Below are 72,089 nucleotides of genomic sequence, written 5' to 3'. Positions count from 1 at the left end.
GCGTTTATCTGCATAGCTCTTCTGTCGACTTTGAGCTGCTTTCATTCTAGCCCGAATGATATCTATCTTTTCGGTGGTCTGCTGAATAATCTCTGGCCCTAGAAGTTTCCTTTCACCTACTTCATCCCAATACAATGGAGACCTACATCTCCTGCCATACAAAACCTCGTAAGGTGTCATCCCAATGCTAGCCTGGAAGCTATTATTATATGCAAACTCAACCAATGGTAAATGTTGCATCCAAGATCCCTTGAAATCCATCAAGCATGCCCTCAACATGTCTTCTAAAATCTGAATAGTTCTTTCTGACTGTCCATCTGTCTGAGGATGAAAAGCGGTACTGAAACTTAGCTGAGTACCCATTGCCTCCTGTAAGCTTTGCCAGAACTTCGAGGTAAAGCGAGGATCTCTATCCGACACAATGGATACCGGTACTCCATGCAACCTCACTATCTCCCACACATACAGTTCAGTTTATAAGAAACTTTAATGGGCACAAAACGGGCGGTCTTCGATAAGCGATCCACGATCACCCATATAGCATCTTGCCCGCTTACGGTCCTTGGTAGACCTGTCACAAAATCCATGGAGATATGTTCCCATTTCCACTCTGGAATCTGAAGTGGCTGTAATAATCCTGCAGGTCTCTGATGTTCCGCCTTCACTTGTTGGCAGGTCAGGCATTGTTCTACTAATTTAGCAATTTCTCTTTTCATGCCGTTCCACCAAAAGGACTCTCTCAAATCCCGATACATCTTGGTACTCCCTGGGTGAACAGTATACAAAGAACGGTGTGCCTCTTCAAGAATCAACCTTTTTAGTTCATCATCAGCAGGTATGCATACTCTACTCCTAAACCTCAAAACTCCATCCTTGGAAATACAAAAATTAGGTTTGTCCCCGTTTCCGATCTCTTCCCTTAGCTTCACCAACTCTGAGTCCACTTTCTGAGCATCTTTGATTCTATCTATCAAAGCAGGTTGAACCAGTAAACTGGCCATGACAGCACTTGTATCACTAGAAAAGACTTCAATACCGGCTCTTTCTAAATCCATCAACAACCTATGCTGAGTGGTAATAGCTGCAATTGTCGGTCCCACTGACTTCCTACTTAGAGCGTCGGCTACAACATTAGCTTTGCCTGGGTGATAATTAATGGTGCAATCATAATCCTTGATCAACTCAAGCCACCTCCTTTGTCTCATGTTTAATTCTTTTTGGGTAAAGAAATACTTCAAACTCTTGTGATCCGTATAAATTTCGCACTTTTCTCCATACAAGTAATGTCTCCAAAGCTTAAGTGCAAAAATGACTGCCGCGAGTTCCAGATCATGAGTGGGATAATTCTGCTCATACACTTTCAGTTGGCGTGAGGCATAAGCTATAACCTTCCCATGTTGCATCAATACACACCCCAAACCAAGCCTAGAAGCATCGCTATAGACAACAAATCCGCCTCTAGCTGTGGGAACTGTTAACACTGGGGCTGACACTAATCTCTGCTTCAACTCTTGGAAGCTTTCTTCACACTTTGCTGTCCATTCAAACCTATTATTTTTCCTGGTGAGTGCAGTGAGAGGGACTGCTATCTTGGAAAACCCATCAATGAATCGACGGTAATACCCCGCCAATCCCAAAAAGCTTCTAACCTCATGAACATTCCTCGGTGCCGACCAATTAACCACGGCTTCCACTTTTCCTGGGTCCACTGAAATACCATCCTTCGAAACTACATGCCCCAGGAACGTGATTGAATCAAGCCAAAATTCACACTTCTTCAACTTAGCAAACAACTGCTTGTCTCTGAGTGTCCCAAGTACCAACTTCAAATGTTCTTCATGCTCGGTCTCGCTTTTGGAGTATATCAGTATATCATCAATAAAGACAACCACAAACTTATCCAAAAACTCATGGAACACCCTGTTCATCAAGTCCATAAATACGGCTGGGGCGTTAGTCAGGCCAAAAGGCATGACCAAAAACTCATAATGGCCATAACGGGTTCTGAACGCCGTCTTAGCCACGTCTTCAGCTCTGATCTTCAACTGGTGGTAACCTGATCGAAGATCAATCTTCGAAAATACTTGAGCACCCTGAAGCTGATCAAACAAATCTTCTATACGGGGTAGCGGGTACTTATTCTTTATGGTCACCCGATTAAGTTCCCTATAATCGATACACATTCTCATCGATCCATCCTTCTTCTTCACAAAAAGAATTGGAGCTCCCCAAGGTGAGACACTGGGCCTGATGAAACCCTAATCTAACAAATCTTGCAACTGCTCTTTGAGTTCCGCTAATTCAGATGGCGCCATGCGATAAGGTGCTTTCGAAAGGGGTGCCGTGCCTGGAACTAACTCAATAGCAAACTCTACCTCCCGCTCGGGTGGAAGTCCCGATAAATCTTCAGGGAAGACCTCTGGATAATCTCTCACAACAGGTATCTGTTCCAACATCACTTCCCCCTTTGGTGCTTCTACCACACAGGCTAGGAATCCCTGACAACCATCATGCAACAGTTTTCCAACCTGAATGGCAGAAATGATGGGTGGAGTCAACCTCACTTTTGACCCTGTGAACCGAAATTCACCTTCATCAGGGGGTCTGAAAACCACTTCCTTTTTAGCACAATCAATACTGGCGTGATAGGAAGCCAGCCAATCCATACCCAAAATTACATCAAACCCAACCATGTGGAAAAACTATTAAATCTGCTGGCATCAGTCTTCCCTCTATAGAAAGAGGGCATCCAGGTAAAATCTCACTACAGACTACAGAATTTCTTGTTGGGGTCGCAACCACTAACTTGTTCCTCAACCTTTCAGTATCTAAAGTGCAAAATCTAGAGTACGCCGTGGAAACAAAAGAATGTGTCGCTCCCGAGTCAAATAACACAAAAGCATTACTAGAAAATAGAGAAAGGGTACCTGTGATTCACATTCAAACTCATCCATGAACCAAGAATATTCAAAGTCTTAACCAGAATCAATCAAAGAAAAGAAAATAATAGAAACTATAAATCCTTGAAGTAAAACCAAAGAGTCATACCAGTGATCACGTCATTCCTACCCTCAACTTCTCCAGGTGTTAGTGCAAAGACTCGAGCAGGCGCAGCAGGACGTTGATTGCTGCCCCGGGCCGATACTTCATTCCTCTGAGGTGGCGGTATGAATGTCTGGTTGTTCCTATTTTGCATTGGGCAATCCCTGATGTAGTGACCTGTTTTGCCACAACGAAAACACAATCCCGCCCCTTTTCTGCACTCTCCGGAGTGCACTTGATTGCATGTCCTACACTGGTAGGGCTGTTGATTACTCTGAACCAGCCTTTTTCCCGAACTACTACCTTCATTCCTCTTTTTCCATAGTCCCTGATCCATGCCAGACTGGTACCCAGTAGGAGTAGTCATTTTCCTCTGTTCATGCATTGCAACGCTTCTTTGAAGGGTTCTTTCAAAAACTGTTGCTTTATCCACCAATTCTGAGAAGTTCCGAATCTGGAAGCCCACCACACGCACATACAGTTTCTCATTCAGCCCTTGCTCAAATTTGCGTGCCTTCTTTTCCTCATCGGGAATCAAATAAGTAGCAAAACGGGATAACTCAGTAAACTTAGCAGCATACTGATGTACCGTCATTGTCCCCTGAACCAAGGTGGCAAATTCCATAGCCTTGTCCTCACGGAAAGAGCTAGGGAAGAAGCGCTCAAGAAAGATCTGCTTGAAGTGCAGCCAACTGACTATCTCTGTCCCCTCTGCTTCCCTGATAGATCTTTCAGAGATCCACCACCTCTTCGCTTCCCCAGTAAGCTTGAATGTGGCGTACGCCACTTTTTGCTCCTCAGTACAAGTTAGGACTCGCAAAATCTCCTCAATGTCCTGAATCCAATCCTCCGCCAAAGTTGGATCGCCTCTCCCATCAAATAAAGGAGGGTGCATACGATTGAATTGCTCAACAGTACAACCCCCTTCATTGAAATTACGCTGGCGACCCGTGGGATTCTGCACAAGGTCATCAATTAACTGATGTGCAGCAGCTCGTAATACGTCGGAAGCACTCGGGTTTGCTTCCCTTTCGTTCTCGGTCGCATTCAGATCTGTCATGCTTCGTTCTCTACGACGAGGTGGCATCCTGACAAAATAACTAGAATTTTTAAAAAATCGCTTCGAAAATAGACTTTATAAGAACATAGAAAATTAGTGGTATTTGTAAAAACAAAACGTATATATATATATTAGAATTCAAAAAAATAAGAATATCTATAACAGAGACAAAAGAGGAACGCACAACGGTAGTAATAGTCAATCTCTCCCAAAAATTTAACATCTTACTCCATCTGAGTATTTAAGAAGGCTCCGCCACTAAACTAAACCTTAATCAACATGAATTTAGTTCATAGACCTATGAAATACCACACTTCATAGTTATTCGCAAAGCCTGTGAATTCTAAGACTTCTCACTTCAACAATATTCAATCCTATGCACCCACAGAAATCTAAACCTCCTAGGTTTATAGTATGCAGAATTCTAACCTAGCTCTGATACCAAATGTAATGCCCCAAACCCGGGTGGCTTGGAGAATTACTACCTGTCACTCATAAACATGTCTCCCAACACATCCAAAGGATAATCTCCAACAACTTCATAAATGAAAATCAATCTCAAATCTTCTCAATAATCTCATTATAAACTCCACACAATCTTTAATGCAATAATAATAAATCAAAGGGGTCCATAACTTCCCGATAGTCATAACAAACCAACTAAATATTTCATAAATCTTACTAAACTCAAGACATAAATAAAACCCAAAGATATTAAAACTAAGAACACCAGAAGTCCTTCTTCTACCAACATCTCCTCAGCTTTAGACACAAAGAGCATTCTAATCCAGGTCCTCATTTGGACTCACCACATCATCTGAAAAATATTATAATGATAGGGGGTGAGTCATCAACAACTCAGTAAGCAGAAATCATATGCTAGCGTGCAAACATGAGCATTTATCAAGGAGAGTATGCAGAACAAAATATTTTTCCAGAGTTATCATGCAGAACAGAACATATTTTCAAAATAACAGAGCGATGGTTTTAAAACAAGTAAAACCCATGGTACTTTGGCATAACATAAACTGAGTATCATCATCAAATCAAAACAGAGCATCAAACAGAGCAGAGACCATGTTTCACCCCCGTGGTAGGGTTGTGCTAACCCCGGTGGCCAAACCAGGCAGAGACAGAGGTGAAATCTTTCCTTTATTCTTCTCGGAGCCCCGAGTGTGCACACAGGAAAGACCACAATAAAGCCACTTTGTTTCCAAAGTGGGTGCACTCAGAGACAGAGAAGTTGGTACCAACCCAAACAGAGCAGAGCATAACAGAGCAGAGCAGAGCAAAGCAGAGACAGAGTCAGATACGAAAACCAGTACACCATGCCAAAGGTTTTCAAATGTTATATCAAAATAATACAGAGTACCGAAACAGAATCAGACAGTTTACCGACACTGAACACAAAAGTCAGAACATCTTTCTAAATAAATGTACAACTTTTCATATTCTCAATATCGCTCATTTTTCAGATTTCAGAAACCACATGACAGAATTTAGCTCATGTCTACACAATGCATGCCAGAACATACTTTTCCTTTTTCGTACAGATTTCATGAGTATGCAGATGAGTGACCGAGGTTGATCTTTATTTTCACAAGTTCCCAACACAACACAAAATATGCAAAGTTTTCAGAAAATCAACCTCAGTCTTATTAACTTGTATAAAACCTAGCATAGGAACCCCGCTTACCTGACTCCTGCAGCGTATTATCTATGACTTGAATACGATCTCTATCCGTCTCGCCACCTATTCATAAGATAATATAAACTAAATATTAAAGTCCAACAATACACAATTGGTCTTAAACAACTCAAGAACTCAAACTCTAGACCATAATTCAACGAGTTTAATCAAACTTAACTAGCCAAATAACAATCCGGACAGCCCACACTTCGACCCAAAATATTCTATACTAAACTCAGTACGTTGGCTATAAGTGGAGACTGATTCGGAACTGAAAAAGTGTTTGCTGAAAGTTGGCTCGACAGTTGGCTCGAGCCAAGTTCGCTCGACAATCCGCTCGAGCGAAGGCAAGTCAGAGAGGTTCGCTCGAGTCTCGCTCGACACTCCGCTCGAGCTAAAACAAGACAGAGAGGTTCGCTCGAGTCTCGCTCGACACTCCGCTCGAGCGAATGCAAGTCAGAGAGGTTCGCTCGAGTCTCGCTCGACACTCCGCTCAAGCCAATGCTCATTTGGCTGTTCGCTCGAATCGCGCTCGACAGTCTGCTTGAGCGAAGTACGCAGATTTTGCCAACAAAACCAGTTTACACTACACAAAGCACTCTTCTTTCCATTCCCAACTCCATAACATAAAGTATGAACTAACACTTCCAAATATTTTCTCCACCACCAGTCCAACAATTCCACTACAATGAAACTTCAAATAATCCAAACCTAGGACAAACACCAACCCGAAATACTCACCACGCAACAACCAGAAAAACTCACAAAAACTACTCAAACTCACAGCCAAAACAGATATTGCATCAAAAAGAAGATAAACCAAACCCAAAACTAAGAAGCAGAAATCGCACGGATACAGAAGGAGAAACCGATACTTGGATGAGAAAGAAACCCTTACCAATCGAAAATGGAGGGGATGCGAATTGATGCCCGTGAGTTGCAGACGGAAACCAAAATGCAGAAATGGAGGAAAAACAGAGTATAGTAGACGGCAACACTCGGGAAACCAGAAGCAACGCAGCAACAGAAATCCACGTGAGGAGGTCTAGGGCATGGGATTCGGAAACTCAAACTAATGCCAGTAACCAGAAACAAAGATGAAATCAAAAAGAGAAGAGGGAGACGTGGGAGATGTGGGAGACGTGGGAGACGAGAGAGAGTTGCTGGAGAAACTTAAATAATAACTGAAAATGCGAAGAGAAAGGGAGAAAGTGACGGAGATGGAGGAAGAGAACTACTAACCTCCCTAAAACGACGCCGCTTGGTGGTCTCACTAAGCACTGAAATGGCTGGGCCATTTCCACGCACGGTTCCAAGCCACTTTGACAAAGAAACTGGGCCTTACAGGGCTGCTGTTTCCTGTGGCTGTGGCAAGCGATTCTGGTGGTTGGTCATGGCGTATGCTTACGAGGGGTGGATGAACTGGACGACAACTATGTGGAGGTGCTGGGGTGGCGCGGCAATGCACAGTGCAGCTACGTGTAAGCACGGGTTGCGTCAATCTCGTATGGGCTAGGCACGGAGGTTGCTGGTGGCAGTTCCACGGTGGTCCCGTGGTTGACAAAAAGAGATGCGGCTGCTGGGCTTCACACAACGTGCAACGCTATAGGATGAAGGGAAGGAGGGACGAGATCGAAACGGACGATGGTTTGTGGATGGTGATTCTGTGCGTGCGTGGGTGGAGAATGCCATGGGAGTTTTGCGGTAGCTAGGCTTGGTAAACCAACATGCAGGTACGTGCATATATATATATATATATATACATTGGCGGTCAAAAAATAAACCCTAGAGATAAGAGAGACGTGTGTGCGGATGAAAGCTGAGTCGTGTGTGTGCTTGCATGCCGTGGACGAAAGGAACACTTATGGGTGAAAAGGAAGTATAGACGAAAAGAAAGAAAAAAATAAACATGCAGGAAAAAAAAATTAACATGTGAAGAAAATCAAATAATATAAAATGAACTAAATAAAAAAATTGAATTTGATTGGGTCCGGGTATTACACTGTCCCTTAATTTTGCAATGCCTTTTCATCTAGCTTGTACATTCCTTTTTACTTAATAAAATGTGACTTTTCAGGACAATGCAAAACATCTACTCCATGCTTTCATATTACCAGTAAGGTGCCAACAATAAAAGCACGGCTAATGAAATCTATGGCAACATGATCATCAACAAATTACCTCCCCGCAGGGCACCATAGGGAAAGGTAGGCCTAAGGGTTGCCTTATCCCTCCCTCGGCGGAGTGCGGGTCAGCTTTTGGCAGCTCAAAGATAAAAATTTACCTTCCTTGTGGACGTCAATAGGCGGGTGGGGGTCCAGTCACAAAATGCCAGAATAAACCTCCCCGCAGAGCACTATAGGGAAAGGTCGACCCAAGGGTGGCCTTATCCCTCCCATAGAGGAGAGCGAGATCTGCCCCACGGCCCTTCTGAATAAATTACCTCAACCTCTGCTGCAACAAAGAGTGAGGTTAGCATTAGCCTGACGCAACACCTACATTTCCTATAATATCAACGAGTGGGAGCAGGCCCAATGACAGACTACTTGAACAACTTACCTCCCTGCGCAACTCAATAGGGAAAGGCCATCCTAAAGGTGACCTTATGCCTCTTGCAGAGGATAATGGGTCCTACTTTTAAGGCAGCTCGAAGAACTTACCCCTGCTCCAATCACGATAAAGAGCGGTCAGCCAAATTATTGTCCGAACTTACCTTCCCATAGGATACCACAGGGAAAGGTAGACCATAAGGTTGCCTTGCCCCTCCCGCGACTGAGTACAAGTTAGTCCTCAACTACCTGAAATCAAAAAATATACCTTCCTCGTAAGTGTCAATAGGCAAGAGTGAGTACAATGACAAACTGCCCGAATAACTTGCATTCACGTGGTATACAAGGGGAAAGGTAGGCCTAAAAGGATACTTTGTCCCCCCCCCCCCCACCCCATGAAGGAGAGCGGGTTTGCCCCTATCGGCAACTCGGAAACTTACCCCACCCTCCACATCCTTTCCCTGCGATGTCAACGAGCGGAAGAGGGTTCAGTCAATGTAAGTGAGAGCGGAACCCAATAGGGAAAGGCTGTCCTAGAGGCGGCCTTATCCCTCTCGTAGAGGAGATCGGGTCCTGCCGTTGAGGTAGCCCAAAAAATTTACCCCAACTCCTATCACAACGAAATAGCAGAATGCCCCAATGGCAGCCCAAAGAAGTTACCTCCTTGGGGAATGAAAAGGGGCTGGCTAATTTGAGGTAACTTGACCAATGGAGTGCGGGTTTTAGTTTTACGACTACCCAAAATAAGAAGAATTTATAGAAAGGAGTCAAAGTACCACAAAAAGGCCGCACAAGCATCAATAAGGAAAAGCAACAACGACACACAATAGAAGGCAGTAAGCGCGGAACAAACAAAAAGGGAATGAAAGTAAAAGAAGAAATGTAACAAGGAAAATGCAAAAGTAGTACAACTGGATACATAAAATTATTTTATTTATTATGCAGGATTACAAGGTACAAATTACATCACAAAGTCGCAAAGGTATAGGAGACAAGTTACATCATAAGACCGCATAAAATAGCAAGACTACAAGGAGAAAGAAATACCGTGAAGCTTATATATCCAACAAAACGAGTTCTAGTGCCTGACCCTAGACCATGAATTGGCCAAGGATAATCTAAAAGATCCAGAAGACCTCACTGTTCTCTAACCAAGGAAACCAAAAGGACTAAAAATCGATGTCCACGTTTCTGGGCAAAAGAAATGAGTTCGAGGTCTATAGTTGTGTGTGTTTTAGAAAGCGACGACCACCACAACACCACAACAACAGAAGCCTTTCTCCTCTGCAACCAACCAGGCAGCGAGTTGGGAGAAGAGTTTTGAAGTCGAGCCTCGTAAGCAAAAGAGCGAGAATGAGTGAGGCAAAATTGGCAAATGGGCAAGAACGAGAACAAAGGGTCCGAGACCCCAACAACAAAGGATTGTTGGTTCCACCCTCCGATGCTCAGACCGCCATAGCAACAATGGTTTGAGTGCCACTAGAGGACCTGTCACCCACTAGGGTGTAAAGGTTTCATCAGAACCATGAAAGATAGACGAAAAGCAAAGGAAAAACAAAGCAACTGGGAACTCGAGCGAGAAAGCAAGAGTCATAGAATAAAAGAGAAAGGCGGAAATGAGTATAATGGATTTTCTAATTTGGAGAAGGGTTCTTATACAGGAAGGGTTAATGCTTGGTTTGCTAAGGCATCATAACTCCGCGAATCACCATAAGTGGCCACGTGTCCCCCCCCCCCCCCCAGGAGAGCCAGAATCTCTTGATTATTGCAACTGATACAGAGCATATCTACCGATACAATGTGCAGAGTTAATGCCAGAAAGAACGGAGCAATTGGGACCAGGATGCAAAAATTGAAGGGACACCCATTTAATGCAAAAACGTAACTGCCATTATATTGCCACATATGTAAAATACAAACAGTCACTCGGCACACGACCAGGCATAAATGGAGGAGGAGATAAGAAGAATTTTGCCCGGACTCATCTAGAAAGAATTAGTGGGGTAACTATAAGAGATTCATCCCCACTACTTAAAGCCCACTGGGCCTTTAGCCAATAACCGGGCCAAAGGTCCTGAATAGTCAACAAGGCGGGTCAGTCTAACAATCCATGGCTGTTTTCAAAACCCGAAAACTTGCATAGAGCCCAAAACAAAAGAAAAAAAAAAAGAAAGAAAGGAAAGTGAAAGAAGCCAGTGGGGTCGGGAAGGTTAAAACGGACGCCAATGGGGTAGGCTAATAAAACTTCAAGGCTAAACCAGCTAGCGGGGTCAAAATAGTTAAACCGGATGCCAGTAGGATAGGTCGAGAAACTTCAAAGGTACGACTGGACACGGCCACCAAAATAATAATTAAAACGATGGCCGCACTCCAAGAACAACTATCCATAGAGGATAAGCAAGTGCATCATCACTGGCCAGTGGGGTAGGTAGGAGCTCTGCAGACCCCTTTACCACGGTCCTCCAGGCCGACCACACAAAAACAAAAGAAAAAAAAATAGGCAAAGACGAGACATGACAAACAAGATATGTGCATTAGTCAATATATATATTTACAAGCTATTGAACATCAAAATACGGATACGTGTGTAAAAAAAAAAAAAAAAGAGTATAATGAAGCAAATAAAATCTTTAAGTCTCAGTGCTAGGAGCATCAGTCTCAGCAGCAACAGAAGTAAGGTTGGCTGCTCAGCAGCAGCGGGAGCAAGATCAGCCGGCTCCACAAATGCCAGAAAGGCGTCGTGACCAGAGAAAGCATTCAGCAACCCTTTCCTTCCTGGTTCCCGGTTGGTTTCAAAGGACGCCTCATCGGTGGGAATTTTTGCAAGAGCGAGCTGTCGACGATACTTGGTGAAAGATCTCAAATGCAGCTCTTGACTCTCCATAAGGAATGCCCGCATTAATCTGCGACCTTCAACGACTCCATTCCCCATGCCTTGTAGCAAAGTGTTGGGAATCACCTCAGCTGCCCTTGTAAGGAGAGGGTGGCGTCTTGAACATTTCCATTTAGCTGCTTCAACCGATCCATCTCCTCCCATGCTTGAGATAAATCGTCCTGAAGATTTTGGTTCAGCTACCCCAACAGGTCCTTCTCCTCCCACGCTAAGGACAAGTCGCTCTGAAGACCTTGGTTAAGCCGCTCCAATCAAGTTTTCTCCTCCTCCCACTTCTGCTAGTTATTCCTCTGACAGCACTCTAGCTTCTTCACTCTCTTGCGCTCGCCCGATAGGTCGAGTCTCGTCCTCTCGAGTTCACACTTCAACTGTTCCCTCTCCTTGAAGCTTTCTTGGATGGCTGCCTCTTGACCATCCACGATAAAAGCTGCAAGCTGAGAAATACCCTGGCAACTTAAAGGAAAGACTAAGAAAAAGGTAAAAAAAAAAGAAGTAAAAGGCAGGAGGAAACGATCAAACCTCGTGGAAAAAATCCGACAAGTACTCAACAACCTGACCAATGACTTCCTCCTAACTCCCCTCCATGGCTAGCCGAGACAGAGAAGGAAGGGCCTCCGTAAGGCCTACAAACTAGGGCAATCCCCCAAAGACTTCAGCAAGAGTAGGTAGCTCTCCACTCAAACCCCCTGGATGAGGGCCGATCATAGCTAGATACTCAGCCCGAGAGAGTGGTTCATTATTCAGACCCTCATCGGCTGCATCACCAACATAGCTGCCACCTTCAGGGAATTCCACCTTCTTACTTTAGGATGTTTAGTTTTAAATGAGTTGAATTGTTTAATGTTTAAATTAGGTTTGTTGTGTTTTATACATCTTGTGTTAACAATTTAAATGGGCTTTATCTTTTTTGTATTAATAAATTAATGTATTATTTAAAGTGGGTTATGTTCGAGAGATACCAATTTTCTATATTGGGCTTCTTTTTAATGTAATTAAAATGTTATTATATTATTTAAAGTTAGGTTGTGTTTTATATTTTAAACTATCCATATTTTTACATGAGCAATTATATTAGCCCATAAGCGATGGTTTACAGAAAAGAAATTACGGTTTTAATTGTATAACTATGTGTTAAATTTTGACTAGACAATATATTATAAGTTTACAAGGATTTTTTTTAACGTGAAAGTATTATTAAGGAAATTTTATGAACTACTATTATTTAAGAAATTTACAATTTTCTAGTGCATTATATGTTAATTGTATTAAATTATGATTTCCATAATAGCTTATAGAGATGTGAGTTTTAAATATGATTAAGTTAATTTTTGAAATGAAATTAAGTTGTTTTGTCATATTTGATAAAATTATATTATAATAAGTTAAGAATATATTTGACTATAAGGATATATGTAATACCAAATTTATGGTTCCTTCAAATCGATCATGTTATCATTTATAAACGAGATCTAGAGCCAGTGCAGCTGTACAACAGTAGATTGAAATTCAGTAAACAATAGGAAATCCTGGCATTATATTCTAGATATCTCATTGCTAATATCTAGGAAAACGATTGCCATTTAACAACTAAACCATTCATTGATGCGTATATCTAATCTAACCATCTAAAAATCCCGATCCGTTGATCCCAACTGAACTAGGGGTGAAAGGTAGAACATGGAACCACTCCCCATCAAGCTGTAGAGTTCTTACTGTCTGAGTGAAAGGGTTATACAATACAAGCTCCCCCTGATCTCTGCACACAATAAACAACTCGCCCCTCTTCCAAAACCCCAACGGCCATCCAAAACCACAGATGGGTACGATCCTCACCAGCCGAATCCAAGATTCTTTAACACCAAAGTCGAGCAACAGCCATATATCGAAGAATCTGTCCTCCCCATTATTACGAGGATAAACTATCAAAGCAACCGATTCTTTTAGTACCGTGAGAGTCCTCCAAGTAATTTCACCATATACAAGACTATAATTGGGCAATGCCATCGTTCGGATCACCTCATCGCACACGTCGAACGCAACAATCTTCTCGTCCCCATAATAAGTTAGCGCCAACCAGAAACAGACACCATTCATATAAGATGAATCGAGTCCTTGAAACTTAGGCACTTCAACGTCGACGACAAGATTTCTCCAAGAACCACCGCTTAGGCTATAAACCTCCACTGCCTGGTTCAGATGGACACGACGAACCAAGTAAGGAGGGAGATACGGCTCCTCACTCTCCGGCACATAGCGAATCCTCAAAACCTTGAACTCTTCGTGTATCGGGTCGAAACCAAAACATACGGTTTCCACCTCCCAAGCGTGAGGGAGGAGCATGAACTCCACCGTGGTGGGGTTCCAGACAACGATGTTGCCGGTATCGTAGTAGTCAAAGAGACAGAGCAAGCCATTACAGGAACCCACAATCTTAATATCATACCGGCTTTGTAACGGAAGATCTTGATGAGTTTCCGAGTCAGAGGCAGAGGCGAGAGTGCTGTAGCATAGGAATGAGTAAGACAGTCTTCCGTCAGTGGATATGGGGGAGCGTTTTACGAAGAGGAGTTGATGGGTGGGGTTGGCGAGAATGCAATCGTTGATGAGACTTTTGGAGAGGTAATCGGGAGTGCCGATGAGGGTGGCCCAAGATTTGCTGACGGATCGGAATCGAATAAGACATTTTAGGTGAAGCCCGGGGAGAATTTCAAGAACCAAGTCTTCAGGGATGTAAGCGGACATGGCTGGCCCCCCTCTCTCTCTTCTGGTTTCTTGCAAATAACCGCGTAACTGCTTATTATTATGGTTTAAGGGAGGGTTAGTTGAGATAAATTTAATAATTAAGTTAAAATATTATTATTATTTTGAGATTTAAAAAAGTTTAATTATTTATTATATTTTATCTAAAAATTTAATAAAATTATAATAATAATATGAGGTAAGATAAGTTAAAAGATTTTTGCAAACTAAGATTTCTTTTAGATATTGAGCTGAGATCAGTTGAGTTGAGTTCTTTATGAGTAGTAATTTGTTGAGTAGTGGGGAAAGTTGGGGTCTATCTAAACTAAGTTTAAAGTATGTTTGAATGTTAAAATGAATTTAGTACGTTTTATGGAAAACAAAAAAATGTTGTCGGTCTCACGTATAAAGATGTTTTAAATTAAAAAAAGTTGTAAATCTCACGTGTAAGAAGGTTTCAAGCTGGGATGAATTTAGTAATTTAAGAGTTTGGTATTTGGATGTTAGACTCAGCTTAAAATTAGACTGAACTTAGCTGAACTCAAAGCTCAGCTAAGTTTGAGAATCAAACGCAACCTAAACCTTGGAGCCTGATTCAAGTACTGGTCTTCGTGTGATGGCATGTGTTCTTTTCTTGTTTGATATTTTTATTTTGGGCTATGGAAGGCAATAATTTCATTGAATCAAAGAGATTACAAATTGTAATAATAAATAATATTTCTTTTATTTTTTTTATCCTTTTTTTTATATATAGAAAAGCATAATTTCATTGAATCAAAGTGATTACAAATCATTCTTATCAAGCCAAATAACTTCGGATACAAACATTGAGACATTATCCCACCACTGTAATGCTCGTCATTGTAGTGAGACTTTTCATAAAATGTTTTAGAAAGGACGACGGGATTTACCATTCGATTTAAAACTTTTTACTTGCACACTCAGGGTACAAGACACTACGTTTATAAGATAAAATGTACTTTTAGAATAAAAGAGGTTTAGAGCGGAAAGCATTATTCTTACAATAAAATGGTCTCTCGTACGATAAAAACTCATGCCTAGACTTCCATGCTCTTCCCCATGAGTCGTGTCCGTCCTGATTATTCAGTTCCTGTGAGAGGGAGGGACATGCATAAAAACTAAAATGAGTCGACGACTCGTAAACATTACTTTATACAGTTAAAATATAACAACATAGGTTTTCATTTGTGCATTTATCATTCATACATACTATACTTATATGCGTGCGTGCATACGTGCGTTCATTTGAAAACATCACAGGACCAGGTTTTCTTTTGAAAGGGGTTTTCTTTTCGTAAAACTTGTCCCCCGTCAGTGCCTTCATTTCTTAAAAGTTCATGCGTTCATACATTCTTTCTTATCACTTTCATAAGCCAGTACACATTGTTACGCCTCGTCTGTTGGAGTTAGCAGTCTTCTTTTGGACCCAGACTCCGCCCGTGGCCACGGGTTGGGAATTCCTCTTCAGTTAGGTGGCAGAACTGGGTGCACTTTCAGTACTACTTACCCGGCATTGCAATCTGCCCATTCATTGGTACCATTTTCATTCATTCATGTGGTTGTTACGTGTCTTCATACATTAAAGTTTTCATGTCTTTCTTTACTTTTCATTCATTCATTCATGTCAGCTCTAAAGAGCTGGAGCTTTCATTCTTTTCTTTTCTTTCATTTAAGAGTCATTTCATGAGAAAACATTCATTTTCATGAGAAAACATCATTTCATGAGAAAACATCGTTTTGGGCGTAAGCCCAAAGATCGTCTTTCCTTTTTCAGTTCATTTCAGCTCTATCCTTCATTTAACAGTTCGTTCATGGAAAACATCATTTAAAAACATACATGAGCTTAAACGTTAGCTTTCATGGCATCCATAATCGTCACCTTAAACACCATCTTTCACGGCATCCATAAGCATCACCTCATGGCACGCATGAAAGCATTGGTTCATAGGATCCATAAAAGCTTCCATTTTCATGCCTTTCATGCATTTTTATCAGTTCATGGATTTTCTTAGAAAATACATACAATAGATACAGCCTATAGTCATCCATTCACATGCGTACAACTAATACTTTCGTTGCTTAAAAAGGGACTGCTAAAGAGGGCCGTACATACGTATACCTTTGAACACTTAGCACTTTTTTTCGTAAAACGTCTTTCGTGTATTTTCGTAAAGCATTGTGAGGAAAAACATTTCGTTTATATTTCTTTATATTCTAGAAGACTCTAGAAGAGTATAAACGTAATGCTTACCTGGACTCCATGCTATTTACATATCATGCAGTCCATTCATGTGCGTGTCAAATGGCAACCTACATGCATACATATAACCTTAACGCTATTCTCTATCTAATGCATAAGCAACTTAAACTACAAATAGAGCTATACATCACTTGCCTCTTACTAACCACATTCGACGCATGATTCCGACCAATGGAATCATGCATCCCAGTCCTAGATAATACACCCATCACTACCTCAATGCACCTTAACCCACACTAAATCCTCATTCCCATCCATACAAGCCACACGGCTCTAAGTCAACTCTGAGGCTTAAGCACTGTGTAACTATGTTAAGGACAGATTACCCATTACATATGATGAATCCGTTTGGCACATGTGTCTAACCAGATTACACATGTACCTTACTGTTTTATCACCCAAGACTAACATATAACATGTTGATCACCTGCTCGTAGGGACAAGGACCATACTCCGATACCAACCTTCTCTTAACCCGGCTAGCATGACTCTTCATGCCACCCGTCCATTTTGACAATTCATGCCAACACTTAACACGACGAGGCTTCATTCACAACCACGCCTTATGTCACGTCATATAGCTCGAGACTACATCCAAGCTACACCGTGACCTTGTCACGTTACCTAACATCCCACTATGCCATTTCTACACCGACTCCTAACTCATCACGAGGGCGGTTCCTCACGTATTCCTGTCAAATCGTGACATTTCGCCACGTTCCTGCTACACCATTTCTACACTAACTCCTCACCTATCATAAGCACGACTGTCAGTAACCACGTCACTTCATGACGTTTCCCAGTCATGCTTCTGCTGCGTACTCTTACACTTATTCTGCTACTTCACGCATACTCCTAACCATAAGTCCATCATGGTGACACTTGTCACCCCGGACTATAGGCTACGCCATAACTACTTCAGGACACTGTTTCACAGTTCTCGACACTACTCATCACGTTCCACGCCCATCAATCACACAATCATCCTTATCTCTACAACATGCCATACTGAGTGTCACTGTCTCATGGAGTACACTCTACGTATACTCCCACATATACTCTCTTTACACACGCTACAACCCATCACCATTACGGCATACGGGCCACATGATGCATTGCTCCACTACATGAAGTACGCTCCACGTATACTCCCTTCACACACACTACGTCACATCACCACTATGGCATACCTGCAATATGGTGCATCACTCCACCACATAGAGTACACTTTATGTCTACTCCCTTCACACACACTACGCCATATCACCAATATGGCATACCCGTCATATGGTGCATCACTCCACCACATGGAGTACACTCCATGTGTACTCTCTACTCACGCACTACGCCACATCACCAATATGACATACCTACCATATTGGTGATGTGAATTGCTTGCTGTTCAGTCATTTGTTGATGAAGATATGCGAGTAACTTCTCTGTTAGATGAGAGCAAAAGATGGTAGAATGCTCAGAGTTTAAGAGCTCTATTCAATCCAAATGAGGTGAGGGAAATTTTGAAGCTGAATGTGTATTTAGATGTGGAAGACTCTGTTTTCTAGGTATATGAGAGAAATGGAATGTACTGGGTTAAAAGTGCATATAGGATGTTTCGAAATTCTGGTTTACAGATTGTGGGTGAAAGTTCAAGACAAAAATCTGTGACAGCTTTTTGGAAATGTTTGTGACATTTGAAGTAACTTAAAAAATGGAAATATTTGCTTGGAAAGCATGTCTGGAGAAGGTGCCTACATATCATAATTTAAGGAGAAAGCATGTTATTGATGATGATGCATGTGTGTGCCATGGGAGGGAAAGAGAGGATGTTGCTCATGCTATTTTTTATTGTTATGATGTGAAACAGATGTATGTAGACCACCTCAAGCTGTATAGAAATGCTGATTCTGGTTTGAGTTTTTGGGATTTGGCTAATGTGGCTTGGGAAAGAGGGATTGAGGAAGATTTGACTACTTTTATTGCAATTGCTTGGGCTATTTGGTATGGAAGAAACAATTTTATATATGAGCAGGTCCTTCTTGGAACACAAATGGTGATTAATAATGCTCTATCTCTTAAGTTAGAGTTCAAATAACTTTAGGTTTGTTATGTTTCATAGAATCACATTAAGAAAGTTGTATCTTGGAACTCTCCCCCAATAGGCTACCTTAAGTTCAATGTTGATGGTGCAACCTTTTATGAACAACATACAGCTGGGGTAGGAGTGCTTCTTTGAGATCATAATCATGATGTTCTAGTTGCTTGCAGTAAAGTGGAAATGGACCTAGTATCATCTGAATTTATTGAGGCTATTACTATGCTTAGAGGATTGCAATTTTGTGTCCAATGGGGTGTTCCAATGTTAATGCTTGAAGCAGATTGTTTGCTTCTTGTGAATGCTTTGAATAATCTTATTGATTATATTACTGATTTTGATTTTCTACTTCAAGATATTTGAAAAATGATGACTTGCTTTCAAGAAGTTCAAGTTTTGCATGTAAACAGGCTAGGGAATACCGTCGCACATCAGTTGGCAAGGCATGCTTGGAATGTTAGTGATATTGAAATGTAGTGGAATTTTTGTCCTTTATTTGTAAGTCAAGCTGTTTGGTTTGACAAAATCAATCTGTTGTAAGGACTTATTTGATTCAATGAATGAGATGTTGGTTATCAAAAAAAAAAAAAAAAAAAGGAGTTTGCTTATGAAGTTCTATATATTGAATGGGACACAGGAAGGAATGAGAGGTTTGAGAAGAATTTTATCGTTTTGCTTGCATAAAGATAAAAGAGTACTTGTACATCCACAAAAGAATTAGATAAAAACAATTCTACAAATTGACGTAGTTTCATCTGATCCGTTAGATCTACTTTATAATAAAAGTAATTTTATAATCTGATGAATCACATCAAACCACATAAGTTTATAACATTGATTTTGTGTAATTATTTTGTGGCTAGAGTATTTCTTAAGATAAAATCATATTAAAAAAAAAAAATACCTTAGCAGTGTATCCTTATAGAAAAATTTTACTCATTATCCCTACACCACACACCCGATATGATTTTTTTATTTTTATTTTTCACTTAGCAAGTATGTGATGTAGGGATGACTAGTAGAAGAACTTAATTAATTTAACGTGAATAAAAACAAAAAATTAAAAAAAATAAGTGTAGTGTGTGGTTTGTGAGATAATAAGTAACACAATTCATCCATATATATTTGTTGAGAATTGTTTCTAAAATCCAAAAATCAAACCGTATGCATACTTCAATGTTGGCTGATTTTGATTTGTATCAGGCAATTTTTAATGAGTAATTTTATATACAATCGTGAAGTGTATAAATACTGAGTAATTATTTTGAAAAAGAGTGAGGTTCAATGTTAAAAAATTAATTTTTTTCATGTGAGTGTTATATTTTATTCATTTTTTTCAAAATAATTACATAATAATTATATAATTTACTGATATAAATATCTTTTCTCATTTTTAACTTCATAGGACTTTTGCCCATGCCACTGCGAATGCTATGGTCATATGTTTTAAATGGGTTTTGAGCTATAAAATACGTTTGGGCTCCACACGAGTTGGCCTGCCCTAAAAGCACAAGAAAGCATAATCTTTAGTTTTTAGTCAAAATGGATGGTGTCGTATAGTGCATGTGAGTTGCGAAGAAGATCAACGCTCGACCATTTGGGCTGTGGCACTCATCTGGTTAGGTGGTTGGATTTTTTTATTTAATTTATATAATGAATATTGTGCAATATGTTCTTTTTTTTTTTTTTTAATATTCATTGGCATGCAGACTATTGTTATTGAGTCATTAATATTTCATTATTTATATCAAGATGTGAATATTATTATAGTTATCACATTCATTTTTTTTGGCGTTATATTTTTATTGAGTGACCTAAATAAAGTTTTTATTGAAGAATGAAATATTTCTTGGCAGCCTATGTTTGGTCGGTTTTGTAAGGCAATATAATCTTGCAAAATAATTTTGTGTATGCATCTTGGCTGTTATTACATTAATGATAAATGATATTTGTAGTTATAGGATATGTAAGTCTTGTGTACTCCTTTTTAAAAAAAAAAGGAATAAATCTAGGCCGGTCACACATGAAAAAATTATTTTTTTAATGGTGACCTCTACTTTTTTCAAAACGTGTGTGCGAAACTTGTACACCCTAAAACTGTATGAGCATTATTCTATTTAGAGAAATTCTACTTGCAACCGTCTGGAGAACCACTGTGTAACTGGCATCCACGTGGAAAATGAAACTGTGTTTCGTATATACCAAAAGACCGCGTTCCATCATTTTTGCCCTCCCTCTTGGACAACTGTTCCCTTCGTCTTCTCACAGAAGAACACGAAGCCTTCCTCCCAAACAAATGAAGACATGGTCGCAGCTTCCTCATTTGCAAGTTCTTCTTCTCATCTTCTTCTTCTTATCTTCTTCCTCAAGCTCCTAACAAGAATTAAGTCCTCCATTAAATGGGTATATTGTTCCCTTCGCCTTCCCACAGAAGAACACGAAGCCTTCCTCCCAAATAGACGAAGACGTGCATGGTCGCAGCTTCTTCGTTTGCAAGTTCTTCTTCTCATCTTCTTCTTTAAGCTCCTAACAAGAATGAAGTCCTCCATTAAATGGGTATATGCCTAGACCCCCAAAATATACGGAAAAATAAATCAACCCACAGTGACAAACACATCGGCGACAAGCACAAATGCAACCCACGGCGACCCCCAAAATATCTGTAAGAGCACAAAATCTCAGGTGAACCAGGCTTCAACCCACGGTGACAAACACAGATGCAACCGCCTGGGAGAAACACATATGCAGATTCGGTACCCAACATGGTAGTGTGCATGATCTTGAATACCCAACACAGATTCGATACCCAACACAAATGCAACCCACCAGCTGGTTCACCAGATCACAGCTAGAGATCTGGTTCTCCTACCCACAACGCGCGACGTCACTCACTCTCCCTCAGATGCTTTTTCTCCTTTCTTCATCTTTTTTTTGCACACGAAGGCCAAGTATGCAACTAAAAGAGAAGCATTCACAAAAAGCCAGGGGACAATGAAGTTTCATCATCTTCTTCATTCAAAACTTTAGTCGACCAGTGGAAGTGCCTCTTGGGGAGTGGCTGTGGCTCCGTGGAGAAGACGAAGGGGGAGTGGCCGTCTGTGGCTTCATGGAGAAGAAGATGAAATTCCGCAAGTGTTAGCTAGATTTCTTCTTCCTACGTAAAAATGAAACACTGCATTTCATTAATGACGTGGAGTTTCCCCACCAGTTGCACAGGCCAGTTGCAAGAAGCATTTCTCTTCTATTTATACATAAAATCAGTATTTAGTAAATGAATGGAAGATAAGGAATTTAGATACATAATAAAAGAAAAAAATAGTACCGAATTTGACCGTAAATGAATGAATGATTGGATGAAGTATTAATTGATTGAAAAATTAAAAGAAAAATAATGTGTAGTCGAGAATGAGATACCATGCATGTGTTGAATGTGATATTAGATGACTATGATTGCTTACTTGTGACTGAATATCTATTCTTTTATATTCTTAGTTGTCTTATATATAGTTTCTTACAAAATATTCGACCTATTTTGTTTTAATCTTTGTATGTCCCGAGTGATGATTTTTATGAGGATGTGGAGGACTTGGCTCAAAGAGACGAGGCAAAGACCTAGTGTCCTTTATGATTTTCCACTTAAGTTTTCAATGTAGCTTGAGTTTTGTAGTATATGACTCTAAACTGTTCAAGTTAAATACTTTTCTTGTTCTCTTTATAAATTTCAACAAAGTGCATTTTATTTATAGGGTTAAATATTAAAATAGTTCCTATGGTTTGCCTCTAAGACAAATTAGTCCTCAAGTATTAATTTGAACATTTTACTTCTTATAGTTTCAACTTTAATCAAATTAATCATTCTGTTACTATTTTGTTGTATTTGGGTAATGAGGTATTCTAAAGTATTCTATGAATAGTAGTGAAAAAGTAATAATATAATATTGAGTAGTAGTAAATAATAGTGAATAGTAGGTGAAAGTAATAATAAAATAATAAATAGTAGTGAGGTATTCTCAGCACCCAAACTAATTTGATAAATATCATCACATTAAAAAAACACAAATAATATAAAAACAAAAAAAAAAAAAGTCATTTACAATTAAGAAAAGATCGAAAAAAATTTCAATTTTCAATTTAGACATATAAATAAATTTATGGAGGATTTAATCTGAATTCAAATTTTGAAAACAATCTTTTATAAATTTCCAATCTAAAGTAACTTCTAAAATGCCTCTTTAGGCATCAAAAATCACTTTATTTAAACCAAAATGCAACCCAAAATCACTTTAGAACAAAATAGTTATTCATTTTAGATTGAGATATCTTTAGAACTTTTTTAACGTTTTACAATTATTTTTCCTTTGTTTTTATACCATTTGTCATGTGTTCTTTGTAATTTTAAGATCTGATGTATATGTGTCAAATATTTATTATTATTGACCTGGTACTTAAGTTTAGGCAGAATTAGTGACCAAAGTATTAATTTGATCAAATTTGAAAGTACAGTAAATACTTCAAAATTAAAATTTAGGGACTAATCTGTATTAGAGGCAAACCACAAGGACTATTTTAGTATTTAGCCTTTATTTATATCATGATGAAATTTTTTAATACCTAGCTCTTAAATAATGATTTTTAAAGGTCAGTGGCATTTGATATCTCATGTTTTCTGAAAGTTACATCATTCTTAATCCTAGAGGGACCACGTGTTACATGTATATAAAATATATATTAAAATAAATTTTACTCCCTTTCACTATTTACTAAATTTGTAATTTTAACATAGTAAACATGAAGCGATGAGATAATAATGCAAGATTTATTTTTTTTAAATAGTGTTGACATTACCCTTGACATTTTGCAAGATTACATTGCCTCACAAAATCGACCAAACATACAAAAGTTGATAGTTTGTGTTCAGCCATCTTTCTTATTGTGGCGCCCTTGACCCCCATATAAGAAGATACGAGAATCGAGACGTCAGGATGGTGACAACAGGGTCACTCATCCCAACAATAGTACCAAGTGTGTGTACATACAACAGTGTACAATAAACAACGCAGCGGATAATTAAGTCAACTAAGTACCAGAATGGTTAATACAATATAAACAATCAGAAAAAAGGTTTAAAAATTATACAGTCATCCAAAATAAATATTTTACAAGTCTCAAACCAAAACGAGTGATCCTAGATCACTCCTCGGGTGGAGCCGAATCCTCAGGCTCACCCACAGTCTCATCTGCATCGAAATCTGCATTACCACAAAATGGTACCGTAGGTAAGTATAGACCAAACAACTACGAGATAAAAATACATTAATGCGACCAACATGCATGCATATGATGAAATATGCATTAGATCCAAAAATACTATTTTTTTCGAAAATAGATATTTTCAACACACAGCAAAATCCCATTTTGGCCCAAAAATAATACTTTGTCATTTTTCCAGAAAATGACCCAAATCAATAAAACCTTACTTTCCCAGAAAATGAATCACATAAAATCATTTTATTCAACACACACTATTTTTCTAGAAAACAGCCCATTATTCCATTAACCAATGCACCATGATCTCCCCTAGGGATCATCCGCACGTACTGGCTTCGTAGCGATGCTCCGTTCCGCGCCCAGCACTTTGGTAGCAAAGCACCCACTACCCAACGAGCGATGCCCAGTTCTGCGCCCAGCGCGTTCGTGGCCAAGCATCATCTAGCCCCCGCCAGCAGAGGGGCCACGGAGTCGGCACGAGACCATTTCGTCTGATCCCATCGTCGCCCAGCGACAATCCAGGGGATGTCACTCAGTATATTCTGCTTCCGAGTAACCAGAGGAGCTCCACCGAGATAATGCCCTATCTCGGCTTGGAGTCGTGACACAGACACACCCAAAATCCTTTAACACATGAAAACCCAGTTTTTATGAAACACATGAACATGAATGCATGTACACGAAAACCTAGTTTCCTTTACAAATATGGTCATGCGTGCAATATGCCATGTACATGAACAACACCATACCAACAACCAACATTTCACAATACCAACCAAATACACAACTCTGTCCACAATCCATCCGACCCTCGAACTACTCGGACTCAGTCTGGCATGTCCAACCAGATCACAATAATATGAGTTAGTGCAAAAATATATTTAAATCACAATAGTTTTTTGGAAAAAATACTTACAATGCTATATAATAATTTTCGAAGGATCACGGTGATGCAAAAGGTGGTGGCTCAGCAACGAATAGTGTAAAATACACTGTGGCCGTGGGTCTGAAATACCCACTTTTGAATGGAGACAAACTAAGACCCGAAATTGATAGGGTAGGGCTTAGAGTGGTCGGTGAAGCCAATGGTGGTGGTGGTTTGCTGGGGGTGGCGGCGCAAATGGTGGTTTTAGGCCATAGATGTCCAAATCGGAAATGGAGATAGATAGGCTTCACCGGTGACGGATCGGAGCTGAGGTTGGGTCCATTGAGTTGCTAGGAGGTCAAGAATGAAGTGGTGAAGAAATGGTGGCGCGTGAGCTCATGGAACGCCGCGGCTTCAAGCCGTGAGTGGAGGAGAATGCCGGCAAGATAGGGGCTGGGATTGACGGGAAGTGGTCGCCGGCCAGTGGGGGAGCGAACGGGAGGGGCGGTGTCGTGCACGGCGGTGCGACGACGGTGGGTTGAGTGAGGAAGATGTGGACGCACGGGAAAGGGAAGGGGAAGGGCTGTCGCGCGGGGGAGAGCTGGGGGAAAGAAAAAGAAAAAAAAAAAGAAAGAGGAAAGAAAAGAAAAAAGGAAAAAGAAAAATGAAGGGAAAGAAATGAGGTTCAATCCTCACATCTTGGGTCACAGAAAATGATCCAACGAAAATCATTTTAAAATAGCAAATCCATTAAAATATATTAAACGTAATGATACAATGAAAATAAAATAATTAAATCTCACAATCAATTAATTTCAAAAGAAGAACAATTTAAATGTACAACAATAAATAAATATTAAGAAAACATAACAATTTAATTTTCACAATTTAAAGATCATAAAATAAACCATTTAAAATATCCGATAATTTTAAAACAAGAGAATAAATTTTTGAATTATTAAAATAATCCTTCAATAAAAATACACTAAAATACGGGGTGTTACATCCTCTCCCCCTTTAAAAAAATTTCGTCCTCGAAATTAGCAAGGTCAAACATTAACGCTAAAACAGGAATAAGATTCAACTAAGAGCAGACTTAAGAAACATACCGCCAGTCAATCAAATAAATACAGATACTGCTCTCTCATGACTGCTTCTCTCTCCCAAGAGAAATCCTAAGCCAACGGATCACCCCATGACACCTTCACCAAAGGTATTGTATTAGACCTTAACCTTTGCTCTTTCCCATCCACAATTTGCGTCGGGGCAACTTCATAAGAAAGATTAGGCCAAAGTTCAATACGTTCAGGGTTGACAAAACGCGGCTCTAGCTGTCCAAAACTCTTCTTCAAAGACGACACATGGAACACATCATGGACATCCCCAAAATAATCCGGCAGGGCAACTCTATAAGCAACTAGCCCGACTTTCTTTATAATCTGGAAAGGATCAACATACCTCGGACTAAGCTTTCCCTTCTTGCCAAAGCGCTTAACCCCCATCATCGGAGAGACTTTAAGGTAAACTCAATCACCTATCTCAAATGATAAGTCTCTTCTCCTTGTATCTGCATAACTCTTTTGGCGACTTTGGGCTTCCACTATTTTAGTCCTTATAAATTGAACTTGATCCTTCATTTCTTGAATTATCTCAGGCCCAATCAATTTACTTTCGCCAACTTCATCCCAACACAACGGTGATCTACACTTCTTCCCATACAAAGCTTCATACGGGGCCATTTGAATAGAGGAATGAAAACTGTTATTATAAGCAAACTCAAATAGCGGTAGATGATTCTCCCAACTCCCTTGAAATTCCATGACACAAGACCGCAACATAATCTCAAGAGTCTGAATAGTACGCTCTGATTGACCGTCTGTCTGAGGATGATATACAGTACTAAACTTTAACTTAGTACCTAAAGCTGCTGCAAACTCTTCCAAAAATGGGACGTGAACCGCGGGTCCTGATCCGACACGATACTCTTGGGTATTCCGTGCAAACACACTATTCCTTTGACATACAACCGAGTCATCTTACCCAAATAGTTGGTATTATTGATAGGCAAGAAATGGGCACTCTTGGTCAACCGATCAACTATCACCCAAACTGAGTTCTTTCCACTAGGAGTCCTCATCAAAGCCACAACAAAATCCATAAAAATATGATCTCACTTCCATTTAGGAATAGGGAGAGGTTGAAGTCTACTAGCAGGTCCTTAAAGCTCAGCCTTAACTTGACGGCACGTGGCACATTTCTCAAAAAAAATATGGCGATATCCAACATACTCGTATTAGTCCTCCAGCGGCACATCACGACTAGTATTCCTAAATGACTATGCTAACCAAAATCTTATTTTCCACAAGAACCTTAATACAATATCCAGAAAATTCCAATAATCAATAGCTTCATACACTAATCTATGCTAACCTCAATCAGCTCCTATGCTACAACTTCTAAACCTCCATTGAATGCTACCTTTGGTAACCTAATGGCCACTTCCAAGGTTAACCATCAATAACAAATTGTACAACCAAAAGATTAATCTCCAACTACAAGCATCATCTAAAAATTCAAGTCACCACTAATTCCTCAAGATCAGCACAAAATCCGAACACCTAACTACAACCACAAATATCACGCTTCTGCTGCACACTCTGATAATTCACCACATGCATAAAATTTATGTCCTCATAAAAACTAGCACCATCGAGTACAAGGTGGCTCCATACCTACTAACCAGAAAACTCTTACCACCTTTTGGTAGAAAATATTCTTTTTCCCCAAACCAGGAGTTATCACTCATATTCCTCAATTAACTCCTGCTGCCTTGATCAAAATCAATATTCCGCAAAATACATCTATGATCATAGACAGAAAACCAATCTCAGCATCCCAAATTGAAAATAAGCAACCTCAACCCAAAATATATCCGTCTCATCTACGATAAGGAACATAACTTAAAAAGATTCGATTCCAACCCGACCAACAAAAAAGAGCACCTATAAACTTCTATCCAATAATCTAAACCCAAAAGCTCATCACCGACATTCAGAATAACATCTACTCTAGCAGTGACTAAACTCATTACGAACCATCATTGACTTCACCAAAACATTATCAAAACCTATTTGATAACTCACCCACCTACTTCTACTCCTATAAACTAGTATTAGTATGACTAGTTCCTTCAATAACACATCACTATTAAACCTCAAGGCCAGCCATATTGCTCAAATCATCAATCCACCAAAAGCAAATGCAAATCACCCAAGGATCCTAATGCTTGATTAACTCACATACTTGATCATATTATTCATCGCTAATGCCTAAGCTTCAACTTCCAAGATCTTATCATACACCTAACATGACGACCCATCAATCTCTCTTCAAGTTAAATAACAATGTGCTTAATTCAACCAGCTGGATTCTCAATCTCTAAAGAAAGTATAACCTCAAAATTTAAATTCCTAGGTAACCTTAAGTCATAATTAATTCCTATAGATAATCACAATAATTATTGTCAACTACCATTCCATTGAGTAATCCGTTTCGACTACACTCCGATTGACTCACCAAAAACTCCAAATCAAAATCTCTTGAATTTAATACTATTGTATTTATTCATCTTCAACACCTACCCAAGACACTTCTTCCAAGCCAAAAATGAGACAAGGACCCATGTACTCTCCGAAATGCATACACACTCACCACTACTACGGATCGATCTCATGCACACTTAGCCAGAACTAATAATCCTCCAAACGTGCAAGTGATCTGTAACTACCATTTCCATCATCTGGGCTTATATCCTCGAAATCAACAAGAATCATTTCCTACGTCCGCACCATCTATTATTCCTTAAAATTGATATGGATTAAATCCTCAACCTGTCACTAATCTCGAGCTAAAAACAATCATTATCTGAACTAGATCAACATCTTCAATCTTCGAAAGATACACAAACTAGATCATTACTTTCCATCTCCAAAGAAGTTCTCTCCTAAAAATTCTCATATCAGTAACTCAACTCTGATCAATCCCAATTTAATAGTTACCAACTAATCAATTGATAGAATAGACCAAGCTAGCGTACCAAGCCTACAAAACTAAGAACTCGAATCCTATTATAATTTAACCCTTCAACTCTGCAATTTTAAAACCTTAAACCAGATAAAAAATCATTTCCCAAAATCTTGAAGATCCATGACCTTAAATCTAAAACATTCACCTTATAAAACTTGTAAATTCTAAAACCCCAAATGTTATCAAACTGCTTATCAAAGTCGGCAAAATCGAAAACTTCTAATTTAAGTAATCCTTCAAATGCTTGTTGAACCTATCACCTTAAATCCAATAAACTTATTTCCTAAGAACTATGAGGCCTCAAACCTTAGGAGTCCTTCTCAAAAATCTAACCTTGAAATTCGTTGAATTTACAACCTCCTACTCCATAAACTCACTACATAATTTTTACGGAGGCTACGACCTCAATTAACCTAAGCTATTTAAAACTATTTCCCTCCTCAGTTGCGACTTGAGTTCCTACTCCAAAGAGTTCACCTAGATCATGCCGTTCCCTTCAAGTCTCGATATTAAAACAAACATGTTGCCAAGAGTTCAGGCCTACTACACTAAGTGTTCAAGTCTAACAATGACATTCACAATCGTACCATCTTCCTACCATAGCACAACTCTTAACTCGCTTTTCAACTCCGAACAAAACAAAATAAAATAAAATTTCATAAATAAATAATATGCAACAAAATGAATAAAACCAACAATAAAATATCATAAGATAAAATGAATAAAACAAATGAAGTAGTGCACAATAAAATAATTAAATAAATAAATAACAAAATGAAATAACCTGCCATAAAATAAAACAAATAATATAAAATAAACAAACTAGTATACAATAAAATAAATAAAACCAACAAAATATAAAAACATAAATAAATTAAAACCATTAAAATAATATACTTCAAACCAAATAATTTCAAATCACAACTTTAAAACTTTCTGGTACTCCACCTACGGGACATGTGGTTTTACCCAGAGCGGAACTGCTCTGATACCACCTGTAGCGCCCTCGACCCCCATGTAAGGAGACACGGGAATCAAGACACCAGGATGGTGACAACAGGGTCATACATCCCAATGATAGTGCCAAATGTGTGTACATGCAACAATGTACAACAAACAACCCAGCAGATAATTAAGTCAACTAAGTACCAAAATAGTTAATACAATTTAAACAATCAATAAAAAGGTTTAAAAATTATACAGTCATCCAAAATAAATATTTTACAAGTCTCAAACCAAAACGAGTGATCCCAGATCACTCCTCGGGCGGAGCCGAATCCTCAGGCTCACCCTCAGCCTCATCTGCATCGAAATCTGCGTTACCATAAAATGGTACTGCAGGTAAGGATAGACCAAACAACTATGAGATAAAAATACATTAATGCGACCAACATGCATGCATATGATGAAATATGCATTAGATCCAAATATACTATTTTTCCCGAAAATATATATTTTCAACACACGCTAAAATCTTATTTTGGCCCAAAAATAATACTCCATCATTTTTCCAGAAAATGACCCAAATCAATAAAACCTTATTTTCCCAAAAAATGAATCACATAGAATCCTTTTATTCAACACACGCTATTTTTCCAGAAAACAGCTCATTATTCCATTAACCAATGCACCATGATCTCCCCTAGGGATCATCCGCAAGTCCTGGCTTCGTAGCGATGCCCAGTTCCGCGCCCAGCGCGTTCGTGGCCAAGCATTCTCTAGCCCCCGCCAGTAGAGGGGCCAAAGAGTAGGCACGAGACCATCTCGTCCGATCCCATCGTCGCCCAGCGACAATCCAGGGGATGTCACTCAGTATATTCTGCTTCCGAGTAACTAGAGGAGCTCCACCGAGATAATGCCCTATCTCGGCTTGGGGTCATGACACACACGCACCCAAAATCCTTTAACACATGAAAACCCAGTTTTCATGAAACACATGAACATGAATGCATGTACATGAAAACCTAGTTTCCTTTACAAACATGGTCACGCGTGCAATATGCCATGTACATGAACACCACCATACCAACAACTAACATTTCACAATACCAACCAAATACACAACTTCGTCCACAATCTATCTAACCCCCTAACTCCTCGAACTCAGTCCGGCATGTCCAACCAGATCACAATAATATGAGTTAGTGCAAAAATATATTTAAATCACGATAGTTCTTTGGAAAAAATACTTACAGTGCTATATAATAATTTTCGAAGGATCACGGTGGTGCAAAAGGTGGTGGCTCAGCAACGAACAGTGTAAAATACACTGTGGCCGTGGGTCTCAAACACCCACTTTTGAATGGGGACAAACTAAGACCCGAAATTGATAGGGTAGGGCTTAGAGAGGTCGGTGAAGCCAATGGTGGTGGTGGTTTGGTGTGGGTGGCGGTGTAAATGGTGGTTTTAGGCCAAAGATGTCCAAATCGAAAATGGAGATAGATAGGCTTCACCGGTGACGGATCGGAGCTGGGGTTGGGTCCATCGGGTTACTAGGAGGTCGAGAACGAAGTGGTGAAGAAATGGTGGCCGAAGGTGGCGCGACGGCGGCGCGCGAGCTCAAGGAACGCCGCGGCTTCAAGCCGTGCATGGAGGAGAACGCCGGTGAGATAGGGGCTGGGATTGACGGGGAGTGGTGGTCGGCCGGTGGGGGAGCGAACGGGAGGGGCGGTGTCGCGCACTACGGCGCAATGGTGGTGGGTTGGGTGAGGAAGACGCGGACGGACGGGAAAGGGAAGGGGAAGGGCTGTCGCGCGGGGGAGAGCTGGGGGAAAGAAAAAGAAAAAAAAAAAAGAAAGAGGAAAGAAAAGAAAAAAGGAAAAAGAAAAATGAAGGGAAAGAAATGAGGTCCAATCCTCAAATCTTGGGTCACAGAAAATGATCCAACGAAAATGATTTTAAAACAGCAAATCCATTAAAATAAATTAAACGTAATGATACAATGAAAATAAAATAATTAATTCTCACAATCAATTAATTTAAAGGTAAGAACAATTTAAATGTACAACAATAAATAAATATTAAGAAAACATAACAATTTAATTTTCACAATTTAAAGATCATAAAATAAATCATTTAAAATATCCGATAATTTTAAAACAAGAGAATATATTTTTGAATTATTAAAATAATCATTCAATAAAAATACACTAAAATACGGAGTGTTGCACTTATGGCTAACCCAAGCTCTCAAATTGAACTAGTTTAGTCATACTTGTTTAGAAGCTTAGATGAGGTTATTTTGAATTACTTCAAGCAGAATAGTATTCTCACAAGCTGAATCTTTACTCGTCTTACAGATCACATCAAACTATTGAAAATATACATGATTTTGGTCATTTAGGAGGTTACTAGTAGGGGTGGGCTTTATCTTTTTTGTATTAATAAATTAATGTATTATTTAAAGTGGGTTATGTTCGAGAGATATCAATTTTCTATATTGGGCTTCTTTTTAATGTAATTAAAATACTATTATATTATTTAAAGTGAGGTTGTGTTTAATATTTTAAACTATCCATATTTTTACATGGGCAATTATATTAGCCCATAAGCGATGGTTTACAGAAAAATAAATTACGGTTATAATTGTATAACTAAGTGTTAAATTTTGACTAGACTATATATTATAAGTTTACAAGGATTTTTTTTAACATTAAAGTATTATTAAGGATATTTTATGAACTACTATTATTTAAGGAATTTACGATTTTCTAGTGCATTATATGTTAATAGTATTAAATTATGATTTCAATAATAGCTTATAGAGATGTGAGCTTTAAATATGATTAAGTTCATTTTTTAAATGAATTTAAGTTGTTTTGTCATATTTGCTAAAATTATATTATAAGAAGTTCAGAATATATTTGATGATAATTGTATTTATTAGATTTTTTATAACTAAATAATTATTAAAGTTATTTCCATAGTATGAATTTTTAAGTAAATGGACAGTTTTAGCAAATCCTTTTAGAATTTTAGTAACGTTTAGTTTTCCATATAGGTAAAGATTGGTTTTCATTAGACACAATTGTAGAAAGATTCTGAAAAGTTAAAAAGTCCAAGTAAGCGGGATTCTTATACTAGATTTGCATAAAAATATTGAAAAATAAATTAAGGTTGGTTTGTAAAATGTGCATGTTATGTTTTTAAAAGAAAATGTAAAAACAACCTCAGTTATGTATTCTGCATTCACTCATGAAATCTATGTAAAAGAGGAAAATACTTTCGACATGAATAGTACAGACATAAGTAATATTTGACATGTTTATGCAATATACAAAAGAGCGAATATAAAATTTGAGAATTTTTATACATGTGATATAAAAATATTTTGGTATGATATAAAAATATTATACATGGATATATTTTTAATCATATGAAAATGGTATAAATATATTCAACACGTTTGATATGACATGTGCTGCAGCGTTAGGGGTTTTAGAAGACTTATTAATTTGGGAGCTGCTACAACCACCGAAAATGATCACATAAATGTTTTACCGAATGACATGTCTTCTCCAGTTGGCATGCCACATTCCATAAATAAAAAAATAAAAAAAAGGAGGTCAAAAACAAAGTTGCCATTCGTCCTACTTGATTTCAAAAAATAAAAAATAAAAAATTCAAAAATAAAAAGAAATCAAACCTGTCATTCGTCTCATGTGATTAAAAAAACATAAAAAACATAAAAAATAAACCTGCCATTCATCCCCCACATGATTGAAAAAAAAAAGGGTCAAAAACAAGAAAGAAATCACACTTGCCCATCCCTACCATTCGTCCCTGCCATTCGTCCGTCTCTTCTCTGTATTGTTACAGCCTACAGCGCCTTCTCCCTCTATTTTTAGCACAGATCTCTACTTCTAATCCATCTTTTGCTGGGTCGTTTTCCCTCTCTTCCAAGCGGTTCTTTCCTATTTTTCTCTATTTTTATTCAAATATTAGGATTTTTATCTACAAATATTAGAAAAAATATGTGCTAAAAATTATAAAATATGTTTGGAAATATAAATCCACCAGGAATTAAATAATAAAAGAAGCTGTTTTTATTTTGTGTCCTGCTGAGCCTTTTGTGTTGGAGAGTTTTGGACATTAGAATTTTGTCTGTGTTCAAACTTCATGTATACAGTTTTGGACGTATTTAATTTAATTTTTTTAATCAGAACGTATTCAGTTTTGGATCATAAAATTTTGGACATATACAGTTTATTGTTGTATTGTTTGTATATATTATTTCCTTTGTATAAAATTGCTGTTTCCCCACTTTTTGTGCATACGAAGTGGTCCAACTTTTTGTTTGTTTATCCACTTTTTGTGCATACAGAGTGGTCCAACTTTTTATTTGTTTCTCCAATTTTTCCCCTTTTTCTCTTGGGTAAAAAATGGTCTGCTCCAACTTTTTTCCCTTTCATAAAGTACTCTAATTGATTGGTAAAATGCTCCATTGAGTGTATTGTTTTTAATGTAAAATCCATTGTCAATAATTACCACAAAAACAAATCATACACGTTTCTTTCAAATCCCTTTGATTGTATATGATTTCTTTGATTGCATATGATTTCTTTTAATATTCAAGTTAATATCTTGATTACTTCTTGGTTGGATATTCTTAGATAATTCAAACACTAGAGTTGTAATGGATTCCGATATGGAACATGCAGATAATGAGTATGACGAGGTAGAAGTTGATAATGAGCAAGAATGTGCTGAAATAGTCAATGAACCTAAGGTCGGAATGACATTTTCATCTGCAGAAGAAGTTTTATCTTACTATATGAAGTATGGTAAGCAAGAGGGATTTGGAGTGTGTAAATGAAATTCTAAAAAAGATGATGATGGTAATGTCAGATGGTTTACCTTAGTGTGTGTGAGGGAAGGCACATAAAAGAGTAAGGCTGCCAATATAATGCCCGGTTCCACCATGAAACCCAAGCCCAGACCAGATGGAAGCCTAACCTTCATGAAAAACCGACGCCGTTTTGGGTAGGCTTTCTCCCTTTCAAATTTTTATTTTTCTTGACCCGATGGTTACTCCTCTTTATCTCTTTCTGTTCAGTTTTTGTTTTCATACCTCCGAATCTCTCTCCACCTCATGTACCAACTCTCCACGCCTCTGTAATTATTTTTCTCCCTTTTAAGTTCTCTCCCAACAAACTCTATCTATCTATGTCTCACATACTCTCAGTTCTCTCTCTCAAAGTCTCTCTCGTTCACTGCAAACCTCCATGCAGACACCGTAGCCTGGGGCCATCACTCACTGCTGCAGCATCGCCAACCATCTCGCACGACCACCATCACGCCAACCTGTGGCTCCCACAGATGGATCAAAGAGCCACTACCTCGTACACACCACCACCACCACCATTCAAGCCTCCCACGTCCACCACCCTAGTCACGCCCAACCATTGCACCCTAGTCACGCCCAACCATTGCATGCACGCCCCAACAACTGATGCCATTCCACCCAACCAAAATGCAACCCGGTCACACCTCCTCCTTGAGTTCACACTGACCAAAGCCTAGCCCTCCGTCGTCCTTACTGCCACTATACCAGTGCACCTCCTCGTAAATGTATGCTCAACCAACCCATAACCCAGTATGCTACCACCCCCATCTCACAGAAACTCAGCACATTACACCTCTGTTTTTGCTCTCCAAAAATAGAGCATGTTTCACTTAACCAACTCATAGCCGTAAGCCACTGCCCCAACCACCCCGTGATCTACCGCTGCCAAACCACCTTGGCGCCGCCGCATTGCTATTCTCTCGATGAGTATCCCCAGCGGTCTCTCTCTCCCTCTCATGGGTTACGCTCGCTCTCCCTCCCGCTCAACTCTCTCGCTTTCACCGCCCAGCGTAGGCGACTTCGCCTCCTTACGCCCTCCCCAGCTCAACAATCACGCCACCACGGTACTTCTAGCCAGCCGTCGCACGCGGCCCCTAACCTCTCCTGGTGTAAGTCCCAGTTCTCGCTGCTTCGGTTATTTCTGTGTTTTGTTTCTGTTCACTGCTAGTTTTTCTCTTAAGGAGTGTATATATATATGTAAATTGTTTTGTTTTTTATAAGTGTGTATATATATATATATATATGTAAATTGTTAACTATTTGAGTACTATTACCGGTGTATGTTCCAGACGTATGTTTTCGGATGAGTGGTCTTTGGGTTTATGTTTAGATGGGTTTTGTCTTTAAGACTCATAAAATGTTATTTTTGTGTAAATAATATTTTAATAATATTGTTAACTAAAGGAAGTAAACCTATTTTTAAGAGAGGAGTTTTACATGACGTATTTTATAAGATTTTTAAAATAGTCAAAGTATTCTATTAATTTATGATACGTTGGTATTTTAGATTTTTTAAATATTATTTTTTATTGAGTTCCATAATTTTCTTAATACTTGTTCGATTGAATTTGTTATTCGGTACAAATTCAGTTAAGTGGATATTGATGGTTTTAGAAAATGATGGTATTTTAAGAATTATGAGAATTTTAGGTTTTGAGGATTTAAAATAGGTTCTTTTAGCATTTTAGGTTTAAATATCGAAATACGTGGTTGCTTGGAAATTTAAGAGAATTATGTGATTTTTATAGGTGACGATTAATATTTGTTTGGTATTGTTGAGGAAAGTTTTTTGAAAGACTAAGGAGTCCAGGTAAGCGAGGTTCCTATGCTAGGCTTTATACGAGTTATTAAGACTGAGATTGATTTTTTGAAAACTTTGCATATTTTGTATGAAATGTGAACTTGGGAAAACAAAACCAACCTCGGTCGCTTATTTGCATTACTCATGAAATATGTGTGGAAAAAGCAAGAATATTTTCTGACATGCATTGTGTAGACATGAGTTAAATTCTGTCATATGGTTTCTGAAATTCGAAAAAGAATGTGACACCCCGTATTTTAGTATATTTTTATTGAAGGATTTATTATTATTAATTCAAAAATTTATTCTCTTGTTTTAAAATCGTTGGATTTTTAGTTGGTTTATTTTTATGATTTTTAATTTTGTGAAAATTATTTTGAAGTGCTTTCTTGTTATTAATTATTGTTATGCATTTAAATTTCTCTTTATTCTAAATTAATTTACTATTGGATTTAATTATTTTATTTTCATTTTATCACTATGTTTAAATTATTTTATTTGACTTACTGTTTTGAAATTATTTTTCTTTGGATCATTTTGTGACCCAAAATATGAGGATTGGACCTCATTTCTTTCCCTCACTTTTCTTTTTTTTCTTTTTCTTTTCCTTTTCTTTTCTTTCTTCCCCTTTTCTTTTTCTTTCCCCTGCTTTTTCGCCCAGCGCGCGACAACCCCTTCCCTTCCCCGTGCATCCGCATTGCCTCTCCCAGCCCATCACCGTCGCGTCGCCGTGGTCCTCACCACCCCTCCCATCAGCTTTCCCACCGGCAGGCGACACCACCCCACCAATCTCAGCCTCTAACTTGCCGCCAATAGCCCCCACGCACCACACCAAGCCGCGGCGCTCTCTTCACTCCAGCGCCGCCATCGCGCCACCACCGGCCACCATTTCTTCACCACATCATCATCGACCTCCTAGCAACCTAATGCATCCAACCCCAGCTCCGATCCATCACCGGTGAAGCACATCCAACCCCATTTCCGATTTGGGTATTTTTGATCCTCAACCACCATTTGCGCCACCACCCATTGCAAACCACCACCACCACTAGTTTCACCGACGTCTCTAAGCCCTACCCTATTAATTTTGGATCTTGATTTGTCTCCGTTCAAAAGTGGGTTTTTTAGACTCACAGCCACATTGTATTTTACACTGTTACATTGCTGAGCCACCACTTCTTGCACCTCTGGGATCCTTCGAAAATCATATTATAGCACCTATATATTTTTCCAAATAATTATCGTGATTTAGATATATTTTTGCACTAACCCATATTATTGTGAACTGGTTGGACATGTCGAATTGAGTTCGAGGAGTTCGGAGGTCGGATGGATTGTGGATGGAGTTGTGTGTTTGGTTGGTATTATGAAATGTTGGTTGTTGGTATGGTGTTATTCATGTACATGGCATATTGCACGCATGATCATGTTTGTAAAAGAAACTGGGTTTTCGTGTACATGCATTCATGTTCATGTGTTTATTGAAAACTGGGTTTTCATGTGTTAAAAGGATTTTGGGTGCGTGTATATCACGACCCCAAGTCGAGATGGGGTATTATCTCGACGACTCCTGAGTTGTCGCCGAGTGACAACGGGATCGGACGAGATTGTCTTGTGCCGACTCCGTGGCCCCTCTACTAGCCGGGGCTAGAGGATACTTGGCCACAAACGCGCTGGGCGCAGAACTGGACATCGCTCGTTGCGTAGTGGGTGCTTGGCCACGAATGCGCTGGGCGCGGAACTGGACATCGCTACGAAGCCAGTACATGCAGATGGTCCCTATGGGAGATCATGGTGCATTGGTTAATGGATTAATGGGCTGTTTTCTGGAAAAATAGCGTGTGTTGAATAAAAGGATTTTATGTGATTCATTTTCTGGAAAAATGAGGTTTTATTGATTTGGGTCATTTTCTGGAAAAATGATGGATTACCATTTTTGGGCCAAAATGGGATTTTGGTGTGTGTTGAAAAATATCCATTTTCGGAAAAAATGATATTTTGGATTTGATGCATATTTCATCATATGCATGCATGTTGGTTGCATCAATATGTTTTTATCTTGTGGTTGCTTGGTTTATACTTACCTGTGGTACCATTTTATGGTATCGCAGATTTTGTTGCAGATGAGGATGACGAGCATTAAGCTTGGTTCCGTTGGAGGAGTGATCTGGGATTGCTCCTGTTTATCGAGATTCGCTTTATCAATTATTTATGTATTTGTTTTGTAATATATTTTGAGATGATTGTATAACTTTTTAAAGATGATTTGTTTTGAATATTTGTATTTAAAATTCTGGTACTTAGTAGACTTATTTATATTATCCGTTGCGTTATTTACCGTACACTGTTGCATGTACACACACTTGGCACTTTCGTTGGGATGTGTGACCGAGTTGTCATCATCCTGATGTCACGATTCCTGTGTTTTTTTGTATGTGGGAGTCGGGGCGTCACAAAGAATGATATTGGGAATCTGAAAATTTGTGCATTTATTTAGAAAGATGCTCTAACTTTTGTTTTCAATATGTGAAAATGATCTGATAATGTTTTGGCACTCTATTTTATTTTAATATAACATCTGAAAACCTTTGGCATGGTGTACTGATTTTGTATCTGACTCTGTCTCTACTTTGCTCTGCTCTACTCTGTTATGCTCTGCTCTATTTGGGTTGGTACCAACTTCTCTGTCTCTAAGTGCATCCACTTTGGAAACAAAGTGGTTTTATTGTAGTCTTTCCTGTGTGCACACTCGGAACTCTGAGAAGAAAAAGAGAAAGATTTCACCTCTGTCTCTGCCCGATTTGGCCATCGGGATTAGCACAACCCTACCACGGGGGTGAAACATGGTCTCTGCTCTTTGAGATGCTTTGTTTTGATGTGATGATGATACTCAGTTTATGTTATGCAAAGTACTATGGGTTTTACTTGTCTTAAAATTATCGCTTTGTTACTTTTGAAAACATATTTTGTTCTGCATGATAACTCTGGAAAATATTTTCCTCTGAATGCTATACTTTGTAAATGCTCGTGTTTGCAAGCTAGCATATGTCCTCTGCTTACTGAGTTGTTGATAACTCACCCCCCTTATCTTTATAATATTTTCAGATGATGTGGAGAGTCCAACTGAGGATATGGATTAGAATGGTGAGCATGATTAAACTGAGAAGAGGATGTTAAAATAAGGAATTCTGATGTCTTTTAGATTTTATGTCTTTTAGATTTAATTATGTCTTGGGTTTAGTAGGACTCATGAAATTATCAGTTTGGTTTGTTATGACTATCGGGAGATTGTGGACTCCTTAGTTTATTACTGTTGCGGTAATGACTTTGCGGAGTTTTCAAAGTGTTATTTAGAAGACATGAGATTGAGTTTTGCTTATCAAGTTTTTTGGAGATTTATTTTAGTTGTATTGGAAAACATGTTTATAAGTGACAGATAATAATTCCCTGACCCACCCGGGTTTGGGGCGTTACAACCAACGTTCTCAAGCCAAGACAAACGGAGAAAATAGGGTGTATGGCCAGGATTAATGTGACGATGAATGATGAAGGTGTATATACCCTCACTAAAGTAAACTTGGAGCACATACACATTTGTAGTCCGGGAAAGGCAAGACATTTCAAATGTTTTAAGAAGGTTGATGGTCGTGTAGCTAAAAGACTTGAAATAAATGACGAGGCAGGAATACGAATGTCAAACAATTTCAAGTTTCTAGTTGTTGAGGCGGGGGGTTACGATAAACTATCATTTGGGGAGAAGGAGTGTCGAAACTATTTTGACAAAGCAAGAAAACTTCGTCTCGGGGTTGGAGGCATTGAAGCTCTATGTAACTACTTCCAAGAAATGCAGAAAAGAAAAAAAATCCAGACTTTTATTTTTTTATAGACGTGGACCATGATATGAGATTAAAGAATGTGTTTTGGACAAACGCCTGAAGTAGAGCTATGTATGAATCATTTGGAGATATGATTACATTTGATACAACATATCTGACTAATGCCTACAATATTCCCTTTACACCGTTTGTGGGTGTGAATCACCATGGTCAGTCAATCCTATTCGGTTGATTGATATCTAATGAGGATGCACATACCTTTGACTGGTTGTTTAAGTCATGGTTGAAGTGTATGAAAGACCAACAACCAAGTGCAATCATCACAGACCAAGACAAGGCAATGCAAATTGCAATTGCTAGAGTGTTTCCAACATCTAGGCATCGCTTCTGCTTATGGCACATAATGAAAAAACTTCTTGAAAAGTTTGGGTCACATGCTCGATATGATGAGATTAAGAGTGCACTACAGAAATGCATGTAAGACTCTTTAAGTGAGCATGAATTTGAAGAATGTTGGTCTGATTTCCTCGACATCTATGATTTGCATGAGAATGCATGGTTGGGAACACTATATAGTGACCGACATTTTTGGGTGCCAGCCTACGTTAGAGACACGTTTCGGGCTAGAATATCAATTACACAATGAAGTAAAGGCATGAATGCATTTTTCGATGACTACATTAACTCAAAGACTACTCTGAAACAATTTGTTGATCAGTATGATTCAGCTCTTAGGAGGAAGGTGGAGAATGAAGCCATTGCCGACTTCAATTCATTTAACACTGTGATTCCTTACATCAGTCACTATCTTCTTGAGGAGCAATTTTAAAAAGTATACACAATTGTCAAGTTCAAAGAAGTACAAGATGAATTTCGTGGATTTCTATATTTGACTACCTCGTATTTGGGATGCGTGGGTGGAAAATACACGTATGTAGTAGCCGATGAGGTTCAAGTGAGTCATAACTTAATAAAACATGCAAAGTATAGTGTTTTGATCGATCAAGATCCCTTGGATGTTAAATGCAATTGCAAGTTGTTTGAGTTTAGAGGCATATTATGCAGTCACACTCTTCGTATCTTGGCTCTGCTAGGCAAAAGTATAGTACCATCAAAATACATCTTAGACCGGTGGAGGAAAGATATAAAGCGAAAATACACTTTTGTAAAAAATAATTTTGAGTCGAGTAGCAACCACGATCGAGAAAGGTTTGATAGGATCCAAAATTCTTCCTATGAACTATGCTCGAATGCTTCAAAGGCCGAGAGTAGTTGTGTGAAATTGATCAGCCAAATAAACCAGTTGAAGCTAGAGTACCCTGGCATCAATTCTCAGTGTGGTAGCAAACCAGTTGATCCACCTACTTCCATAGAGGGCAAGAAAAGTGCAATTCTTAGTCCATTGGTAGTTCGAAGTAAGGGAAGACCACTGTCAAAGAGAAAAGCCCACCTTGTTGAGAAGGTTCTTAAGAAAGCTAGTACAAGAAGGAGATTGCGATGTGACCCTGTTGAGGTTCCTGGAGAGCAGAGTAGTCAAATAGTAGATCAATGCAATGTGGGTGGCACACAATATGTATCTCCTCAAACCCAGGTACTTCCTTCCTTTCCTGGGTTTTTGTTGTGAGAGTAATATGTATATTTTGTCCATATTTTGATGTTGTGTATGTGAATAATGTTATTGTATATTGTTACAGGTTATAACAAATCAAGTTTGGACACATGCATCGAAATTTTTTTCGACTCCTTTAACTGCTCCTCCGTCGCAAGTAAATCTTAGCATGATATAAAACATAAAGTTTGTACCACTATTACATTTTGATGGTTTTAACACAACATTTTTTTATGTCTATAGTATACACACAGACAAGTATACACAACGGATTATTTAGGAATTGGAGCGACTGCTGCTCCTTCACAGGTAAACCTTCGCAAAGTATATATAAAAAATAGTGTTTGCTTGGACACATTATGATACATTTAACACAACATTTTCTTTATGACTATAGTATACACATGGGCAAGTATACACAATGGATTATTTGGGTATTGGAGCGACTGCTCCTCCAATGCAGGCAGTGTCAACGTGAGATACTAATGTTGTTTTTTAATTTTTTATTGTTGTTCTTACTAAGTTTTGTTTCTTTATGTCCAACCATCTCAATTACATCTTTCGGATCAAGATGATTATCGGGACAAGTATAAATGGTGGTGATTAGCAATAATGTTTTGGTGGAAATGACTATGTATGGACACAATTATTGAAGTATATTTTCGTGGAAATTATTGGAGTACGTGGTGGTATTTTGGTCCATGAATTTTTTATTATGTAATATTCAAACGTACCACCTGTAATAGGCTTAGTGCAATTTCATGTAATGCATTTTTGTATTAATGGAATTAGTGCAATATCCTGTAATGCATGATTTTGTGATGGAATGCGATTCCATGGAATGCAATATCCTGTAAAAACTGAAGCTGAAATTGCCATGTGGAGATATACACAAATCTGAAACTGTCCATTCATTCTCAAAAGCAAAATATTTACAAATTTACAACAAGAAATGCCCAAAACATAAAAATGCCCATAACATAAAAATGTCCATCCATTACATGTCAATATTAAAGTACATCTCAGAACTGCCCAAAACATAAAAATGTCCATCCATTACATGTCAAAATTAGAGTATATCTCAGAACTGCCCAAACCCCAAAGATACCAAATCAAAGTTGGGTAGAACCCAACAATTGCAACTCTTACCCCAGCACCAAATTCATGACCATCCAGCAACTGCATCTTCTTGTTATCATCTACACATTTGGCACCAAAACATAAAAATGTCCATCCATTATATGTCAATATTAGAGTACATCTCAGAACTGCCCAAACTCCAAAGATACCAAACCAAAGTTGGGTAGAACCCAGCAACTGCAACTCCTACCCCAGCACAAAATTCATGCCCATCCAGCAACTGCAACTTCTTGCTATCATCTACACATTTTCAATATTTGTTATCATCAAACAACTACAACTTCAAGCTTGTGAATAGCCTGTTGTATTCATGTCATTCAAATTTGCAGAGGAAGGTAAATCATAACCAATAAGAAAAGGTAATCAAAGTCCATAACAGAGCCTCTGTTTGAACACAACAGCACACTGTGTTAACAATAGAGCCAACAACAGAGCCTCTGTTTTAACACAATATTTTTTTAACACAGAGCCCCTTTATTTTTTTTTCTACATTTTGTTGCTACGTTAATTCACCTAGCTTGAGCAAACAATGTACGCAACCAACTCTCCTTCCTAGCTTAACCGATTTTCTTCCTGAGTTTCAAACAATGTACACAACTCAAACTACAACTCTCCTTCCTTTAATTTTCTTTTTTTTTTTTTCCAATTAAGCATATTAATTGTTACAATAATGCTAAATCAATAACCATAAATCACTACAGAAAAAATTTACAACAATTGGAATTCAAACAATCAATAACCCTACTCACCTTGCCTCCATCTGCCAATCGGGATGGAGGCAAGCGACGGGCTCAGGGAGATCGAGGGTTCCAACTCTGCCAATTGGGATGGAGGCACGTGATGGGCTCTGGGAGATGGAGGGTTCGAGCTCTGCCAATAGGGATGGAGGCACGCAACGGGCTCAGGGAGATGGAGGGCTCAGGCTTAGGGAGATGGAGGGTTCTAGCTCTGCCAATCGGGATGGAGGCATGCGACGGGCTCAGGGAGATGGAGGGTTCGGGCTTAGGGAGATGGAGGGTTCAGGAGGGGTTTAAAAATAAAGGGGTGAGAGGGATTGAGGCAAGCGTGGGTTCAGGGTGGGGGTTCGTTCAGGGTGAGCGGTGACGGGCTTTGGAAGCGGAGGGTTCTGGCGAGAGTTTCGCGAGAGAGTTTGTTGTTTAGGGATGAGATGTTGAGAGGATGCCGAGAGGGAGAAGAGATGGCTCGGGGAGATGGAGGCCACGGGCGAGGGTTCTTATTTCAGGGAGATGAGGGATCGTTTGGTTTTCAAGATTTTCAGGGAGAGAAGGGAGAGTAGCGAGATGAGGGCTCGTAACTCGTAGCTTGAGATGAGGGGGATGGGGGCTCGTAGGGTCTAGACTCTGTCGATGAGGGAGATGAGGTAGATGAGGGCTTTTATTTTTATTTTTATCTTTTTATCCACCTGGCAGTAGCCAAGTCATTCGGTGAATGGTTTCGGTAAACATTTTCTGTGGACCTAGCATTTTCCTATTAATTTTTGTACCTAAAGGAACTTTTTCGAGCACAACTTTCTATGAGATCATTGGTTTTTCTTTCTCTGGGTCAGTGAGATGGTTGACTATAAGGATATATGTAATACCAAATTTATGGTTCCTTCAAATCGATCGTGTTATCATTTATAAACGAGATCTAGAGACAGTGCAGCTGTACAACAGTAGATTGAAATTCAGTAAACAATAGGAAATCCTGGCATTATATTCTAGATATCTCATTGCTAATACCTAGGAAAACGATCGCCATTTAACAACTAAACCATTCATTGATGCCCATATCTAATCTAACCATCTAAAAATCCCGATCCGTTGATCCCAACTGAACTAGGGGTGAAAGGTAGAACATGGAACCACTCCCCATCAAGCTGTAGAGTTCTTACTGTCTGAGTAAAAGGGTCATACAATACAAGCTCCCCCTGATCTCTGCACACAATAAACAACTCGCCCCTCTTCCAAAACCCCAACGGCCATCCAAAACCACAGATGGGTACGATCCTCACCAGCCGAATCCAAGATTCTTTAACACCAAACTCGAGCAACAGCCATATATCGAAGAATCTGTCCTCCCCATTATTACGAGGATAAACTATCAAAGCAACCGATTCTTTTAGTACCGTGAGAGTCCTCCAAGTAATTTCACCATATTCAAGACTATAATTGGGCAATGCCATCGTTTGGATCACCTCATCGCACACGTCGAACGCAACAATCTTCTCGTCTCCATAATAACTTAGCGCCAACCAGAAACAGACACCATTCTTATAAGATGAATCGACTCCTTGAAACTTAGGCACTTCAACATCGACGGCAAGATTTCTCCAAGAACCACCGCTTAGGCTATAAACCTCCACTTCCTGGTTCAGATGGACACGACCAGCCAAGTAAGGAGGGAGATAGTACGGCTCATCACTCTCCAGCACATAGCGAATCCTCAAAACCTTAAACTCTTCGTGTATCGGGTCGAAACCGAAACAGACGGTTTCCACGTCCCAAGCGTGAGGGAGGAACATGAACTCCACCGTGGTGGGGTTCCAGACAACGATGTTGCTGGTGCCGTAGTAGTCAAAGAGACAGAGCAAGCCATTACAGGAACCCACAATCTTGATATCATACGGGCTTTGTAACGGAAGATCTTGATGAGTTTCCGAGTCAGAGGCAGAGGCGAGAGTGCTGTAGCATAGGAATGAGTAAGACAGTCTTGCGTCTGTGGATTCGGGGGAGCGTTTTACGAAGAGGAGTTGATGGGTGGGGTTGGCGAGAATGCAATCGTTGATGAGACTTTTGGAGAGGTAATCGGGAGTGCCGATGAGGGTGGCCCAAGATTTGCTGACAGATCGGAATCGAATAAGACATTTTAGGGGAAGCCCGGGGAGAATTTCAAGAACCAAGTCTTCAGGGATGTATGCGGACATGGCTGGCCTCGCTCTCTCTCTTCTCGTTTTCTTGCAAAAATCCTCGCTAAGTTATCCTCGTTTTCTCACCATCCCTTATTATTATGGTTTAGGGGATGGTGAGTTGGTCTCTCTCTAAACTCTCGTTACAGAACTAACTCGAGGGGGTGGGAGCTTCGGCTCTTTTATGTGATACCCCATATGATATGGATAAAAGTAGATGGTGTATGGGATCCCACATTGCTTGGAAAGGAGAAGTTCTTGCTCTTTATAAGGTTCTAATGGGGCTCCAATTGTATCATTGATTAGTCTTTTTAGAGTATAGGCTATGTGGTTTGAGCCTTCCATTGGAGTGTTACATTTGGTATCAGAGCCAAGTTTGAGGTTCTGCAGACTATAATATGTAAGATTTCAGAGTATAGATAGTGTTTAAGAAATCATTTTCATATTTATTATGATAGTGAAGCGAACTATAGGGTTGAATATTATAGATGTGGGAAGTCTTAGAATTCGCAGGCTTTAGGAATGGTATCAGAGCCTATCCCAATCAGAAATGTAGGACTTGAGCCGTGTCATCTACAATGGACAGGCCAGACCAGGACGTCGGGAATTTAAGGGGGGTAGATTGTGATACCCCATATGATATGGATAAGGGTAGGTAGTGTATGGGATCTCACATTGCTTGGGAAGGAGAAGTTCTTGCTCTTTATAAGGTTCTAATGGGCTCCAATTGTATAATTGACTAGTCCTTTTGGAGTATAGGCTATGTAGTTTGAGCCTTCCATTGGGACGTTACACTTTCTCCCTCCCTCCCTCTCTGCCCACCCCGTCCCCTCTGTGTAGTGCTCTGTTATTGTGTTTGTTGGGTTTTTGCAGGTTAAATAAGGGAGAATCGCAGATCTAGATCTTCCGACAACCATAGACCAACACGCGCCCCTCCATGGCGTTGCCCAGCCGCCAATCTTCAAGACCACTGAAGGCGGCGCCAAACGGAGATGCGAGTTGCTCGCACGCGCAGCCTAAAGTTATCGGAGACGTTCAGCGAGTGGCTATCTCGCGCCATCGGGAGGCCCTCTGCCATCGCAACGCATGGCGCCACTGGGGTCTATGAGTCCGAAACCTCCAAGATCAGTCGACGGTTTTCCTCCTAGTGTGGCGCAGGCAGTACACGCGCCACTACAGCCTCTTGGAGCACTATCCTTTTCCGTTTTCACAATGGTTTTTCCATTGTATTTTATTTCGTGTCCTGTCTCTTTTTTTTTTTTTTAAATAAAAATCTAAAAATTTTGTCCCTTCGGACCTTGGTCTTAACAATGTTCATCCCCCCTCTTCGCTTAGGCGGTGTATGGGGTTGGTGCACCCTACTCCGTGTAGTCAAGGTATGGGTTTTGTCACCTGGTTACTGTTACTCTGTCGAGGACATAGATGTGCACGACGGATCTCTTAGACTTAGATCTTTAGAGATCTGTCGTCTAGACTTGACCATGTCAGCCACGAGAGTGTGCTGGGAAGCTATTAACGTTTGTAACTAACTTGTTTTAAACAAGTCAAATTTGTATGTTCTCTATTATGAATGAAATGTGATCCCTTATTATAATAAAAAAAAAGAGATGAAATTTAAAATTTTAAAAAGAATTAAATTATTTATTATATTTTATGTGAAAGTTTAGTAAAATTATAATAATAATATGAAGTGAGATAAGTTAAAACCTAGGAGTCCGATTTAAGTTCTGGTCAACGTGCGATGGCATGGGTTTTCTTACACTTTTCTTTTCTTGTTTCATATTTTTATTTTGGGCTATGGAAGACAATAATTTCATTGAATCGAAGAGATCATTACAATTTGTTCTTGTCAAAGAGATTACAAATTGTAATAATAAAATAATATTTCTTTTAATTTTTTTATCCTTTTTTTTAATATATAGAAAATCATAATTTCATTGAATCAAAGTGATTACAAATCATTCTTATCAAACCAAATAGCTTGAGATACAAATATTGAGACATTATCCCACCACATCTTAATATTCTCTACTTACCAAGCATATCTTGTCAATCTATGTTCTATCTCATTGTCCATTCTGTGAACATGTAGCACTTTGCATTCATTGAAATTATTCATAAGTCTCTGTATTTCTCTCAATAAAATTCCAAGAGCTAATAAAGAGTCTCCAAAAAGTCGAAGCTCATTAATCAGCATCAAACAATCACTTTCTAGGATTAACTTGGGGATACCCTAGTTAACACCAAATTGGAACCCGTGAAACATAGCTAGAGAACTTCAATAGTTTTAGAATTTGCCACTTTATTTTCGACTTTGCTAGCTACTATAATAACTTCACCTCGTTCATTTTTTAGAACAGCAACAACTCCAGCTTTTCTTTGAAAAAGAAAAAGAAAAGCACTATCCACATTTAACTTCAGATATTCTGGTGGAGGCTTTCGATAGCACAACAAACTAAATAACCAGCGGCCAACACCCTACAAAATAAAGAGAATGACAGAGAAATAAAAGAGTATGTAGCAATGTCTATTCCGACTTATACTATGAGTTGTTTTCTGTTTTCTAAATCTTTATATTCTGAGTTGGAAAGTTTGATGGCTTACTTCTGGTGGGGAAATCAATCTCAGGGTAGGAAAATTCATTAGGTTAGTCAGGAGAAGCTGTGTGACTCTAAGTTTCAAGATGGGATGGGTTTTAAAAAGCTAAGGCTGTTTAATTTGGCTCTCCAAGCAAAACAAGGTTGGAGACTTTTGAAGAATGAAGACTCACTTTTGTTTAGTATCTATAAGGCAAAGTATTTTCCAAATACTAGTTTTTTTTAGGCTAAAGATAATTTGAGATCTTCATATATTTGGAAGGGGATTTGCGAAGTTAGACACTTTTTATAGAAAGGTTGCAGGTGGCATGTGGGAAATGGAATGAATATAAGTGTATTCAAAGATCCTTGAATTCCAAGATGTGAATTGCCTACTGTCTAGTCATTTGTTGATGAAGATATGCGTATAAATTCTTTGATAGATGAGAGCAGAAGATGGTGGAATGTTCAGAGTTTAAGAGCTATATTCAATCCAAATGAGGTGAGGCAAATTTTGAAGCTGAACGTGTGACTAGATGCTAAAGACTCTGTTTTCTGGGTATATGAGAGAAATTGAATGTACTTGGCTAAAAGTGCCTATAGGATGTTCAAAATTCTGGTGTACAGATTTTGGGTGAAAGTTCAAGACAAAAATCCGTGACAGCGTTTTGGAAATGTTTGTGGCATTTGAAGTTACCTAAAAAAGTGAAAATATTTGCTTGGAAAGCTTTAGAGAAGTTGCCTACATATCAGAGTTTAAGGAGAAAGCATGTTATTGATGATGATGCATGTGTGTTCTGTGGGAGGGAAAGAGAGGATGTTGCTCATGCTATTTTTTATTGTCCTAATGTGAAACATGTGTATGTAGACCACCTCAAGCTGTATAGAAATGCTGATTCTGGTTTGAGTTTTTGGGATTTGGCTAATATGGCTAGGGAAAGACGGTCAAAGGAAGACTTGGCTACTTTTATTGCAATTGCTTGGGTTCTTTGGTATGGAAGAAACAGTTTTAAATATGAGTAGGTCCTTCTTGCAACACAAATAGTGATTAATAATGCTCTATCTCTGAAGTTAGAGTTCAAATAACTTCAGGTTTTTTATGTTTCTCAAAATCACATTAAGAAAGTTGTATCTTGGAACTCCCCTCCAATAGGCTACCTTATGTTCAATGTTGATGCTGCAACCTTTTGTGAACAACATACAGTTGGGGTATGAGTACTTCTTCGAGATCATAATGGTGATGTTCTAGTTGCTTGCAGTAAAGTGGAAAGGGAGCTAGTGTCTTCTGAATTTGTTGAGGCTATTGCTATTCTTATAGGAATGCAATTGTGTGTCCAATGGAGTGTTCCAAAGTTAATGCTTGAAACAGATTGTTTGCTTCTTCTGATTGCTTTGAATAATCTTACTGATTATATTACTGATTTTGATTGTTTACTTCAAGATATTTGAAAAATGATGACTTGCTTTCATGAAGTTCAAGTTTTGTATGTAAACAGGCTAGGGAATACCACCGCACATCAATTGGCAAGGCACGCTTGGAATGTTAGTGATATTGAAATGTGGTGGGATTTTTGTCCTTCATTTGTAAGTCAAGCTGTTTGGTTTGACAAAGCAATCTGTTGTAAGGACTTATTTGATTCAATGAATGAGAAACTGAATGAGATGTTGGTTATCAAAAAAAAAAAAAAAGAGTTTGCTCATGAAGTTCTAAATATTGAATGGGACTTTGGGAGGAAGGATAGGTTTGAGAAGAATTTTACCGTTTTGGGTGCATAAAGATAAAAGAGTACTTGTACATCCACAAAAGAATTAGATAAAAACAATTCCACAAATTGACGTGGTTTCATCTGATTCATTAGATCTACTTTATAATAAAAGTAATTTTATAATCTGACAATGTAACGCCTCATCCCCGAGAGTCCGGAGAATTAACTCAGATTACCTGATAATCAACTCCAATATTGCTAAGATTCTTCCCAAAAGCTCCAAATCCAACGTAAACACTTCAAATTTAATTAACCACACATACTCGTATATAAAATCCTCAATACAGTAACTCCAAAATTACCAATATTCATCGAAAACTTTCTATTCTCAATCCACTATTCTTAAATCATCCCACTCAATTCTTTATAGTCCTGATCCTCAGCTGAAATATCCAAAAATCATCTGAAAATATTGGAGATAAGAGGGGGTGAGTTATCAACAACTCAATAAGCAGAGAACATATACTAGCGTGCAAACATGAGCCTTTTCAGAAAGTTCAGTATGCAGAAACAAAACATTATATTTTTATATGCAGATCTCATAAACGTGTTATCAGAAAATCAGAGCGACTTTTCAATCTTTTCATACTCCAAAAGAGTCAACTGTTCATATTTAAAGATCCATTTCATATTCAAAAACACTTTGGCATAACATAACCTGAGCATCTTCGTCATATCAAAACAGAGCATCTTACAGAGCAAAGACCATGTTTCACCCCCGTGGTAGGGTTGAGCTATCCCCGGTGGCCAAACCGAGCAGAGACGGAGGTGAAATCTTTTCCTTATTCTTCTCGGAGCCCCGAGTGTGCACACAGGAAAGACTACAACAAAACCACTTTGTTTCCAAAGGGGTGCACTCAGAGACAGAGAAGTTGGTACCAACCCAAACAGAGCAGAGCATGACAGAGCAGAGTAGAGCAAAGCAGAGACAGAGTCAGATACAAAAACCAGTACACCATGCCAAAGGTTTTCAAATGTTATATCAAAATAATACAGAGTACCAAAACAAAATCAGACGGTTTACACACTGAAAACAAAAGCCAGAACATCATTCTAAATAAATGCATAATTTTTCAGATTCTCAATATTGCCCCTTTTTCAGATTTCAGAATCCATATGACAGAAAGTAGCTCATGTCTACACAATGCATGTCAGAAAGTATTTTTCTTTTTTCACACAGTTTTCATGAATAATGCAAATAAGCGACCGAGGTTGATCTTTGTTTTTTTCTTCCAAGTTCCCATTACATCACAAAATATGCAAGTTTTCAGAAAGTCAACCTCAGTCTTATGAACTTGTATAAAACCTAGCATAGGAACCCTGCTTACCTCGAATTCTCAGCTTTTCCAGAATTTTCATCAAAAAATGTCGAGTCAACTATAAATCGTCACCTATAAAAATAATCATGTAATTTCCGTAAGTTTCCAATCAATCACATATTTCGATATTGAAGCCTAAACTTCTAAAATAACCTATTTTAATTCCTCAAAACTTAAAACCCTCATAATTCTAAAATATATCATCACTTTCTAAAATCATCAATATCCATCGTAACCAATGTCAAACTCAAAACACCAACATTTAAACCCGAAACCGCCAATAAATCTCACATCATAAACCAATCACACAAACAATTTCATAATCCAATCCAACCAACCCCTTACTCCTCGGACTCCGTACGGCACAACCAACTAATTCACAGTAAATATGAGTTAGCGCAAAATACATTTAAATCTCAAAAGTTCTTTGAGAAAATACTTATAATGCTATAATATAATTTTTGAAAGGTCACGGAGGTGCTAGAAGTGGCGGCACAGCAACAAAACAGTGCAAAATGCACTGTGGCCGTGGGTCTCAAAAACCTACTTTTGAACGGGGACAAACCAAGACCTGAGATTGATACGGTAGGGCTTAGAGATGTCGGTGAAGCCAATTGTGGTGGTGGTTGGCCGTGGGTGACGGCGTAGAGGGCGGTTTAAGGCCAAAATGTCCAAAATGGAAAATGTAGAAGAATGTGCTTCACCGATGGCAGATCGGAGCCAGGATGGGTGCATTAGGTTGTTATGAGATCGAGGATGAAGTGGTGAAGAGATGGTGGCCGGAGGTGGCGCGACGGCAGCTCACAAGCTCAAGAGGTGTCTCGGCTTGGTGAAGGGCGTGGGGGCTAACGGCGACGTGGGAGGACCTGAGAGTGGAGGAGGGTGGGCTGGGCGGTGCCGGTCACGGTAGCGCGGCGGCAGCGGGCTGGAAGAAGAGAGAAACGGAAGGGGAGGGAGCGAGAAGAGGCTTTGCGTGGGAGGGAGAGAGAGAGAGAGAGAGAGAGAGAGAGAGAGAGAGAAGAGGAAAGAAAAAGGAAAAGAAAAAATTGAGGGAAAGAAATGAGGTTCAATCCTCACATCTTGGGTCACAAAAATGATCCAACGAAAAAGATTTCAAAACATCTCAATTAAATTGATTTAAACGTAATAATAGATGAAAATAAAATATTTAAATCTCACAATAAATTAATTTAAACAAAAATAAAGAACAATTTAAAAGCATAACAATAATTAATATTAAGGAAACATATCAAATTTTTATTTTCACAAATTAAAAATCATAAAAATAAACCCACTAAAAATCCAACAATTTTAAAATAAGAGAATAAATTTTTGAATTATTAAAAATAATCCTTCAATAAAAATACACTAAAATACGGGATGTTACAGACAAACCACATCAAACCACGTCAGTTTGTAATATTGATTTTGTGTAATCACTTTGTGGTTAGAGAATTTCCTAAGAGAAAATCATATTAAAACACAAAGAAATGCCTTAGCACTGTAATCTTATAGAAAAAATTTACTCATTATCTCTACACTACACACCATATATGATTTTTTATTTTTTTAATTTTTTTTACTTAGCAAGTATGTGATGTAAGGATGACGAGTAGAATAGCTCAATTAATTTAACGTGAATAAAAACAAAAAAATTAAGACAAATAAGTATAGTGTGTGGTGTATGAGATAATAAGTAACACAATTCATCCTTATATATTTGTTGAGTACTATTTCTAAAATCCAAAAATGAAACTGTATGCCTACTTCAATGCAGGCTGGACGTGGGTTACGTTAGGGGGGGGTCCCCTATCGCCTTATCTTTTTATTATTCTTCAGGAGGTACTTTCTCGACTTTTGAAACATAGCGTGGCGGCCAGCAAGATTGGGCAATTCTCCCAAGCTCGAGGTAGTCCTAAGATTTCTCATCTTATGTACGTTGATGACATTGTGATTTTTCTAAATGGTAGTAAGAAGTCTGTTAGGAAACTTTTACTGGTGTTTGAAAAGTATAAAGCTTGGTCAGGCTAGATGATTAATAAAGAAAAAATTGCCATATTCTTTTCTACAAAAATTTTTGTTGCATGTAAGAGAGTTCTAAAAAGGCTGATAGGGTTCTCAAAAGGTTCTTTTCCCTTTAAATATCTAGGGGTTCCGATTTTCTTGGGGCATCTAAAGCATGTGCATTTGGAGGAGATGGTTAATAAAGTCTGGAACAAAATTAGCGGCTGGAAAATGAAGCTCCTCTCCTCAGGTGGCCGTCTGATACTTCTTCGGCATGTGCTTTCTAGCATGGCTTTACATCTATTTGCTATTTTGCAGGTTCCCTAATCTATTATTAAAGCGTTAAACCGTATCTTGAGCACATTTTTTGGGGTGAGGTGAATGGTAAGGGGAAAAAAAAGTGGGTGGCATGGGACATTATTTGCAAGCCAATAGAGGAAGGTGGCCTGGGCTTGCGCAAATTGGAGGATATGCAAAAAGCCTTGCACATGCGGCTTGCATGGAACTTAATTCAAGGTAAGTCCTTATGGGCTAATTTCTTTAAGGGAAAATATGTGGGTTATTCTCCTTGGTCCCTCATTGACATGAGAAAAAGAACGAGATTTTGGAAAATGATTGTTAAAAGTATTCCTGATGTTCTTAATAATTCAAAGTGGCGAGTGAGAGATGGGAACATTTTATTTTGGTATGATAAATGCAGGGATAGGGGTCCGTTAATTGATGATTTCCAACTTGTGGGTAACCTACTGCTTAAAGTTAATGATTGCAAACTGTCTAATATTTGGGATGTGGAGTTGTTGGCTACGTTAGTGGGATAAGATAATGTGGATGACATTATTGAGTTTTTGGCCGGTTGTAAGGGGGGTCTGATGTATTAATCTGGACTAAGCACGAGAGTGGTAATTTTTCTACTAAATCAGCTTGGAATTGCATTCGTATACGTGGTTCAAGTATGGACTAGCAGCCTTGGATGTGGCATAAGTTGTTGCCTCTTAAAATTTCAGTTTTTATGTGGAAAGCATGGAATATGGCTTTAAGCGTTGATGATCGTCTTTGACGTATTGGGATCCCGATAGTTTCTCATTGTGATTGTTGTGAAGAAGGTAAGTACGAAGGCCAAAATCATGTATTATTTGGAGGAGATTTTGCAGCTAACATATGGCGTTATGGTGGAGCTATCTTTGGTCTTCCTCTTGGTCGTGCTTGGATGGAGACAGTGACGGCCTAGTTTCAACGTGCGTCATCCTACTCTCAAGTGGGGCTTTTTGTGGGGCTACTTCCTTCTATTATCACTTGGCATCTTTGGTGCAGAAGATGCACTGCTCATATGGGGGGTCACATTTAGTCTATCAGTTCAGTTTAGCATACTATTAAGAGTTGGATAGGTTCAATAAGTCAAGACATGAATAAGGTTACCAAATGTTCAACGCACGATTCGTAGATTTTACAGGCTTTGCAAATCCCACCTTTGGTTCCCGCTAGGCAGTAATTAAAGTTTGTGGTCTAGCAAAAGCCCGTTCAATGGTAGTTTAAGTTGAATACAGATGGCAGTAGTCTAGGCAACCCATGCTCTTTAGGGGTGGGTAGTATTATTAGAAATGATCGAGAACATTTTGTTCATACTTTTAATTCTCATATTGGTTTCGGTTCAAATAATAGAGCTGAGTTGTTAGCTCTTATGCAGGGTCTCAAAGCCTATAAATATCTTGGGATTAATTTTGTGGAAATTGAATTAGATTCTCAAGTGGTGATCTCATGGTGGAATAGGCATAGATGTGGCGTATGCTACTTGGAGGATTTTCGGGAGGATATTCTTACCCTTATGGATTCTATGGTTTGCGTAGTTCAGCATGTTTATAGGGACAGAAACAAAGTTGCTGACTGGTTGGCTTGGAGTGGGGTGGCTGGTCTTAACATGGAATGGAATATTATCGGGGATATGTCTAGGATTCTTTAAGGATTAATTCGCTTCGATATACTGGGTTTCTCATCTTTGGGTTACTGTTAGCGTCATCCCTCATGTGGCGTTTGGTAGTCGTGTTGGTTTGGTAAGATTTTATTTTCTGTTTTTGTTGTGTTAATGTCTTTTTTGCAGGTGTGGTTTTTGCGCTCATACTTTTCTGCTTTGGTTTGTTGTTTTTTGGTCAGCAGATTCTAGGCTCTTTTGACACTTGGTTTCAGAATTTTCTTGTTTACCTTGTAACCCCAGGTGTCGGTCTGTAACCGCGATTTTCCTTTGCCATAAGTGAGGGTTTATAAATAAAATTGAGACGGGATCACTCGTGGACAAGTGATTCTTGGCTCTTTTAAAAAAAAATACAGGCTGGTTTTGATTTTGATTTGTATCAGGCAATTTTTAACGAGTAATTCTACATACACCGTGAAATGCGTAAATACCACATAATTGTTTTGAAAAAGAACGGAGTCCACTGTTCAAAAATTAATCTTTTTCAAAATAATTATGTGATGATTGTATAATTTACAATTGTAAATATCTTTTCTCATTTTTAACTTCATTGGACTTTTGCCCATGCCACTGCAAATGCTCGGGTCATATGTTTTAAATGGGTTTTGGGCAATAAAATATGTCTGGGCTCCACACGAGTTGTGTCATAACCCCGCCCCGTGAAGGACGGGATCGCAACGTACGTGCCTATTCTTTCTTTCTTTTATTTTCATTTTTTTCTTTCTTTTCTTTCTCTTTCTAATAACATGCGATTGGCATGGACATGACATACGTGTACTCTAAATTTTTCATTTAATAAAGGGGACACCTGATGGACATTCTATTCAAACATTCATCCATAAGAGACTCTCAGAGTCCATCTCAACATAAAACGTCAATACATAAACATAACCCATCATTCGTAACATAACTGTCCTCGTTAGGGAAGGTCCTAAGCGTCTGCCTCTCCCTCTGCAGTAATGCCTTGCTCCCCAGCCTTTTCATCATTACCTGGACGCTTAAAACATTTAAAATAAAATGAGTCGAATACTCAGTAAGTAGTGCACCATGCAGTGAACATGTATCTATTATTTTCTTTTGAAAACATGCATACATAAACATTTTGCTAACTCTTGACAATGCTTTCATGCATAACAGTTTAAGGAATAAGCCATACTTTCATGCATAAACATTTCTTTGCTTTCATGCATAAACATTTTTTAGAAATAACTTTACGTTTCACTTTCTTTGGCCGGTACACACTATTACGCCCTGTGTGTTGGGGTTAGCGATCTTCCTTTGGACCTGGATTCTGCCCGTGACCACAGGTTGGGAATCCCTTTTCAGTCAGGGGGCAGCACTGGATGCACTACCAGTACTACTTACCCGACATTACAATCTGCCCATTCATTGGTACCCTTTTCATTCATTTATATAGCCGTTACGCAATTTCATACATTAAGCATTCATTCATTCATGTCAGTCCTTTTAGTCCATTACGTTTACAGTTCATTCATGGAAAACGTCATTTAAAAGCATAAACTTAACATCATTTTTTCATTTAACAGTGCATTCATGAAGAAACATCATTTTTAAAGCATGAGCTTAAATATCATTTTTCATGGCATCCATAAAGCGTCAGTTCATAGGGATAATTTAACATCAGTTCATAGGAACATCTTAAACTCTTTCTTCGCATTATTTAAAACATGAGCTCATAGGGGCATTTTAAAACGTTTTCTTCGCGTCATTGAGGGCATCTCATAAAGCATGAGGCATGAGACATTCATCTCCTTCCCTTTTTGCAATCAAAACATTTTCATCATCTTTCTTACTCTAATGCATATGCATTTTTATGAAAAAGATACATTTTCATGCTATACTACATATAGGAATAATCAATAAGTTTATTGAGAGCAGGTATGAAAATCTCATAACTTAGAACTTACGTGCATGCATTATCTTATACAAATACAATTATAATCGATAAGGTGTTTAACAAGGGCTACCAAGAAAGGCTTATACATAATATATATACATTTATTCTTTCATAAGAGAACATGTGTAAAGAGAGAGAGATTCTTTCATAAGAGAGCTTTGTGTGTAATGAGCATGGTCATAGCTACTTACCTGGGAGCTTTACTAATGAATTCCTTTGAACTTGAAAATAAACCCCTATTCAATGAAATGGAATAAATACATCAATATTCATTTCACTTTAAGCTTACTAACCAACACCCATATGCGCTCACTAAACTTCCAAGTTGGAATTAAAGCGTTTCCCTTGCCCCCTTTTAGCTACATACATGGCACTAATTAAACCCTTAGTATTCTCATTCCAATATTTAAGGAAAGCCATGAAAGTATGAAGCTTGCTTGCTGTCCCTCTTTAAAGGCTACCATTTTCTATACAAGGGATAGGTAGGAATCATGAGTTAGAATGTATAGGATGGTAGGGATTTATTTAAGTATGGTAGGGAACAAGGAGGTACCACCCAAATCTGGAAATTTTATCAAAAGGGTACTTTGACAGCTTTGTAACATCATGTGGAAAGTAAATCCAACAAAAGAAAATGCTTATAAGAGGTTGGTTTTTGTCACTTGTTCTTCAAGGATTTTTCATACTAAAGTTTACCTTTGATTAAACAAAAAGGAGTGAAGTTGAGCAAGGTGTAAAGTGGGCTAGTTTAGGCTTCCAAAACAGAACATATTTTCAGAATTTTTGTAGTACATGGACAGCTAGAAATCTCAGTACATTCATGGTCTTAAACATCTCTCACTTGGCCAAATCTCAACTATACAATTAAATAATACAAGAGTGGTAGAAAACTTAAGTAAGTCTCATATATTTTCCGAAAACATAGCATAAATAAAAAGATACAAATCTTGGCAACTTAAAATTTCTAAGTAAGCTTACTAGTTTAGATTTAACACTCCTAGTGGCTTACTTAGGCCATAAACTTGAGGAAATTATGTTTAAAATTATAAACTTTAACTTCAATAATTTAACACATAAAAGCATAATCAAAGCATGCATGGCTTGGACTCAAGAGATCACAAGAAAGGGATTACAAAATCTGCCTTGGAACACACAGCTGGAACACACACCAAAACATAACATATTTTCACGGCTTCTTCATGTACATATATACACAATAGATAAAATAATTATCACTTGTGACTAACAAACTTAAACCAGAAAATATGCCATCTCAAATGATAAGAAACACACGGCAAAGCCACCTCAAGACACTCGGTCTGCCTAGAAAATAGGGCATGTCGGTTACTACCCAACTAGAGCAGCTAATAGAGGAAATAAATGATAAATTTGTCCAGAGACTACCACATGATGATCGGCTCACACAGAAATTTTGAAAACCCCCAAATACATAACACAACACAACTTGCTTAGCATAATCTCAATCACAAGAAATCTTAGGGAAAGAGCATCACTTGACTTGGCTCCTTACCAAGCCATGGAAACACATAGTAGATGAAAAAGAGGAAGAGAAATCTGAAAGATCCAAGGCTGGAACACAACAGAAATTTCCTAAAAACAAAACCTTAGGTTAACCCATAATCTAAGATTTCAAACTAGAGATTAGAGCCATAGAACTCACTTACAAGGTCGATTTCCTTGAAGGTTTTCGATGGAGATCTTAGGTTTAGGAAATGAAAGAGATCGGCTTGAGGAAATGATAGAGGACGCGCGGACTAGAGGAAAACCGAGAAATAAAGGAAAGAACACTTGAGAAAATCTGTTCTTTTGTTTACCTTGGGTTCGACCGGGTGTAGGGGGAACAAGGAAAAGAGTTTACTTGACTTGCCTTGGAAGCTGCCATGTAGGAGAAGGAAAGGAATTCACTTGGCTTAAGGGGGAAGCTATGGGTAAGGAGATTTTTTTTTTGGAGAATAAATATAAATAGAAATTACTATTGGGAGGATCCATTTTGCATACATGATATGATATCATCTAGACCACACATCTCCCCAAGTGAGTGTTGGGAATAATTAACTAGAAGTAGCCATGCAGTGAGTACAAAGTGTGTACTACTACAATGACTTCTCTCTAGCATTACTCTATTTTTTTTCTAATCATGGGTAAGGAGATTTACTTGGCTTCTTGAGGAAGCTTTGGTTTCAAGGGGGAAGAAAAGTCAATGAATTTAAATCAAAGTTATCCCATAAGCTAGGGGATGAATGGTAGAGATCAAATGTGGGGAGATATTTCTTTTACCCACCAATCCAATATATGGTAAAAAGAGTTTGGGCCATTTCTTAAATAAATAAAATTAAAGAGTTTAAGGAAAAATATCTGAAAGTCTTAAAAATAAAACTTTATCTCAAAAAAATAAAATAAAACATACTCATCTTAAAAATAAAACATACTCATCTTAAAATAAAATAACTGAAAGTATAAAAAATATCTTTATCTCAAAATATTTAACTTGAAGAGTTAATAAAAATGACGTAAAGACCTATGTAATAGGACTCAGGTAGTACAAGTTGGCCTGCCCTAATTTATTTTAATCCGGCCCCTACATGTTATATATATATATATATATATATATATATATATATATATATATTATAAAGGAAAAAAAAAAAAAAAAAGATAAAAAGGAAGGGACGTCTGTTCGAGTGGCCAAGCCCAGTGGCACTAAAAGCACAAGAAAGCATAATCTTTAGTTTGTAGTCAAAATGGATGGTGTCGTATGGTGCATGTGAGTTGCGAAGAAGATCAACGCTCGACCATTTGGGCTGTGAAACTCATCTGGTTAGGTGGTTGGATTTTTTTATTTAATTTATATAATGAATATCGTGCAATATATTCTTTTTTTTTTTTAATATTCATTGGCATGCATACTATTGTTATTGAGTCATTAATATTTCATTATTTATATCAAGATGTGATTATTATTATAGTTATCACATTCATTTTTTTAGGCGTTATATTTTTATTGAGTGACCTAAATAAAGCTTTTATTGAAGAATGAAATATTTCTTGGCAGCCTATGTTTGGTGTGACGCCCCGACTCCCACGTACAAAAAAAAATACGGGAATCGTGACGTCGGGATGATGACAACACGGGTCACGCATCCCAATGATAGTGCCAAGTGTGTGCAACATACAAAAGTGCACAATAAAAATCGCAGCAGATAATATAAGTGAGTCAACTAAGTACCAGAATTTTAAATTCAAATATTTATAAAAAATTATTCTTAAAAAGTTATACAGTCATCCCAAATATATTACAAAGGCAATACATAAATAATTGATAAAGCGAATCTCGAGAAACAGGAGTAATCTCAGATCACTCCGCCAACAGAGCCAAGCTTAAGGCTCGTCATCCACATCTACATCAAAAGCTGCGATACCATAAAATGGTACCACAGGTAAGTATAAACCAAATAACTCTCGGGATAAAAACATATTAATGCAACCAACATGCATTCATATGATAAAATACACTTAGCTATAAGATATCATTTTTTCCAGAAAAATGATTATTTCCAACACACGCCAAAATCTCATTTTGGCCCAAAAATATAGTCCATCATTTTTCCAGAAAATGATTCACACAAAACAAACCATTTATCGGACATTGTAGACGGGAATCGCAGGCAGGACTCTACCACCGTCCCTGCTTACCACCATCCCTACCACGTGCACTGTAGGCGGGAATCACAGGCGGGACACAACCACCATCCCTACTTACCATTATCCTACCACGTGCACCGTAGGTGGGAATCACAGGCGGGACTCTACCTCCATCCCTGTTTACCACCATCCCTACAGTTCATTTCCACACAATGAATACTTATCACACACAATGAATACTTATCAGATCACTGTAGGCGAGAATCACAGCCGGGACTATATCACCATCTTTGCTTACCATCATCCCTACTGCGTGCACCGTAGGCGGGAATCACAGGCAGGACACAACCACCATCCCTGCTTACCACCATTCCTACAGTCTCTTTTCTTTTTTATCAAACCAGTCAATCCAGTCGTTTCAAACACACTCAGAATCATTTCACATGAAAATCTAATTTTCAAACAAACACATGAAAATCGAGTTTTCAATAAACACATGAACATGAATGTATATACACGAAAACTCAGTTTCCTTTACAAACATGATCATGCGTGCAATATGCCATGTACATGAACAACACCATACCAACAACCAACAACCAACAATGCAAACCAAACACACAACAACTCCGTCCACAATCCATCCAACTCTCGAACTCCTCGGACTCAGTCCGGCATATCCAACCAATTCACAGATAAAATGAGTTAGTACAAAAATACATTTAAATCACGAAAGTTCTTTGGAAAAATACTTACAATGCTATATTATAATTTCCGAAGGATCACGAGACTGCAAGAAGTGGCGGCTCAACAACAAAACAGTGTAAAATACACTGTGGCCGTGGGTCTCAAAAACTCACTTTTGAACAGGGACAAACCAAGACCCGAAATTGATAGGGTAGGGCTTAAAGAGGTCGGTGAAGCTAGTGGTGGTGGTGGTTTGCCGTGGGTGGCGGCGCAAAGGGTGGTTTTAGGCCAAAAATGTTGAAATCGGAGATGAAGATAAATAGGCTTCACCGGTGACGGATCGGAGCTGGGATTGGGTCCATTGGGTTGCTAGGAGGTCGAGGATGAAGTGGTGAAGAGATGATGGCCGGTGGTGGTGCAACGGCGACGCGTGAGCACAAGAGGTGTCGCGGCTTGGTGTTGGACGTGGGGGCTATCGGCGGCGATGGAGGAGCTAGAAATAGAGGGAGGTGGTCGCTGGCCAGTGGGGAAGACGATGGGCTGGGCGGTGTCGGCCACGGCTACGCGACGGCGGTGGGCTGGGTGAGGAAGACGCCGACGCGGGGAGAGAGAGAGAGGAGAGCTTCCGCGGGAGAGAAGGGGGAGAAGGAGAGAAAAGAAAAGAAAGAAAAGAAGAAAAGAAAAGTGGAGGGAAAGAAATGAAGTCCAATCCTCACATCTTGGGTCACAAAAATTATCCAACGGAAAAGATTTTAAAACCTCAAGTCAATTAAAATAATTTAAAATTTAATAATACAATGAAAATAAAATAATTAAATCCAACAATCAATTAATTTAAAAGAAAAACAATTTAAATACATAACAATAATGAATATTAAGGAAACATCTCAAATTAATTTTTTCACGATTTAAAGATCATAAAATAAAACATCTAAAAATATCTGATAAATTTAAAACAAGAGAATAAATTTTTGAATTAATAAAAATAATCCTTCAATAAAAATACACTAAAATACGGGGTGTTACATTTGGTCGGTTTGTAAGGCAATATAATCTTGCAAAATAATTTTGTGTATGCATCTTAGCTGTTATTACATTGATAAGAAATAACATTTGTAGTCATAGGATACGTAAGTCTCGTGTACTCCCTTTAAAAAAAAGTAGATAAATCTAGGTCACACAAGAAAAAATTATTTTTTTAATGATGGACTCTACTTTTTTCAAAACGTGTGTGCGATACTTATACACCTTAAAGATAAGGAATTTAGATACATAATAAAAGAAAAAAAATAGTGAATTTGACCGTAAATGAATGCATGATTGGATGAAGTATTAATTGATTGAAAAACTAAAAGAAAAATAATGTGTAGTCAAGAATGAGATACCATGCATGTGTTGAATGTGATATTAGATGACTGTGATTGCTTACTTGTGACTGAATATCTATTCTTTTATATTCTTAGTTGTCTTATATATAGTTTCTTACAAAATATTCGACCTACTTTGTTTTAATCTTCGTATGTCCCGAGTGATGATTTTTACGAGGATGTTGAGGACTTGGCTCAAAGAGACGAGGCAAAGACCTATTGTCCTTTATGATTTTACACTAATTATATAGTTTCTTACAAAATATTCGACCTACTTTGTTTTAATCTTCGTATGTCCCGAGTGATGATTTTTACGAGGATGTTGAGGACTTGGCTCAAAGAGACGAGGCAAAGACCTATTGTCCTTTATGATTTTACACTAAGTTTTCAATTTAGCTTGAGTTTTGCAGCATATGACTTTAAACTGTTCTAGTTAAATACTTTTGTTGTTCTCTTTATAAATTTCAACAACGTACATTTTATTTATAGGGTTAAATATTAAAATAGTTCTTATGGTTTACCTCTAAGACAAATTAGTCCTCAAGTATTAATTTGAACATTTTACTTCTTATAGTTTCAACTTTAATCAAATTAATCATTCTGTTATTATTCATTAAATAGTAATGAAAAATTAATAATAGAATATTGAGTAGTAGTGAATAGTAGGTGAAAAGTAATAATAAAATAATGAATAGTAGTGAGGTATTCTCAGTATCCAAACTAATTTGATAAATATCATCACATTAAAAAAACACAGAAATAATATTAAAAAAAAAAGTCATTTACAATTAAGAAAAGATCTAAAATCATTTCAATTTTCAATTTAGACATATAAATAAATTTATAGAGGATTTAATCTGAATTCAAAATTGGAAAACCAATCTAAAATACAAACTTCTAAAATGCCTCTTTAGGCATAAAAAAAACACTTTCTTTAAACCAAAATCACTTTAGAACAAAATAGTTATTCATTTTAGATTGAGATATCTTTAGAATTCTTTTAACGTTTTACAATGATTTTTCCTTTGTTTTTATACCATTTATCATGTGTTCTTTATAATTTTAAGATCTGATTTATATGTGTCGAATATGAGCAATGTTACATACAGTCCCCAAATGGGGACTGCATTACAAGTCTAATCAATTTTATCTTTAAAATTTTTTAAAATTAAAAAAATATCCCTCCTAAAATGATACTTTTTCTCATTTAATAAAGGGACTGCACATACAATCTCCAAGTGGGAACTTCAAATAGAATTTCTAGTCAAATATTTATTATTATTGACCTGGTACTTAATTTTAGGCAGAATTAGTGATCAAAGTATTAATTTGATCAAAGTTGAAAGTAGAGTAAAGACTTCAAAATTAAAATTTAGGGACTAATCTGTATTAGAGGCAAACCACAAGGACTATTTTAGTATTTAGTCTTTATTTATATCATGATGAAATTTTTTAATACCTAGCTCTTAAATGATGATTTTTAAAGGTCAGTGGCATTTGATATCTCATATTTTCTGAAAGTTACATCATTCTTAATCCTAGAGGGACCACGTGTTCCATGTATATATACTAAAAAAATATATATTAAAATAAATTTTACTCCCTTTCACTATTTACTAAATTTGTAATTTTAACATAGTAATCATGAAGGGATGAGATAATAATGCAAGATTTATTTTTTTAAAATAGTGTTGACATTACCCTTGACATTTTGCAAGATTATATTGCCTCACAAAATCGACCGAACATACAAAAGTTGATAGTTTGTGTTCAGCCATCTTTCTTATGCCAAGCTTTCAAATTGAACTAGTTTAGTCATACTTTTTTAGAAGCTTAGATGAGGTTATTTTGAATTACTTCAAGCAGAATAGTATTCTCACAAGCTGGATCTTTACTCGTCTTACAACTCACATCAAACTATTGAAAATATACATGATTTACGTCATTTAGGAGGTTACTAGTAGGGGTGGGCTCTGTCTTTGAAGGAGTCAACATGCGCACCTCCCATCTCCGACTCCAACTTTGATCGTAAGTAAAAATCATCTCCGACTCCGACTCTAGAGTTCAGATGTCGGAGTCGGAGTTCGGAGCTCCGGTTGTAGTGCATGTGGGCTTGCCCTGCTTAGATTGGGATTGGGCCTGCAACCCAATATCAATGCCCAATTATTGGCCCATCCATGTTTAAAAATATTAAAAAAATACAAAAAAGTGTAAAAAAATAATTACAAAATAGAAAATACTTTAAAAATAAGTTAAAAAGCTAAAATTTAAATAGAATGACTAAATCATGTCCAATACAAAAATAGGTTATTTAATGTTTGCAAACAATCAATTTAAATTTAAAACTACAAATTCGCAATAAATTTAATCTTATAATACCAAAATATAAATAATGCCATAGATTTGATTCAAATAGCCACAATCCACCACATCAATCTTGGCAATCCATGCATTTGAGTCGATGACTCGTCCACTCAATGATACTCTATAGCGATTTTCTGCATGAAGTTCTACTGATCAGATGCACTATTTTTTCTTTAGTCATTTAACTATAGACTTCTAAACCATTAGCCAAGTGATACATGACACAAAATAGGATACATTATGAACTCACATCCACCTCTAACTTTGACGAGTTTTGCATAATGGAAATCATGGTATTGGGTTTATCCCCAATAAAGGGGCCATGGGGTTCTCCATCCCACAGTACATTCGCCTCAATCATCAACAATTAGTCTGGGGGTTCACATCTAGGTCTACAAAATCATATAAATTATAAATTAAATAATGAAAATATTAAATTTTTGTAAATAATCATTTAAAACTATAAAGTTATCCGATTCATGCCTATAGCTCTCGACATCAACGGTATTTATTCCGATGAGCGTTGAACTTAACCAATTCTGTGTGCAAACAAGGACCTCGATGGTGGTCGAAGATAATGAACTCTGATAAGCATCCAAGACACGACATCCGATGCTAAACGCAAGACTCAAAGACAACCATAGTGATATAAATGACTAGTACATCCCTGGCTATTAGAGAAAGGATTGGAAACTTGCCAGAATTCACATTCCACCAAGTTAATATATAGAATATATCACTAGGTACCTCGACATCTTTTATAAAGTAATGCTCAACCTAAGACTTACACTGCAAAATATTTCTTGATGCATGATTTTGATAATACCGTCATAGTCGCAATAAATTTGAACTTTGTGCATGTATCATCCTAGGAAGATGTCGAGCTGGTCGGGTGTGAGAAGCTATCACCTTCAGTTGAAAACTGATCATTGCTGCTTTAATGGCTATATAAATCACCAATATCACATTTAAATTCTCTAATAAACTGATTAGAATCCTCATCACTGAGGACATCCCTAATCCAAAATTCTAGAATCGCTAACTTATATCAGGAGTTAAGGATTGCAGCCACAAATAATAACCATATTTTCTTCTCAACATCCCCCAATATTATTATATTTGTATTTTATCCTCATAGTCATTCAACAAATCCACATTGTCAACACAACTCTGTTGCAAGAGGTCAAAAAGCTCTGAGAGCTCCTCGAAGCACATGTTCGCAGTAAGATATCTTATCCTAGATATCCGTATAGTTATGTTATAAAACAACTTTAAAAATTGAATAAAATACCTAACATTGGCCCAATCAACTTTGTCTGGCGCACCGAGCTCCCTTCTCCCCCAACTAACTCCAGCAAAGCATACCTCATGCCCCTATCCTCGACCTCCATCAGCTAGAACGCTGGTTGGTAGTTCTGTGCTACATTCAACATCATGTATGTAGAGTTCCATTAATTCGGAATGTCCAGTTGCATTATACTGGACGATGAGATCTTAAGATGTTTGGCAATTGCTTTAAACTGGCGGAGCCGCTGGGGGTAAGCCCTCATATATCTCACAAGGTTTTGGACTTTAGGAATAAAATTATCAACCTCTTTCAACACCTCAGAAACTATGAGGTTGATAATATGAGCACAACATTGAATATGGATAAATTGGTGCACACGAATGATATCCTCCTTTATCGTCGTATTCCGCCTGAACCAATCCATAGCAGTGTCATTCGCATTGGCATTGTCAATTGTGATATAAAGTGCTTTTATGATCCCCTAATCCTTTATACAATCATCTATCTCATTGCCAATGGATGAACCCTTCTGATCAACAACTTCTTTGAAGCTGATAATTTGCTTCTACAATGTCCACTCATTGTTAATAAAGTGGGTTGTGATACACATGTAACCCACATTCTGTATAGAGGTCCACATATCAGTCGTAAATGACACTTTCTAGCTAGTGGCAACAAATATTTCCTTCATCACTGCCTTCTCCTTGGCATGCCTCTTCAAACAATCACGCATCACCATATACCATGAAGGTATGACAAATCTTGACTCTAAAGTGTGCATAAATTTGTTGAAGCATGTTTTATCAACTGTGGTCAAAGGCATCTCATTAGTAATGATCATCTCTACAAGACCGTCCTTCAACATCTTCTCACTGTATTGAGGGATTGAAAGCTTCTTAATCTAAGTGCCATCAGTGGCCATAGAAGTCCGTAACTCAACTTCATCTGATCAGTTGCCACCAACCCTTTGTATATCTTATACCACTAGCAACCCGTAAGATATGCTATTAATACTGACATGCATCGCTTCTTCGAATGACAACCGCACAATTGCCCACAATAATGGCATCGAGCCTACGGGTTCTCACGATCATGGGAACTTTGGTGAAATGTTTTCATGTCCACGACCTTTTTTTACTAAGTCGTGTTGGTCGATAGGCCTCAACATTCATCAACTCCTCCTCCTCATTAAACACATCAACATCTTCTAAATCTACTGGGACTTGACTACTTATACAAGAGGTAGCTGCTCTAGATGGGTGTCTATGGCCCAAAGTACCTGTCGGTGATGGCAACGGGTGTACGTCATCCTCTTGTGGAGAATTGTGACGAGATGGTGTAGTATTAATAATTTGCTATGAAAATAATTTGAAACAATTAACAAACAACAGTCATTTAACATCTTATGAAAATTATTTACACATTGGAAACATATTGAAAAGGAAAAACATATGTGTCTAGTCGTATTTGTGATTTTAAAAATAAATAAAACACAAAAACTGAACGTATGCTTGAGCCACACTCGAGCGAACAATCTGTGTGAAGATCACCCTAGCTAACAATCTGTGTGATGTTCGCTCGAGCCACATTCAAGTGAAGGCTCGAGCAAATAATCTATGTGATGTTCACTCGAGCCACACTTGAGCGAACATCGAGCAGACGTTGTCTAAAGGGCACCATTCGTTTTTTCCCAAACAAAATCCCACAAATCTCATGACTAAAACCCTAAAAATAGAATCCCCCCATTCAAACAATAAATTAAGAACAAAAACCGAAAAAACAACAAATTTCACAAACAACTTCAACAATTTTTGAACCCTAAATTATTCAATTAACAAACAATTAAAACACTTAAAACAAAATATAAGATGTAAGGCTTACAAGAAAGAATGGCGGATGGAGTTCCCTCCACTGTGGTTGGCGGCAGTGAAGGTGATGGGTAGAGAAGAGAGATGGGGAGAGAAGAGTAGGAGGAGAACCAGAGAGGAGAGAGAGTTCCTGTGCAAGAATAAGTGAGAACGAAATGAAGGGGTCCTGCATTTTGGACCAACGACGTCGTTCATCGTTTTAGTTTGAGCAAATTTTTTTTAAATAGTGTCGGAGTTTGGAATCAGAGTTCAAAGCCCACATGGGCTCCAAAATCCAACTCCGCCTTCGACCAAAGGAGCTGGAGTAACTCTGACTTTGACTCTGATTTCTGAAAACTTTGACTTCGTCGAAGTCGGAGCGATGTCAGAACTCAGACAGAGTCGGAGTAGTCGGAGCTTTTGTCCACCCATAGTTACTAGTATACTAGAGTCTCTCAAATGGTTCTACACATTTAGATCAAAGTCTAAGATGGTTGTTTTAGGAAATTGTTGAGAGAGAGGAAATGGATTTTTATTTCACATCCACTTGAAAACTAAGGTTGTAAGACTGATCCTTTTATTAAGAGTCTCTTAATGTGGCTACGTAGTTTATTAACTTCTCTAAAGTTAATTAATTGCTTGTTGGTAGAGAGTCAATTAATTCATAGGAAGTTAATTACTATAACTTAAGACTGGTGTGGAGTTAGTTAATGATTTATTTAATTAGGAAGTTCTCCACGTTGATCTTTACCCATCGGTCATGTGCTTTAACCAATTTCGCAATGACCTTTTTGCTCTCCAAGCCACATTTTTATTGATGTTTCTTGAAAATGCTTCTTGCTCATGAACTAGAATTATTACTAAGTTTTGACAAGTATTGTTAAGCTATTTTTTTGTCTTTCTTGTGAGCTCCTATATATTACTTCGTTCTGGCCGATCTCTGCATTATCTACTTGGGGAAGATGACATCGTTTTGTGTCTAATTTTGATTTAATGCATAATGCTTCTATGGCTTTCGGTGCAAATTCCTATTTTAAGTTCTTAAATCAATATCCCAGATGTGCTGCAATTGCGGGCCTTTTCTATTGCACAATAAACTATTTCTCAAGGTAACTGATACAACCACAAAAAGATCTCACAAAAATAAATTCATAAATTGATATAACTTCATATGATACATTAAATCTATTTTACTATAAAAGTAGATTTTGTTAAATATCTTTAATGAAACATTAAATATATGGATTTTCAATTTTTTATGATCCACAATAATAAATAGTTAGAAGACGTACATTTCTCCATTTGAGTTTGATGAAGAATCTGATCTGACTATGAGAGAATGATCACCCTAACAACATTATCTCCAAGTGTCTTCCGATGGCTAGAGGCACAATTATGTTATAGGTAAGAACCTTTAACCCCTCAGTGTTATTTATAGAATTCTGGCCATCAGGAAATCTAGAGACATTTGTGTCCCGCTATGACTAAATCTAGAAGTATTCTTGTCCCACTGTGATTCAATAATTAAGTGATAATATTTGAATTAGTCTAAACCCATTAGGATATGGGTGTGTAGGACATGGAGCTTTAATGAAACTCTTACATTCTCCCACTTGACCCATATGCCCATAAGATAATATTTTCATTCTTGGGTTTATTACAGGAAATTAAACATACTGCGTACGTTCATTTCCAAAAAGCTTTCCTAGCTTAAAATATATTACATGAATTCCATAATATCAATGTCAAATCAGTTACCAATACAAGTCATGGTGGTCTTCTGTTATATATCCAACAAATTTCCTTCCATGTATCACAACACTAGTTACTTAATTTAACACAATTTTCAATCGAGATATATAAGGCTAATACTGTAGTGCCTTGAGTTTCAATTCATATCTATTTTAGACATTATCTTGCTATCATTCATCCATACCATTCAATGTACATATAAAGTGGATAGACAAAAAAACATAAACAACCATAATAGATATCTTTCAATATCCAATAACAAAGTCCTAAGCATATCAATGATCTTTTTAACATGTTTACATCATGGATAAAGAAATAAGACCCATTTTTTCAACAAGTTCTTTAAAACATAATGATTAACGCAATATTGGTATGGACATATTTATTTATGTACTTTCTCATTAACAATTAGGTATTTAAAGTTTTATTAAATACTCATAATTCGGAGAAAAATACTCTGAGAAAATTCTTGTCATACATTCTTTGCGGCTTGACTATAAAGTCGACAATTCTAAGTTCTAAGATAAATTTTGTAAGTCTTATACCATACAATGTGGCCTCAAAGCATACCTTAGTCCTAAGCTAACCTCAGCCCTATTGCACGTGAAGTAGTAAGAGATTTGTCTTATACTTTTCCATAAAATAATTGTACTAGATAGCAAAATACATAATCATAACTGTATTTTCTATCATTAAAGCAATTCAACAAAATAGAGTCTGAATATCCAATTAGCTTAAGAGTATCAGTTAAAGGTAACAATATAGTCCTTAATTTATTGCAAATAACTTTGCTTTTACGTCAAATATCCTTGGGTTACTTTGGCAACTACCAAGGATGTCAATTATAAAACTGATGTTCAGCTGTATACAAGTTTGCGCAACCATCAAATTCCTTATAACCATCATATACATAATTTCTTTAACAACCTAATCAATTCGAGAATACTATAAAATACTGAGCATCTCACATTTTAGTTTTAAATCATCTATTAACCAACAATTCTATATGCAAAGTCATTCAAAACTCTATACAAATATACTGAGACAATCCTAACAATCTTCTTTTTTATATTAAAATTCAATCCAAATTACAAAGGATATCTCATTCATAAATTTCATTTTTAAAGATTTTTTAGAGACATAGCTTTAATGTCATAGTAGAACCCATGACCTGTACTTGCCAAAATATCATATACATGCATGACTATAAATACAAATATACTCCCACTGGCCTTCGGATATATACATTAACAATAAATATTTTTCTTAAATTTAAGAAAAGTAATGGTATTATCAAGTTTCAGATACCATTTTTCAAAAATCTTTTACCTTTTTTAAGTAGTACTTTTATTCATTTCTTGTAGATATCAAACCTTCACTCTGCATTCATTTGAAGTAACTCTAAGTCGCAATGAATTACTAATGTTATAATGATCTTGAATGAGTCCTTTCATGTTTACTAGAAAATCTCTATTTCTGATCAATGCTCATTTCTGAGTAAAATCCTTGATTACAAATCTGAATTTATATCATTTAACGTTACTTTTAAAGTCAGGTTTTTGTCTCCAAAATCCATTTACATTTGACTTTTTGTACTTTTCAGACAACTAAAAAAATTACAGTTTTTATATTGATTCATGGATTTCAATCAATCTTTTATGCATCAATCTTTTATGGAATCAGTTATTTCTATAACTTGGGAAAATACTTATGAAGTTTTATTTGTTTCTACATCAAATTCAAACTTTGAAAATACACCACGTAATCTAACCAAATAGCAAATCAAGAAAATTACATGAGATTACCTGTTCAGATGTCTCCATGACCAATTCTTCAGTACTGTCTCTTTGATTTTCTTGTTGTTCCAT

At 37.8% G+C, this 72,089-nt stretch overlaps 2 protein-coding genes and 1 long non-coding RNA gene across 3 annotated transcripts; 1 reads left to right on the top strand and 2 right to left on the bottom strand.

Annotated features, from left to right (window-relative positions):
• Nucleotides 1–11,512: 11,512 nt before the first annotated feature.
• LOC121253411 (F-box/kelch-repeat protein At3g23880-like) lies at nucleotides 11,513–13,976 on the bottom strand. Its single transcript, XM_041153427.1, has 3 exons — nucleotides 12,857–13,976; nucleotides 11,866–12,013; nucleotides 11,513–11,687 (listed from the first exon to the last, which is right to left on the bottom strand). Exons 1-3 carry the CDS (start codon nucleotides 13,974–13,976, stop codon nucleotides 11,513–11,515), a joined length of 1,443 nt encoding a protein of 480 aa, XP_041009361.1.
• A 13,014-nt stretch (nucleotides 13,977–26,990) lies between these two features.
• On the top strand, nucleotides 26,991–43,038 carry LOC121251781. Its single transcript, XR_005938106.1, has 3 exons — nucleotides 26,991–27,006; nucleotides 31,086–31,090; nucleotides 42,913–43,038. It is a non-coding gene; the product is annotated as an uncharacterized LOC121251781 (long non-coding RNA).
• Nucleotides 43,039–44,406: 1,368 nt separating this feature from the next.
• Nucleotides 44,407–45,763, bottom strand: LOC121251780 (F-box protein At3g07870-like). The gene has a single exon (XM_041151136.1). The coding sequence runs from the start codon at nucleotides 45,720–45,722 to the stop codon at nucleotides 44,595–44,597; it is 1,128 nt and encodes a 375-aa protein (XP_041007070.1). The 5' UTR covers nucleotides 45,723–45,763; the 3' UTR covers nucleotides 44,407–44,594.
• Nucleotides 45,764–72,089: the final 26,326 nt, after the last annotated feature.

This window comes from Juglans microcarpa x Juglans regia, chromosome 2S, assembly GCF_004785595.1.
Source record: "Juglans microcarpa x Juglans regia isolate MS1-56 chromosome 2S, Jm3101_v1.0, whole genome shotgun sequence".
In the NCBI taxonomy this organism is placed as follows: domain Eukaryota; kingdom Viridiplantae; phylum Streptophyta; class Magnoliopsida; order Fagales; family Juglandaceae; genus Juglans; species Juglans microcarpa x Juglans regia.
Note: the sequence above shows the minus strand (reverse complement) of the source record. Positions and strands in the feature narration are given on the sequence as shown.

What these genes read in the sequence shown, in the direction of transcription:
- LOC121251780 (XM_041151136.1), bottom strand. Translation starts at nt 45,722, where the DNA reads ATGTCCGCATACATCCCTGAAGACTTGGTTCTTGAAATTCTCCCCGGG.
- LOC121253411 (XM_041153427.1), bottom strand. Translation starts at nt 13,976, where the DNA reads ATGTCCGCTTACATCCCTGAAGACTTGGTTCTTGAAATTCTCCCCGGG. An exon ending in CGGATCGGGATTTTTAGATG is followed by an intron (nt 12,014 to 12,856) that starts GTTAGATTAGAT and finishes AATTCCCTGAAG; the next exon opens with GTGGCAGCTATGTTGGTGAT. An exon ending in GTCTTTGGGGGATTGCCCTA is followed by an intron (nt 11,688 to 11,865) that starts GTTTGTAGGCCT and finishes CTTTCCTTTAAG; the next exon opens with TTGCCAGGGTATTTCTCAGC.